The sequence below is a fragment of the Trachurus japonicus genome, chromosome 3 (assembly GCF_045865225.1).
Source record: "Trachurus japonicus isolate A0001 chromosome 3, Traja_1.0".
Taxonomy (NCBI): domain Eukaryota; kingdom Metazoa; phylum Chordata; class Actinopteri; order Carangiformes; family Carangidae; genus Trachurus; species Trachurus japonicus.
In genome coordinates, this window is record NC_140909.1 from 7500875 (window position 1) to 7571811 (window position 70937).

General features: G+C 40.8%; 6 protein-coding genes across 7 annotated transcripts in view; 3 read left to right on the forward strand and 3 right to left on the reverse strand.

Moving 5' to 3' along the window:
* Positions 1 to 2240: 2240 nt before the first annotated feature.
* nsun3 (NOP2/Sun RNA methyltransferase 3) lies at positions 2241 to 7936 on the reverse strand. The gene is made up of 6 exons (XM_085806140.1): positions 7640 to 7936; positions 5523 to 5626; positions 4916 to 5436; positions 4417 to 4571; positions 3646 to 3767; positions 2241 to 3393 (listed from the first exon to the last, which is right to left on the reverse strand). The coding sequence occupies exons 1-6, from the start codon at positions 7805 to 7807 to the stop codon at positions 3057 to 3059; spliced, it is 1407 nt and encodes a 468-aa protein (XP_085662266.1). The 5' UTR covers positions 7808 to 7936; the 3' UTR covers positions 2241 to 3056.
* A 1602-nt stretch (positions 7937 to 9538) lies between these two features.
* LOC146989502 (ATP synthase F(0) complex subunit C3, mitochondrial-like) lies at positions 9539 to 12400 on the reverse strand. Its single transcript, XM_085806144.1, has 4 exons — positions 12300 to 12400; positions 11630 to 11701; positions 10193 to 10392; positions 9539 to 9921 (listed from the first exon to the last, which is right to left on the reverse strand). Exons 1-4 carry the CDS (start codon positions 12336 to 12338, stop codon positions 9807 to 9809), a joined length of 426 nt encoding a protein of 141 aa, XP_085662270.1. The 5' UTR covers positions 12339 to 12400; the 3' UTR covers positions 9539 to 9806.
* Positions 12401 to 15184: 2784 nt separating this feature from the next.
* rrad (Ras-related associated with diabetes) lies at positions 15185 to 18434 on the forward strand. 2 transcript variants are annotated; one of them, XM_085806143.1, is made up of 5 exons: positions 15185 to 15275; positions 15498 to 15896; positions 16631 to 16704; positions 16816 to 17020; positions 17429 to 18434. In XM_085806143.1, exons 2-5 carry the CDS (start codon positions 15524 to 15526, stop codon positions 17704 to 17706), a joined length of 930 nt encoding a protein of 309 aa, XP_085662269.1. In that variant the 5' UTR covers positions 15185 to 15275; positions 15498 to 15523; the 3' UTR covers positions 17707 to 18434. The 2 variants fall into 2 exon arrangements, with proteins under 2 accessions (XP_085662269.1, XP_085662267.1); XM_085806141.1 differs by having other exon boundaries at positions 15185 to 15896.
* A 181-nt stretch (positions 18435 to 18615) lies between these two features.
* On the forward strand, positions 18616 to 47399 carry cdh16 (cadherin 16, KSP-cadherin). Its single transcript, XM_085806145.1, has 18 exons — positions 18616 to 18706; positions 19188 to 19238; positions 19340 to 19438; positions 21110 to 21244; positions 21513 to 21642; positions 22082 to 22240; positions 23736 to 23932; positions 29155 to 29280; positions 30723 to 30873; positions 32506 to 32718; positions 33924 to 34000; positions 37194 to 37385; positions 42133 to 42374; positions 42452 to 42582; positions 43302 to 43541; positions 45772 to 45888; positions 46478 to 46594; positions 46830 to 47399. Exons 2-18 carry the CDS (start codon positions 19194 to 19196, stop codon positions 46928 to 46930), a joined length of 2472 nt encoding a protein of 823 aa, XP_085662271.1. The 5' UTR covers positions 18616 to 18706; positions 19188 to 19193; the 3' UTR covers positions 46931 to 47399.
* Positions 47400 to 62576: 15177 nt separating this feature from the next.
* ca7 (carbonic anhydrase VII) lies at positions 62577 to 69692 on the reverse strand. The gene is made up of 7 exons (XM_085806146.1): positions 69494 to 69692; positions 68123 to 68320; positions 66341 to 66459; positions 66023 to 66118; positions 65761 to 65823; positions 65504 to 65659; positions 62577 to 62988 (listed from the first exon to the last, which is right to left on the reverse strand). Exons 1-7 carry the CDS (start codon positions 69528 to 69530, stop codon positions 62869 to 62871), a joined length of 789 nt encoding a protein of 262 aa, XP_085662272.1. The 5' UTR covers positions 69531 to 69692; the 3' UTR covers positions 62577 to 62868.
* An 807-nt stretch (positions 69693 to 70499) lies between these two features.
* Positions 70500 to 70937, forward strand: part of nae1 (nedd8 activating enzyme E1 subunit 1) — a 5894-nt gene continuing 5456 nt past the window's right edge. Inside the window, exon 1 of the mRNA XM_085806400.1 lies at positions 70500 to 70585. Coding sequence (XP_085662526.1) covers positions 70536 to 70585 — 50 coding nt within the window. The 5' untranslated portion in view covers positions 70500 to 70535. The remainder of the gene's footprint in view (positions 70586 to 70937) is intronic.

Genomic DNA, 70937 nt, shown 5'->3' on the forward strand with positions numbered 1-70937 from the left:
CTGAAACAGTTACAGGAAGTGTTGACTTTCTGTTAACTAATTAACTAAAGTTGTGTGTTTTTCTTGTTGCATGTGGGCAGCGTGACTTGTCCTCACTTCTCCAGACTTTTTTCCCCCCCCCTTAGAGATTAGTGGTGTAACAATCAATCAAGAGCAGCAATCCTGAGTCTCTCACTTCCACTGATGGAATATTGACAAATGATGACATCTGAAATGAATGATGGATACCCCAAAAGGCACTAAATCTATAGACCCACTTGTTAACTGTCCAGCACAGTCAGTGTCAAACGCTTCAAGTCAAACATTTTTCAGAAATGGCAAAATATCAGACTGACACGACGGTGATTGGAATCTGATTGGATGTTGTAGCAGCGCAAATGCTTTTGGAAGTCAGCGGTGTTCTGCACAGTGTCCTATATATGAAGATATAATCATGCATCTAAAATCGGACCAAATCATTAACCCGCAAACATTAAGTTTTCTTCACTGTGGGTTTCAGAGCTTGTTTTTCTGACACTGCTTCCTGCTGCTGGAAAGAAGGTTAATGAGAGACTGAACCAAACAGTACGTTTATGTGCTGTGAGTGGGGCTTTAAAGCCCACACATACTGCTTAATGGCTCTCAGCCTGACTGATATATATGGCTGCCTAAATAACCTTGATCCTTTAAATTTCAGATCCTTTCATAATGTGTTTTTATCACTTTGTTCACTACTAAAATAGTAAAGCACGTGTAAAGGGGGTAAAAGGAATAGGATTAACATCACGCCAACATGTTCACACATAACTGGCTGGAAAAAATGGACACTCTCAACTGCGGCTTAGCTGTAGTGTCCTCTGGCATTTAAGGACCATCCCATTCTCCATATCTCTTTCTCATTCTATCCACTGTTCTGACAATTCCTCCTCTAATTTCCCTTTCTCCTCTGCCCTTATTGTCAATGACTGGGGTTTTAATGATTACATCTGGCGGTGCCACAAATTAATTCCTGCCTCTCTGGCAAAAAGCTGTTCCCCACCTGATTATGCAAAGCAGGCCTACATTCTCTCCCTTTGAAGTGGTGGAAAAGCTGCTTAGAGATTCTCCCCTTGAGGAAACTCTGCAATAGGAGGAACATCAACAAACCCAGAGTTCACGCAAAGGTCAGGAACATGGTTAACCCCGATGAAGCCTCACTTCATCTCCACATCTCGCCACTTCTAAAGTTGTGTTGATGTTGTGGTGTTGTAACGATGCTCCCCTTATCAGACAACTGGAGATCCACACGGAAGAGACATACAGAAGTGGAGAAAAAGTAGGACAGCCAATAAAAATAGCTCTCTAAATGCACCCAATAATGCTCGTGTCTATGGCCGTGCAGAGTAGTTGGATGTACCCGGCACACGGCTCTTATCATCATATCCCTGACAGTCTGTCGTAGGCTCACTCTGAATCACCGGCCTGATATACTTGGGAAGGAGAAATAATGGTTTATACACATAACTGCCTCTGCAACAGCATACCTTGTCGGTCTGTTATGATCCAAAATCTAAAAATATATGAATTACTGCTTGTTATGGTCTATAGTTACCTTTCAGAACACATTCAGCTTCTGGTCCACGCAATCACAGCCTGATGAAAAGCCACAACGCTGCGATGAAACAAGGCTACTCGTCACTCAAGCATGACTCAAGATCCACCCAGGTAATGAGACACTGTAAAGATATGATACTGCCTTCTCAATCACACTGAAGGGAGGTATGATGACAGATGTAAGATTGCTTCTAGTGAGGCTTAAAGCTCTGTGTTAATGCAATGGGGGGAACAGCAGGAATGAAGAGAGACACAGCTCCTGGAGACAGAAACTGTGTGTTAATTATATCATTACTGCTCTCACATTTCATGGTTATTAAACTAATCTCTCAGACAGGAAACCTTCAGTCTCCTGTTGAGTACGTCGAGTCTGAAAGCATTTGTTAACAGCGTTATGGCACTTAGACTTTGAAACACAAACATAGGCCAGTAAAAATAGCAGTCGTAAGGGTCTCAGACAAAAACTTCAAATATTCAGTGATGACTTAAGTCAAGAGCTAATCCAGACTTAATGAATACCACCTAATTTACTGACTCAAAGCATGCTAGGTGGATTCTGAATGTGCGCTTCAGTGGTGTTCCCTCTTATAATCTCATATCTCATTCTTTTCCTGCCCTGAAGAGAATTTATAAACGCACACAAACTGAAAGAGAGCACTCGCTCCTAATAGAATAAACTGTGAATACATTTTTAATAATACAATCTAACACCGTAGAATATTGCAATCTTATCGTACCAAATTTATTATACACTGTGGACACAGTGTGCATGTGAAGCACTTGAGAATCCGTTAATTGCTTTCACCTAATTGTACAGCTAATTTAATGAATATTAAATAATAAATAAAAAGCACACACAGGGAATTATAATGAGGTGAGATGCAGAGGCCAATAGATCTTTTTTTATCCACTCGGTTTCAAAAGAAAAAAGATGTTTATACATTAAAATTATGTCAACTTTTAAGTCTGTATAGCAAATTTGTAAGTAAACAGTTATTTTTACACAGCCTGCAGGTCCAAAGCATCGTTATCATTCATTTGGAGTCCTGTTTCCGACCACCTGACGAACACAAGTCCAGTATTCAGCCTCTTTTCACTCTGTTTTTGGACTCTGCCAGCTCGTGAGGGGAAACATGTCCGGTAAGCTGCTAAATGTTCCACTTAGAGCTTTTTTCACTGTCACAGTTGCTGGCTGTGGCTGAAAGCGACGGGTAAACAATGAGCTGTAAAGCTCTGTAAAGCTGAGAGGAGCTGCAGATTTGGATAAATCTCTGTAATGTAATCACTACGACCAACTCCATTCACATTGTCAGATGCCTAAAATAAACACATGCTCTCTAATGTCCATCTTTAACACAGATCACAGGAGGTCAGTATGAATAATGTGAACGCACATATTCATGTTGATATCTGCATATCTGAACTTTCTTTCTCCATAAATGGCACAGGTTAAACGTGTTTAAATACTGTGCGCTGGATACCCACTATTTCCTTCTTCTAATCCGAGACAAAAACATGGGTCCCCAGGTCTTTCCAGGCTGAGGAACCACTAAAATGCCAAGTCTGCGGTGATAAGAGGACACGGCTCCATTCTGTGGCTGCAGGGAGGGCTCGACAGATGTCTGTCCGTGACCAGGGCGAGCAGAGGTAAATGCAAAGTATTTGGACAGAGGAACAGCAATCTCCTCCCACAGGTCCTCGGGTTCAGCCTCGGGACAGTTATTCAGCACTGTCTCAACCACAGCATAGTTCTCAGAGCTGGACAGCGTGCAGGTCGAGTAGACCACACGGCCCCCTGGACGCACAGCTGACAAGGCAGACCTGGAAAGAGGAGACAAATATTACATTTGTGCGTCTTTACTGTTTAATGTTTACATTATTCTGTGTACAACAGTATAGGGGAATGTTTTATAATTTCTCATCTGAACCATCATTTGTGTGCGTTTTATTTTTTTTACCACTTACAGACATTAATGACTTCATCATATATGAAGAGTGATAGCATGGAGGAATATAGGAGAATACTACAGGGGTCACATATGAGATATTGTTTATACTGGGAACTGGCCTTACTGAAGCAGCTGAGCCTGGAGAGCTGGCAGCCTGGCTCTTTCCTTCAGCCTCTGTTCCCCCTGCTGGCTGCTGCAGGAATACAACCAGCTCCTGTCGTTAGAACACGGAGCATCGACCAAAACCTGCAACGTTCAGAGAGACACAAAAATGTGAATAGTTCAGACTAGTCAGAGAGTTCAAGAGTGCAATGGCTGTGAGATACAGAAATGGCAACAAAAGGGGGAAAAAATGAAAGTGAAAGAAAAAAGAAAATTGAAAATAGATAATAAAGTTAAAAGCAGATGAAAAAGACAAATGCTTGCAGGTCTGGAAAATAATCCACATTCATATGTTGCCCACAGCACCTGAATCATCAAGGGATGAAGATTGTGCTCAGTCAAAGTGAAAAAACTCCATCAAATTGCATCTGTCTTGTTACCCAGGGTAGAAAATTGAAACTGCCTCTGAATCTTTACACCTCAGTTAAGAATCTTCCCACAAATCTGTCCTGTGCTAATTGTACACAATCATATCATTTACACAATACACTTTGAATCTGAACACTTGCTTTGCACGATTCGATTGCCTCTGGGCTTTGTTTACTCTGGTTCTTACTATCAAACTTTTCATTTGGTGCTCGCCTTTTTTCAATATTTTCTTCCATTATCTGTCTCCATGAATCCTCTGATTCCTTCCAGCCTTTCTTCTGTTTCTCATTACTGTTTTCATCTACACTGGATATCTGCTTTCTGCAGCATCCTGCCATAAACATGATAAGAGCTCTCTGCCCACCTTGTCATATGTCCCTGCTTCACTCCGCCTAAAACATCTTCCATCCTGTGCAGACACAATCACGCTGCTGTTCAACGAAGGCGGCAGAAAAGACTCCAGAGTTTTGGCCAGCCAGTCCCGTCTGTGCGGATCTGGTTCATTACAGCAGAGAAGTGCTGGAACATAACAGGGGGACATTTCTTTTAATCAAAGAGGCTATTTGCACCAGACAAAACTATTCCCTTAAATCAGCAGCAGCAGCAACTTATGTACAAAATACAGCTTTAATATTTAAAAACAAACCTCAGCACATTCAGACTAAATCGTTTTTAAGGAAAAACTTTTAATGGCCAAACACAAAGATAATGTGCTGTCAACATCCCTCTGCTTAGTGTTTGATTTAGGGTAATTTTTTGCCTAATTATGCAAAATGATGGTTACTTATTTAATATATGACTATGAAATCCCAATATATTATGTTTAATTATGTACATAAGTCCATTAATAGTAGTTGAGTTACCTGGGGTGGCACACTGCATTATGGCCAAGGCTTTGCCCCCTGGGGCAGAGCAAAGATCCAACACCTTCTCCCCATCTCTCACTTTCAAAGCCAACACTGGAAGCAGGGAGGCAGCATTAAGGAGGTAGTACTGCTTCAGCTGGCCAGGCCTGTGAGCCTGGGAGGGAATTCTCAGTGGATACGGGTGGATGTAACACTGTAGTGAAGGACGGGGCAAACCCAGTAACGGCTCTGATTGAAGGTCCCGACTGAGCAAATGAGAGGTGCTGTCAGGTTGGGGACGGGCGTCACAGGGAGGGCACTCGGAGAGGCAGCGAGGTGACAACACAGAGGCTTCTCCTGTCTGCTGTTTTGAACTGGATGCTGGTGAGGGAGCGTCGCAGAGCAGCGCGGAGACATCTGTCGGTGGCAGCAACCTGGAAAAGCCCTGGGAGTGGAGGATCTGCGTGACGTCCGTCACAGCTGCGAAGCGGTTAAGCATGACCCCATACTGCCAGGAGGGGGGATCCAGGAGCACCGATCTGCAGGAGACAAGTAATCCCAATGAAAGAAGAGTACAGACACTGACTGTGTGGAATCTGCAATGAGTCTTTCAGACACAATTTACCTGGCAGACGTCCACAGCTGTCCAAGTTCCCCACTGTACTGCTGGTCAAAAAGGTCCAACACGGGTCCACATGAAGATCTTTGTTTTTTAAGCTTCTTGGTTACCTGTTACAAACAGGTTGTAGGGAAGATGCTCTAAAAAGTACTGTAAGTGCTAAAATGGCACACAATTATTACAGCACACCTGACATTATATGAGTTGTAAAGCTTACATGCATTATTTATAAATATAAATGATTTCTCTTAGTATTCAGAGGAGTTTATAAGACAGAAAAAAATCCCTCCGGGGACAAATAAAGTAATTCTGAATCTGAATCTGAATGTAGATGCACATATTTATGTGGATGCATTCATGTACTTTTTTATTGACCAATAAACACTGCTGTTTCTAATGTCTATTGCACTTAAGGTGGATTTGCAAGATATTGAAACTCTGCTGTCTTGTTCTAGCTGTGAATTGGCACTTCTGTTTGTCCTGTGAGGAACGACAGCAGAGCGTTTAGTTTTAAGGCCAAAAAGCTGATGAAAAAAATGTGTAGCTTGCTGTACTGTATATTGGAGCTCCATAAATTATACAAGAGACTACCAAGATAATGTATAGCCAGGGGGGCAACAGAGAGGCAGCTGGATATAATTTTCATATAATATAGTATCCCTGAGCTTTGTGAGCTACACACAGCGCAGGGATAGCTCGTTGGTGGGAACTAATAATCAGCCAATCATGTGGCTGCAGGTCAATGTCTACAATCATAAAGATATGGATCAGGAATCCAAGTTATTGTTTATCACATCTAAGTAGCAGGATAGTTGGTACCAGATTGCCGGAATTTTAACACACAACAATATTTCAAGTTTTACTGAGAATAGTGCAAAACACAATCTAGCACACAGGATTTCTGTGGATAGAAAGATCTTGTTGATGAAAGAGGTCTGAGGAGAAAAGTCAGACAGGTTCGGAGCTGGGAGAAAGGCTACAGTAACTCAGACAACCGCTCTGTAACTGATGAGCAGAGGAGCTTCTCGGTATGCACAACACGCCGCATCCTGAGTCGGTTGAGCTACAACAACAGAAGACAACGTTGGGTTTCAGTCCTGTCAGCAAAGAATGGAAATCTCAGGTTGAAGACTGGAAAAACATGTTCTGGTCTGATGATTCAGGATTTGTGCTGAGGCAACAGATGCTGCTGGGATCAGAATTTGGCCTTAAAACAGTGCAGATCCACAGATACAACCTGCCTTGTGTCAGAAGCCCAGGATGGTACTGGTCATTTTATGGTGTGAGAAATTATTATTTAATCCCTTAATGCCAATCAAATGATTTTTTCCTTTTAATGACAATACCTGGCTGTCAGAGTGCTGTTACTGACATTGAGTTTGCTTTTATTACCACAATTTATCCATGGTATAATGGTATCCATGCCTCCAGCAAATGTGACATTATTACCATGTCATACTTTTTTTTTTTAAATGGCTCAAACTAGTTTCAGGTTTCAGGTTTGATGGACTCCCCAGCCACCAGATCTAAACCCACTACAACACCTTTGTAGTATGTCAGGATGGGCAGGATAAAAGTGGTGCAGAAATTATGTTATGCAACCATGTCAGACAGGACCAGAAACTCAGGGGCATGTTTCCACCATCATGTTCAATCCATACCATAAAAAATGTATCTATTTTTAAGGGCAAATGGAGGCTCAGCACAGTAATCATATGATGTATACAGTCTATGAGTGTATATTATCAAAACTATCCTTTCTGTGCAGTAAATAGCCTACACAAGTCTGTACAGGACGCTGTCCTCTTCATCACATTTAGGGTACTGCACCATCTAGTGGGTAAATAGGAAAGCTGCATGGCTTTACAGTAACTGATCAGGTTTGATTTAACTATATAAAGTGAATGCCACACTTAATATTTCACTTCTGCTCAGAGAAATAATAAGCTAACGTTACTGAACATGTGATGATTTATAAACTAGACATACAAGAGGCTACAGCAGAAGTTGGCTAACAATATCACCAACCTACTGCAAAAGTCTTACATTTAATATACCTTTAATATAGGAATACAATGCTGTGGACAAAAACAACCCCCTCCTTTTTATTTTATTTTATTTACCTGGTTATTCCGGGCTCCTTTTTGCCGGTTCGGTCCTGAAACAACGCCGGGACCCGAGTGACGGTGACACGGCCTCAACCTCCACACAGGTGTCGGTGTCGGTGTCAGCTTCTCACGTTGAAAGCGAATTATCCTCCACGAACCGTGAAACCGAGCTACCGTAAACATTTGTTTACTACTGCATAATTTACAAGTGCGAATATACTGCCATTATTATTATTAAATAAGTTTCTTAAAGACGTACAAATGCTAGCGGTAAATGTTTGTATGTCCGTCCCTCAAATCTGTCCCCCTGCTCCTCGAGCTGATCTTTAGTTCCACCGACATCAGTTGTGGAAAGGTCAGCGTTGGGTTAACAGCGTTTTGACGGTATTAAACGATTTTTAATATGGTTTTAAATTACAAAAAGCAGAAGAATAGATACATATAACATAGTAGCAGTCGATACTTGAATATGGACAGTCGTCATCGTCAGAAAAAGCGACAAGGTAGAGCAGAAAGGGAGAGGATAAAAAAGGAGGGAAGCCACAATCACAGACTTTAGCTAAAAGCTGCAAAATCAACCAGGTAAGTCAATAAACACACTTTGAAATGTGCTTGAATATGATGACAATGATTTTTATCACAAGATTATTCACAATTATTTTTAAATGTAGGGCAGGCTAATTGTTGTGTGTGTCTTTGGACATTTGCATGGGCTAATGTCCCAAGATGTTTTTAAAGGGGTAACTCATTGGTAAGTTAACTAGCTAGGCCTATATGGGGAAAAGAGTAAGGGCCTGGTTCCTAAACTTTGTTAAATGCTGTAAAATAGGCACAGAGACATAGAAGATCGTGTAAACTTGAACAAATAAACAAAAACATGTTGTAAGAGTATTTTACTGCTGCATCAAGTGATAACAGGTAGGCTAAACCAGAGATCAAAACTTAGGCTACAGCCTGAATAATAGTTGCACTCCACCACAGCTAGTTTTCTTCATGTCCACTGCTAACCAGAAACTACTTTCTACAGAATTCTGTTTCATAATCAGTTTGAAATTGTTTTAAATCTTTAGCAAATGTTCATATCTTCCAGTTTTCAATGATTGTAAACTTTGGAAATATGTTCACTTGATTAAAAACACATCCTTCTCACTAACAAGCTCAATGTAAACTGAGACAATCCAGGTCTGGGTCTTGACACAGAGGCCACCAGATGAAGGACTTATGATTAAATTATGTAGGAGGATGTCTTGTTTGTTTTTCTTGACGTTGCAAATTGCATCACTAGTATTTGAAAAGGATTTGAGTGTTTTGTTCCATTTCTTTCTGGCGATTAAGGCTATTATAGATACTAGCAGTGGTATTAGTTGGAGCAGCTTAGTCATTTGTACACCTATCATAAAACATGGAGCCACTTGGCAGTTGCCCATTTTACCCAGCTTTCTTTATTCAGCAACTTCAATTTGTCAACACCGTGCCCAGAATGCTAAAAATGTTTGGGTAAAAATAAAATAAACCTAAAGTCAGTGTATTTTCTCTTGTATAACTGTGTTGCTCTTCTTTTTCCCAGGATGTTGTGTACATTTTGGGGTTAACCAGTGGTTTTGCCTGAGGCAAATAAACAATATTTCACTCAGGGCATGTTGTGAAAAACTGTGGGAATCACAAAAATACAAACATATGATATGAGCTGCTGCTCACTAACAGTAAAAGTAATGTTTGTATTTTTTTTGTGTAACCCAGAGAGAGCCGAGGTCATTAAAGGGCTGACAGAAAACTAAATCTGTCACAGGTGAATTTTTAAACTTGATGAATTTATCTGAGCTGTTACCTTTGCCAGAAGAAGTTTAAGGTTTCTCCATTTGTTCCTGTTTGAATCTACATTAACATGCACAAAATACTACACTGCACACACAATTGAGGAATAGATGTTTTATTTCTGTTCTTGGTTGCATGTTTGTTAACAAAAACATTTGATTAAATATACAATATAATGACAAAGCCATCATTTAAAATGACTTGGGTTTGCCAGAATTTCATACATCGAGTGTGTTCACTGATGCACAATAATAACCAACACGACAGACTGGTGAGACTTTTGTACCATTTAAGGACATCTCAAAACTACTTAATTCTCATTGACGGTGTGATGTGTGTCCCTTTTTACAGTGAGTGCCAAACTGGTTTACATGGCGAACAGAATGAGGAACGCAACCATCAGACAGAACAGACCCATAGCTTCAGACAGAGCGAAGCCCAAGATGGCGTAGGAGAAGAGCTGCTGCTTCAGCGAGGGGTTCCTGTTGGGAAGGAGAGAGGAGGCTGAGATCAGGTGGAGGTACAAAGTGTTATGTCTAGTTGTGATGTAACTTTTTTGTGAACGGGTAATACCAGTAGGTTTGCCCACAAAAGACTTGCACCATGTGACTATCATGGATCATTATCATGAATCCACTGAATGAGAACTTAGCCAGTATACATGACTGAGGTCACTTCTTTAGCCAGTATACATGACTGAGAACGCTTCTTAGTGGAGATTTCAAAGTCTCATACAGTGAATTTTTTATTTACCTGGCATATCCGATGATAAGGCTACCGAACACGGTTCCGATTCCGGCTCCAGATCCAGCCACACCCACGGTGGCGGCTCCTGCTCCGATGAACTTGGCAGCAGTGTCGATGTCCCGGCTCACGGCGCTGGTCTGGAAGCTCCGCAGCGCCAGCTGCTGCTGGGGGGCCGCAATGGTCTGTGGGGCCAGGAGCGAAGCAGTCTGCAATACAGAAATGAGATGAGGTCAGTAAAAAAGAAAAGCAGTGCAGGGTAGTTCATGTTCTTATGCTACGTCAACAGAGAGTTTAACCATAATCAGCTTTGCTTTTGCTGTGTCCACACTATATTAATAGTCTTTTATTATAGTCCACATTACTCTGGTGTCGGGCACTGAAAATGGAGCGTTTTATAAATACTGCTGACCCCTTTTTCATTTGAAAACTCCACGTGTGTTTAAGTCTGGATGGGTGAAAACAGACATTTGGAAACATGACGTTATTTCAGCACTGCAACCATCTTTGCTGTCCCTTGCCAGGTGGTATTTTTTGTAACTAATGGTCTGCAGGCTAGACAATCTGGTTGCACCAGCTTGTGCATGCAGTATACTTGATTGCTAAGTATGTATTATAAGTAAGGACACAGATTGTTTCTGATATGGAGCTAAAACTCTTGTCTGGACACAGATCTCTTTTATTTTAAATGCTGTTAAAATGAAAATGTAGTGAGGATTAACCTTGGATTGATTAATTGTATTGTAATGACATAAAAACATCCCAACATGTATGGATCTGGGACACAATGGTCTCTTGCAATAGTTCAGGCTAGTAGAAGTGATTATATTTACCATATTTAAAATATATTTACTAGCAGCTGAGGTATGACTTATTTGCCTTTGCCTGGAATAATTTTAAAAAGTACCTTTGAGGGTTATGCTACAGCCAAACTGTGGTCAAAGTCTGTCTCCACATAGCCTTCTTGATTAAGGTTCTCTAATACTTAAAATTAACATCAGTGCAACTTTACAAAGGTGAAGTATACAATGATGCAGAAATTGCTTTGTATTTGTTAGAACAGAGCAGCCACATCAAGCTCAAGATAACAGTGGATGTGATTTTCTAATGTCATGTCATGTGACCTCACCAGTCTGTGAGACTTTCATGCAGCCTTTGCTTGTGCTTGTTGTGTGCTGTACTTAGCTCCAGGCAAGATAAAAATTAAATCGTAATTTTAAAAACTGTACTTCATATACATTTACATTTCATTAATCCTGATTATAATGTTATCAAACTACCTTGGATTAACATCCACTGGGACTTTTACTTGTCGTCTCACTCTTTTTTAAGAGTGAACAGGGCAGAAGGAAGAGCAAAGCAGATTAAATGATGGTTTCAGACTGCCCCGCCTCCAAACACTCGGCTTCAATTAATCAGGTGTAATTCCTGCAGACGGCGGCTCACCTCTGCTTTCCTGGCATCTGACACTACTGCTGCTGAGAGTGGTCTGTACAGAGCCCGAGATCCAGCACGGACCTGTAGGACAAAACAAACAAAAAACACACATTTAGGTGAAGGCAGTTGTGCTCCGACAAGGTGATTTACTGTCATGTGACACAAGACACCCACTGTCTGTGCTGCTTTAAAATGAATGACAGCTCTTCTGTCAAAAACACTAAAGGTCTAAGTCTCAGCTTATTGAATGTGTTGATTTACCTCTACAGTTGCATTTCATCTTTATAAATTAGACTAAATTAACAAAGTGAATCTCACTTTGGGGCTCTGTGTGATAATGTGATTGTGACAGGCATTTCCCACCTTCAAAAATCAAAATCAGCCAATTGATGAATTAAGGAAATAATCAGCACAATGGATTCTTTCAAACTGTCTGATATAAAGTCTTATTAGTATCCAATCGTGGGTGTAGTGGGTTTGCCCTGATAAAGTTCACCACCATAGGACGTCCTTGCAGGTGGGAACACCAGCTGACTTTGGCAGAGGGTCAAATAGGCTACACACACACAGCTTAGGCCAGTGTTAGCAGGCTGCATTACAATCGTGTATTTTCTACTCACTGTCGTGGCGCGATTAAATAGACCTATGTGATAACGTCCATTCATTCATGTAAACCCACCAGAGAGGGCGTGGAGACGAATTTAGCACAGGCATACATCACGACAGGACGACTTGGTCAGGTCAACCGCAGGAGCCGGGCGATGAATCAGCGGTGTGCTGTCTGCAGAGAGAAAATACATGCACCATATTAATGACAAGGCGATCGAACCTGCGACTAGTTTGTTGAATGACTTGAGTGCAAAGTTAAGTGGACACGCACTGATATAATAAGGTCAACTTTAGCTGCAACCCGAGCAATGACGGTAAAAACTACCAAGGAGACAAACCAGAGGAGTGAGAGTGGAGCTGTGGTCGATACTTCACCCACTAAGACACCGAGTCATACACAGCTACACTGTTAAAAACGCCGTTTATTCCACATAGACACAGTTTGAGACAGGAGAGATATGCTCTTACCGTGTAGCTGTAGAGGTCGAAGACGTGAGAGGGCTGCGCATGCGCAATGACACCTTTAAAGGGTTGATTTCCGGTTTCCTGGAGCTGGAGCTTGGATGTAATAGGCTACTTCAGAAACCAAGATGGGAAAGTACATAGTGTCTTTGAACGTGCCCGTGAGTGTGTGTTTCTACAGATCAAGTCAGAACAACATGTCTAAAACCTCTGAAGTCCACAGAGCATTAAATAAATTACACTAACTTTGACTCAAGTCCTACTCTGGTCCTGCAAGTCTACAGGGGAATATATTTCCCCCCTCCAGATTAAAAGATATTTGCTAATCAATGCCCCCTAGTGGTAGTATGAACAACTGGATGTATAATGCACAGCTGTATGCTACAATTCAGATTTACATATTTCTACAGCTCCTGCTGCAATTTTTTTTTTATTCGAAACTTTGTTTCACATTATAAAACAATCTTCCATAACAGTATGCATTATACATGAATCTTCTATAATATACACCAGGGGGAATTATCAGAGTTTACAAAAAAATGTTTAAGTCTTCACAGATATTGACAATCTTAATCACTTTCTGGTTGTTTGAACGTTTGATGGAGGCTATGAATTGTCTGAGCTCACCGCTAAGAGCAATACTTTCATGAATTTTTAATGAATTTGCATTTATGAATATGAAATTTTGTCATTAAAATAATAAGATTGATAATTAAAGTTATGTTAGCTTTTTCCTTGTTTTTCTTTAGGTCAGGGAGTCCAAACAGTAGAACAAAATAAAATCACCATCAACACTTATAGCAACAAAATTACATATATCACTCCACAGTTTTTGCACAATAGGGCAGAGCCAAAACAAATGGGTCACAGTTTCAACATGTTCGGAGCAGAAAGTACATTTCACGTCAATGTCAGCTCCTGCTGCAAATAGCCACTACAGTACGTCTTCTTCAAATATTTATGCACTTAAAGACTAGAGAGAAATGTACTGGTAATTGTTGCATGTTCAAATGTTAGTATGTAGTAGCCCCCCTATGACAGACATTACAGCCTTAATGTTGCCACCTAAAACCACACCTCTGACTTGAAACCCACTCTTCCTGCAGATCACTTCAACTTCTCATCATATTTGTTTGTTTTTTTCTCTTCAGCACATACAGTTAATTTGAGATCAAATCTGGATTATTTAATGAGTATAAACTTCTTATACAGTGTTTAATTAGCCCACTGTTTGGTGTCAAGTGATGTTTTCACAATTCTAATATACCATGTATGTACAATATGTCTACATAATTATGCAAGCCCAAATATTGTCCATACAATCCTTAACAGGAGGACAGAGGAGGTGTAGAAAATACACTGTAATATGTTGAACTTGACTTGCATGCACCCAGTGAGTTGGAAAAAAAAAAAAATCAAGTTTGTTGTAACATGTTAAGCCACGAGGGGGCAGCAACACACCATGTGCAGTCAGATATACACTGGTAAGGTGGATTTCAGCCTCTGGAGCACATCCTATGGTTGTTGCTGACCACACTGTGTTCTAGAAAATATAAGTGAAATATGCCACATTCAGGATTACCCTAAAAAGAGACAAAAAATGACTTGAAGCCATGAGCTCTATATGAGATCAGTAGATATCTGTCTGTGTAGTGTGCACAGAGCATCTTTGCATTATTTAGCTAAAGCTTGGATCAGTAAAACCACACATTAAGGTTTAAATTAGGCCTTCAGCTGAGAAGGATTACATCTGCAAATGCAAGGAATTAGGCCTCTGGTTTTATAGCTTCAGCTCTGCCTTCATTTTTCAGACAGCAAGGTGGTGGGTGGAAATATAGGGCTGAATAATAAATGAATGTCACCATGTGGAGAATTTTTATGTGTTTGTAACATTTACACATAGTCAAATCTGAATACAATCGTTTGCATATCAGCATCAGTAATACCCTACAGGCTTATATTTCTGTGACTGTGCATTTAAAATGTGAACACATCCCTCACATTAAAAATGAAATCCCCATGATATCATGTATCAAGTTTTGCAGTGAGCTCATCCTGTCAATGACCATGAAGCTCAAAACTGCTCATCAATATAAGAGGAAGCATCATATTTCCATAAAAGCATCCACCTGCTCTACTGTACCCTCTGCATTGCGCCTCAACATGCAATCCCATAACATCTTACATCAGAAGCGTATCCCCGCACCCTCTCTCTAAATTTACCTCCTAAATTGATATTAAATATTTATCACTCTGGCTTTAAGTGGGCTTCCCCTCTTCAAGGATTCATCCCTGTCCGCCCCCTCAGAAGTAAGCTCCATTTGGCGATGCGGAAGGGAGATTCCTCTGCTCTTCCAGTCATACACCCCGCCTCCCCTGTATGATGTTACCGTTACGCACCACTATAATAAGCGGAGACGTGACTCTCTGGGGCGAATCCCTGCCGACGTCACTCCCGGTTCTGTATAAATAGGTTGAAGCGCGACTCTGGTCAGACTCAAGCAAAAAAGCTATTTCGGCTACAGCGACTCTTCAAACCAAGGATTATTGGATTGCCTTCGTTGGATTTAATTGCCAGCACCGGGTGAGTGTCTTTATTAATACCCATGTGGCATCTGAAGCTTTATTCGTTTTAATTTAGGTCAGTAGAGTTGAGTAAACATGTGGTCAGCTTTGATGTGATGTGAGATTAAATGTAGGCTACTATGGCTTGTACCTGCTCTGACACTTTTTTACTTTATTGTCATTTGAATGCGATCAAACTATGTGAAATCTCATATTTACGCACGGCACACCTTCTCCACAGATCCTCGATCGGTATATAAAAGCACAATGACTTTGAACAAGGGTGACAAATTGCGGAACATGGAGAAGAGGAGAGGCAGCATGCCGTTCCCCATGAATCTCCCCAACCTGCACCGGAGAAGCATGCCCGTGGACGACCGGGACCTGCGCGCCACGATGCCACAGACCGGACAGACCGACGAGCTGTCCGACCTCCTGCGCTACACGTCCTACTCCCCCAGCGAGGAGCACCGCGGCAGCTACGCCTCGGACTCCTCCGACTCCGTCATCTCCACCAGCAGCGAGGCGGAATCCCAGGTGTACAAGGTGGTTCTCCTCGGGGAGCACGGCGTCGGCAAGTCCAGCCTGGCGCGCGTCTTTGGCGGAGTTGAGGATGCCGGTCACGACTGCGATGAAGCAGGTAAATGTTGATGTTGAGGATGAGTCATCCAGCCTTGCAACCCACATCCACACACACGCACTTACTGTATAGACAGATGCGCTCAAGATGTCCATTGTCTCTGAAGACATGTGTGATAAATAGGTCTGGTCAAGGTCAATTCTGTTTTACATAATACTGAGCAATAGGTAGATGGTTTCATCAATGCAGATCTGAGATATTAAGCCTCACAACTTTGGCAGACACTTTTAAAATAATCAAACCCTTGATCTTTAAAATGAAAAGAATCACTCAGACATAAAAACACATTTTTGAAAAAGATGTGATTTTTGTAAATTACATAAAAGTCACAAATTCGATCATTCAGAATTATCTGTTTCTGTAAAGATGGTGATAAAGTTTAAATGATGGCTCTGATGAAAAAAGAAAAACAGGGTTCTTATTTTTGCACGCAAGAGTGTACATGCATTGATTATTGCTATTTCCATCTACAGCGAGGCACCAGTTCTGCCCTCAGTGCTACAGCTGTCAGAAACACATCCAATAGCATAATGTGAAGGGGAAATATAAAAGGCCAGCGATGGCTTGATCACAGGCTCTCATCAGTGTGTAGACTACAAAGGAGAAAAAAAAGTGCTAAGATCAGTGTGAAGAAAAGCAACAACACACGCTGCCAACACACACGACTGTTCAGAAAAGATGCTTCTCTCCTCTGCATCAGTGTGTAACATGATATTCTTTTTTTTCTCCCTCAGGAAACACTTATGACAGATCCATCGTGGTGGATGAAGAGGAGGCGTCTATTGTGCTGTATGACATCTGGGAACAGGTGAGTTATTTCTCAATCATGTGACGTTTGTCACATTTTCATCGATTTCATGGATATTTGATCAGTAAAAGATGAGATCAGCTTGACTGACTGTCTGTTTCTCTCCTGCAGGATAACAGCCAGTGGCTGAAGGAACAGTGCATGAGGATGGGAGATGCCTACATCATTGTGTATTCAGTGACGGACAAATCGAGCTTCGAGAAGGCGTCAGAGCTTCGTATCCAGCTGCGCCGGGCCAGGCAGTCAGAGAACATACCCATAATCCTTGTGGGCAACAAGAGCGACCTGGTGCGGTCCAGAGAGGTGTCCGTAGATGGTAAGTCAGTGTGACTAACTTCTTATTCAGCCTGAAATGTGCAACACAAGATGAGGGAGGTTAGGGGAGGTGGATTTTTAGTTACTTTGAAGCTTAGAAGCAAATCTTGAGGCGGTTCATGATCAAATTTGACAGAGCTGGTTCGGCTTGACCGGCTTTGCTCGGGTCAGGCCACATTTCTCACTTGACTGCTCAGGTGCAGCTCATGCCCACGCACAAGTACCCCCTCAAGCTAAGGCTATCTGCTAAAGCTTTAACTTAGTTTTCTCTTAGGGCAAATATATCCCCTCTAGCAGCCTTACTCAGAGCATACATCCTCAGTTTGCAACCCCAAAACTATTTGAGCTTCTTAAACTCACACCTCCTCAGAGCTCTAATTCTCCTCTTTCCATATTTTCTCTCTCGCAGAAGGAAGTGCCTGTGCAGTGGTGTTCGATTGCAAATTCATCGAGACGTCGGCATCCCTTCACCACAACGTGCAGGACCTGTTCGAGGGAATCGTCAGACAGATCCGCTTGAGGAAAGACAGCAAGGAGGAGAACGCGCGACGCATGGCCAACTGCAGGCGCAGAGAGAGCATAGGCAAGAAGGCCAAGCGGTTCCTGGGCCGCATGGTCGCACGCAAGAACAAGAAGATGGCCTTCAGGCAGAAGTCAAAGTCCTGCCACGACCTCACGGTTCTCTGAGGAACAGAGGAGACAGATGGACATTCTTTTCTTTGGCCTCTGAAGACCAGACGCTGTGTGTGTTTTAACACTAACCCTAAAGGACTAATAGAGCTGTATAGATATATATTTTTATTTTTTAGACAACAACCGAAAGCAAAGAGTGGACTTAATTAATATAAACCATGACTGACATCATTCAAGTCATATCATGATAACGGTGATAACCTGCATGAAGCTTTGCAAACATTGATTTTGTTTCATTCTATTTTATTTTTGCCTTAAACATATTGCTGTCATAATATGATCAGTATGTATGAAAACTCCACAAAGGCTTGTTATTTATACAGAGTTGCAGAGATTGCCTTGTTGTTGGGTTACAATGTTGTGCTCCTTTATTGGAAGGGATTGGTGTATATACGTATGTGAATGACGCTGAATGCAACATACATCTCATTATCCTAAAGACACGGTAAAGGATTTCAATACTAGGTCACCTGGAGTCATATTTACTTGAAACGTGGTACGCAGGTTCGTGCCACGGCCAAGTTACTGAAGACGAGTCAAAGATAGAAAAAAAAAAGAAAAACTCTGTTATTCTGTGTTGTTGCATAACATTGAATTCAGGTTGTGAATGTATGAGTAAAGCAATAAGTTATATTGGTATTGTGAACCTTGACATTATTTGGAAATTCTTTGTTTACGTTGATGCCCTTTTTACAATAAAATATGAAAATCAAATCAAAAAATTTCTTCCGTGTGTTGTTCCTCAACTAACATATTCAGCAGAATAACGAAGTGGCGTTTTTTTAACGTCCTCATGAATATTCATCTGATCTTATCACTGGAATGGAACCTCACTGGCCATTGGTTTTACAGGAAGGAAACAAGGTAGTTAAGCCTTTGTATCTGAAGGTGTTAACCATTAAGCCGTAGAGGGAGTACAAGTACGCAATTTTTCCATCCAATTTTAAACTCCCCTCACATCTCTCAGAGCAAGCACACACAACATTCACAGGAGGTAAGACATACAAGTTTTCTTCTTTTTTTTGGAAATTGGAAAAGAAGTATAGTGGAGGTTCCCAACTTGAGCTAGTGGACATGTTAAGTTTGCTGTTATAGTTCAGAGGTTTTGAAATTGGAATAAGTGAAGTATTTAGTGTGTTGCTGTAGCTTGTGCACTGCACCGTTGCCTGTGATTTGGTGTTACTGAAACAACAGCTGTGATATTAAAGCCCAATGAAACAACAGAAACCAAGTTTTACTTCCAAATCAAAGTGTCTTTAATGATCTGTGCTGAAGTGACTGTAGTTTTGTTGTTTCAAATGGCTTCGTCGGTGGTTATGCATTCAAATCGGACTGTTGTGCATGTAAAATTGTGACATCTTTGTGTATGAAAGAATTCCACGGTGGTGAATCAGTAACAAGACAGAAATTGTGTTGATTGTGTGGCTGAGGCCATGTGGTTGGTTTGAAACACTGTGAATATACCACATTTACAGGGACTAATGGCTGAGAGAGGAGCTGCACCACTGCTGATCATAGCTCTCATAGTAAGATGTTAAATACTCTTCAACGGTAGTACTTTTATTTACAACAGCAAATTACTGCATTGACAACCTCATCAATACACACTTAATATCTTTTCCCACAGGTGGTGATACTTTTCACATTTACACCATGCTCTGCGACAAATTTTAAAATCGGTGTCCCAGAAAACTACAATGGCATTTTCCCATGGTATCTAGCCAAGGTAAGGCATTTCAGTGTATTTGACTTTATCAAAACAGTTGTAGAGATTAAATGTGTTTTATAAGTTTGTCCAAGTTTTATAATCTAAAGTTTTTGTTTTTTCAAATACACTGTTGCCAATAAAGTTGGAATATTATTGTTTTCAGATACATTCCTCCTTTTATTCCTATTATAAAGGTTAATTGTGGTTTAATTTATGTGATATGTTTGGAAGAGATTGATCAACAAAGTTTTGAGAAGGTATGCACTTTATCTATCAATAATAAATCACATTGTCACAATTATTTCATGAGAAGTGGTAAAAAAATATTTTATTCCAACTTCATGGGCAGCAGTTACTGTAATGGGCAAGAGCACATACGTCTAAGCGGAAAAAAAACAAACATTTAAAGCACATACATGAGATTTTATTCTCATATGCCACATCCATAAATGTTGAGATGCAAGTTGACAGTAACTGGTAAACAGGTGTCAAAAACCGATGGAAGGGTTTAATGCATAGTTCGCTGAGGACACTTAATCACTAAAATGTTCTTAATATAAAACCACATCAATGAATAGATCTTTTGTCAGCCCTCTGGGCCTCTATAAAAAAAACACCCAAATAATGAGGCATGTGGTGTTAAGACTGTCAAGGTGAATGGGGATCCAGAATTGCATCAGTCCAATTTTTCTCTCTACCTTCTGCCCTCAAGGTTGAAGATGTATGAACATGCTGGCGTCATCACTAGACTATAATTGGAGTGTTCACAATGCTTTTCAGGCGTCAGACCCTGCCTCTGCAATCAGTCCAGCTGGGTGGCAGGCGGGGTGTTTTATTCATACGTGTCACTCAGGCAGCCTCTGGATTGCGTAGCGGCATGAAAATCTGGCACTTTGATTGGTTTTATTGTGACGTTATCGCGTCTTGCATGAAACGCAGTCGTATTTTCAGTCCTTGCGTCTCACTGAGTGTCATTAACACCCTGTAAATAGCATGGTAATGGCCAGAATGGAGGAGTTGAATAATAACCGCACTTTATATTATAAATGGAAAGGACGTAATAATTTGTACAGGGTAAAAAGCTCTTCATGATGGTCTGTTCACCAGAGAGCACCACACTTCTTCTATTTTAACTTTTTCAAGGATCAATGTTTTGCAGCTATCAAGAGCATAAAGCCACTGCAAGAGGCTTTATAATCATCTTGTAGACTTCTGTGAATGACTAAGCCTAACACATCACTAGCTATAAAAGTAGACACCTTTTTAGAGGATCTTTATGTAGGGAATTCAGAACATCTAAACTTTAAGCTGAGGTGATGAAATTGAATTGTTTCGGCCTTTTCACAGACTGTAAGAAATACACAAAATGCCATGCTTTACATTTAAGACTATCAAGATCAGCTGCAGGTCATATGAGTGCTACATTTTTGTTTTTCTTAACATACCACAAAAAGGTACAATGGGATATAGTTTTTACTTGTATTTGTACTCAATTTGAGTCTTATCAGTTCAGTCCAATAAGTTTGTAATTAATGTGGCTTCCTGTTTAAGTCAATCTGCTGGTGGCTTCAGTAACTAACTACCCAGATTTTCCTCTATCCAGGCCTCCTACACCTTTTAACTCTTTACATGCTTTTTAAAAAAGGAACACAACCTGATCTCTTGTGAATTTTCCTCTTTTCTGCACAGCTCCAAGATCTGCCCGGTAATTACAGTGACCTGGTGTTAACAGGAGATGATGAGGGGATATTTGGAGTGGATGCTCAGTTCCTGTATGCTCTCCAACCACTGGACAGAGAGAAACAGCCATCTTACTCTCTGCAGGTATTCTGCCATATTATATCGCAGTAGTAGGAGCACACTTCCGTACATGTCTAAGTTGATGAACAGTTGTCACAAAAATTATTCATTCAAGAGGCATCAAATTCACATCACATGAGGTTTATGACCCAATTTTCAACCGTCAACTGCTCTTTCGGTTGTCATTTGTTTCCCATGGGGAGGCTGCATGCTGGTTCCAGAGGGTGTTCTTCAGAGATGCTGTGATTGTGGTGTGGTTGTGTGTGTGTGTTCGCACGTGTGTGTACCGCAGGTGTCCTTCAGAGCATCGGGGCACCGTCAGAGCTTCACTGTCGAAGTGTGTGTCATCGACAAGAATGACAATGTGCCCACTTTCATAGAAGAGAGCATGAGAGGCAGCGTGCAGCTCGGGCTTCTCAAAGGTACAAGAACCTTCAGCTCTTACGTCACCGTCTTGCACAACCCGATTCACTCAGAGCCGCACTTGTCAGCCCTGAAATACAAAAGACATGAATTATAAATACGTATTCAGTATTTGGATAAACGCATGTAAAAACGTGGCTAATGCATCTCCGGAAGCTTCAATTAACCTTTATCTTCGGTGTTAACAGAACCAATGACGTGGCAGCTTGGCACAGGTCCATTTTGTTTACGCTAAAAATGCTTTTCTGCAAACTGTCACCAGGCTTAGCAATCAGGTTAGATACAAATGTACAAAATGTATTTTTTTTAAGCAGCGTTCATTATTCTCAGAGGAGATGGAGTGTACCCATTAGCAGTGAAATATGAAAACATGGACTAGAGAATCTGTGTAATAGATGGTACCATATCTGATAATTGCTCCATCCCTGTGTCTACCAGCGATTCCATTCATGCAGGTGGAGGCGCTGGATCGCGATGACCGCAACACTGTCCACGCTGACCTGAGGTTCAGTCTCATGGAGCAGACGCCCAGGATTCCCTCCAGTCAAATGTTCTTCATCGACTCCATCACCGGAGAGGTTTCCCTCACTGAGGATGGTCAGTCCCAACTAGTAACTAGAGGGAAGTTTGACTTTGTTTGTCCCCAGAGACAAATTTTGGTTTGCATTTGTGTTTTTAGTGGAGGGACGGGGCATAGGCCAGGGAGGAACCCATTACACTTTTAAAATCTGTATTCTTATGTATGTTTTTTGACACTAGATTTACTGTTCAGTCTCTATTCTTTTTTTCTGAGAGTCTGTTTCTGGAACAGCAACACAGACAAATCCGAGACTTAACCCTCTGCAACTTTGGACACCTGTTGTTTTTATACATTTTATTTTTTTCAACGATATAAGTGTTTGAACAAACTACTTAGTTACAGAACCAAGGGTTTGGTTTCATATTCATAGGTTTTCACCAATATTGCCTAAAAGACAAAACAGTCAATTAGCACCTTGCATATATCAGCAAAAAAAACAACAACATATAGTACTTGTTTTGTTTATATACGTATATATATTTTAATTTAAGGCATTCATATAAAAATCATTGGATATCTTAAAACATGAAAATATCATAATCGTTATCTGCCACTAAACTCCAGTATTTGCCAGCCTCTGACAATTAATTCAGTGCTGATTTGGAAACAAGTTCTGAAATAAGGTTTTTATTGGGTGCCAAGAGTTCCTATTAGTAGTCCATAAGCCACACAGAATGACGTGAACCCTCTTCTTGTACTTGTCCATTATAACCACTAGTTTTTATGTAGAAATTAGGCGGAAAAAATCATGAAAATGATAAATAGGTTCACATGTATGTGCTTATTTCATTAGATATGAATCATAACAACCAAACCAACCAGCCAGCATTCATGTCGTCAGGCTTTTATTTGACACAGTCTCACTGCTTGTTTCCTCATCTAGTCAAGACAAATAATTTTAAAAAAAGTCATTTTGGCTATTAATTATTCTTACTCAAACAAACATGCACTTACATACACATACACATACACATGCACATGTACACTTGCCCTAGATGCAGTAAAGTCCTGTGTGCTGGTGCTATTTCTGTAGCTCTTGTATTGCCCTTTATTAGTTTGGCAGAGGCTGGAAGACTTGCCGACACTTTGCCAATTACTTCCATTCCACTTCATAGCAACAGTGAAAATCAAAAATTGCCTCTTTGATTTTCTTCTTTGTATCCTCAGGCCAGCGCTCTAACTAATAGTTATGATTGTCATTATAGTGGATGATTATGTTATTTCTTTTCCATTTGAGCAGGAAATTGAAAATGAACTCGTGAGAACAACAGTTGGAAAAGATTGGACATGTTAAATTTAGCATGTGATGTGTGTAATGGGGTTTCCATAAGTATTCACATAATTATACTGTGAAGGTTTCTGTTCTCCTTCTACTTTTGGGTTTCTCTACATTTTTATGTACTTGGGACACTGCACACACACTACACTATACAATATATAGTCTAGAGGTTCATTCTGAAATGAACTTAAAGGAAGCTGATTCTGTGTCATGTGTCCCACTGTGGCCACCAGGAGCATCGACTCTGGACCCAGAGATGTGCGGCCGTTATAAGCTCTCGGTGATGGTGAAGGACATGGCCGGGAAGGCCAACGCTTTCTTCTCCACTGGCATTGTCACTGTTGAGGTGACAGGAAACACCTGGGCGTCGCCCGACCCCGTACGACTTCAGGAGAACCTCCCAGGCCCCTACCCAATCCCCATCTCACAGGTGAGGCGGCAAAACCCTGAGCGGCATTTATTTGAAACACTAAAACATAAATCCACCACTTTAGCAAAGTGTGAGGTGTTTTTACCCATCTGCATTAAAAGCACTTTTACTTACTTGATTTTCTACCATAAATCAAATAAACAACTTGGTGTAAGTGCTGACTCCATTATAAATGCAGCACCAACTGTTATATCATATTACAATAAACCAAACTCTGTCAATAGCCTGGACTCAGTAAAGTGGCATCACATTGCCAGTAGCTGTTTTTAGTGCCTCTTGGGTTCTCCTAAGTGACCAAATACTGAATTATTGATGCTGTTCAAATGCCATGGATCCTTTCAGGCTACCTCCTGACTGAGTCACTTTAACTCCCATGATCACTCACTATCCCACCCACCCACCCACCATCCACCGTTCGGAGGGGTATTATACAAAACTAACAGCTTAAGGGCAACATCCACCCTAAAATACGCTCGACATATGGCCTGTTATTTTAATATTTTGATATTTCACTTTATCCAGACACCAACGCAGTAGACACTCATTCTTACTCATTCTTATTTATTTATTTGTGGTGTTTGTATCCACTTATTGTCTCAGCTGTTAAATGATCTTAAACCCATAAATTCAAATTCATGAATAAAAACATGAACATGAATTTAATCAGCATTAATTTTGGTGATCAATCAAATTCACGTTTTGATACAAGCATGCTCCAGCTCCACATTTTCTCCTGTGAGAATTTGCTAGCTATATCTTTGTTTTCTGACAGAACAAGTTGTTTTTCTATTTTCTGGACCATTGATGGACTAAATGAGTACAAATTGACAAAATAATTTGGCGGAGCAATTCGTAATTAAAAAGTTTCCACACATTCCTAGTCAGTAAAGTTTGGTGAAATTAAAAAAGTGGACAAGGAAACTGCAGCAGTAGGTTTCATGAGGATATGGACTGATTTTCAGATCATATTTCAACAAGGACCAACTCTGAAAAGTGTCACCTGATGATATCTGATAGTCAATCAATCAATGCTCAAATGTGTGGTAAAGAGAGTTTACACTTCTCGCTGAACCGTAGTGTAAATTCTTTTAAAGGTTTCTCTCAGGGCTCTGTGCCTGTCCTTGGTCTTGTCTAACCTTTTGGTTGTCATAATATTAGCCATATCAGCTACATGTCTATAAATAACTCAAAAGCCCTCAGAGGTTTTGTAACAGATGCAAAAAAAAAAAAGCTAGAAGTGGCAGTTATCATTTTAGAGGACATTTTTATAAAGTACGTCTGCATGGCAAAAAATAAACTCTATCCATTCACTACCGAGAATTGTGGAAACAAAGAGGCTTGTGGAGCCGCTGCTGCAGCTGAATCAAAACGCATTGTGCAGGTTGTGAGAGCTGCCGTGTCCAGATCATACCTCACAATACCTCCCCCTCCTCCTGTTTTCTCCCACCTCCCCCACACTCGCCCTCAGCCTCTCATCTCTCCTGTTCCAACAGCCCCTTCCACCCACTGAAAACGTGTGGATTCACAAGTGTAGGCACATTTGATTTTTTTTTTTTTTTTTTTTTCATATTTCACAATTTTCAAAGGCCAGTTCAAATGTACAATAGAATATTTCCCTTTCTCTTATAGGTTTATCACCTGATAACCACTTATAACCACAGTTTGGTGACTTTTAAAATAAATAATTTTGATATCAACCAAAAGCATTTTTCTCCATATCTGTGCATCACTTCTAATCTTAAATATGTTAGAAAATAAGAAACCTCAGCTGGTTCCATCACTGAACCGTATATATGAAAACCATTTAGTTACGGTGGCCCGTTCGGCCTCATCCAGAATCTAAATCACACAGAAGTGGATTAGGTGAGCTTGGATGTTTACTTGGGGGAAGCCTCATTTCGCCTACGCTGAGTGATTGTAGCGCTGTGCACAGTGGGTGGTGGGACTAACCGCTGTTATGACACATACAGAAATAGTCATGTTCAAAGACCCACTCTATGGATCTCTGCCTCCCCACTGTCTCAGATAAATGGAGCAGTCATGTCCACATCCACTTGTCTGTAACTAACGTTGCCGCTGACATTGTCTGTGGTGTGATGACATTTTGGCAGATGCTGCTTCAGTGATCGTTTTCACTCTTTTTTTTTCCAATCAAATGCAAGCTCTCGCTGTATTTTTTTTCAAAATCAGTGTGCAGGTTATTCTTATTTTCATCCAGGCTTTTGTTATAAGCACTTTTGCATCATTCACAGTCACAGAGGTTAATTTCAGTCCCTTATCTTTTGTATGTTTTTGATTGTCTGCCTAAAACTTTGATTATTCAATGCAATCAGTAGAACTACTTGAACTCAGTAATGCAATCTATTGAGACTTTGGAGTGGAGGGGAGGCAGCAGAGCTCGTGAATGAATGAGTCAAGGCTCTTCACCGCAGTGTGTTTTTCACAGACAAATGAAATCTGATTGTTTGCTGCAGAAACGCTTCGATCCCATTCAGACCTTCGTCACGGCCCCGAAAACAGCGTTCAGTGTCACAAATGACACTCGGCATCAACGCGGCGCTTCAGCTAAACATTAGTCATCAGAGGTGGGAGCGACAGCAACACTAAGGCAGCCATAATCAATATTTCCACGTCAGCAATTGATCAGATGATTATGTGCGATGTGAAAGGCGTCATGCATTGTGAGAAATCCACAGTTTTCCTCAGCCTCTTAGTTTCTCTCTCTGTTTGATAGATGAGCAGAGTTTGTTCTCACTGCTATTATCAGCAAAAAGATGTGAAAACACACGACTACCTGGCAAACAACAAAGAACAAACAAACACCAGACAAAGTTAATGACAAGCAGGTGAAGAAAGTGAAGCATTCAGCAGCTAAAGGGGATAGATAGAAGATGTGCTGCGTTCGTTTGCACAAGATCCGGGTCGGAAATTCCAACTTCTGAGGTAAATTCATTGCACAACCTCGGAAAACACGGCCAGCCACAGTAAGCTGATGTCTTTCAAGCATCAAAAAGTACTGCTGGGGAAGAACATTAGCTATGGGGGAATCCTGCATGCGTCATAGTGAGCCATGCAGATGTCAACTCTTGCTGCAGTACGCGTGGAACTAGGCTATTTCCTTTTCCATAACTTCTCCCTTGCTTAAATGTCTAGGTTGGAAAATAAATAGCCTAAATAAATAAATACCCCTCACGGTGTGCAACGCCATTTTGCTTTGATGTAATTCCGACCGACTCGGGCCGACCGACTCGACTTCAAGGGCCGTTCTATTGCATTTTTCCGATTCGGAGGTCGGATCTTTCCGAGTTCCGAGTACAATCGAATGCAGCAATATTTCCCCCAGGGGATGGTGGAGATCACATGGCGTTAGGGATGTCACGATTATGAATTTTCTTGGTACGATTATTGTCAGAGAAATAATCACGGTGTTACAATTATCACGATTATTATGCATTAATTAATTTCACAACACAACACAATGAATGTGTAAAATCAAATATAGTCAAAATATAATTACATTACTTATTACAAACTGTCATCTATACCAAATATTTACTGTATGTTTATCTTAATCGTTTTTTGTTTTGTTATGTTTGTTTGTTTAAATACAAATGACACGCTAACATTTAAATTCCTACCAATTTAATGTTACGTAAATGGACCAGTATCTGAGCATTTACCTTTATTTTGGAGCGATATGGTTCCGACATAATCTTTTTTGGGAAGTTACGGTATTTAGGAATTGTTACGATTAATTAATTGTGGCGTTTAATACCACGATTAATTGTGAAAACAAGTAATCGTGACATCCCTACATGGCGCCTAAAGGGTCAGTCAGTAAAGTGACTCCTAATAAATGCTAACGTTGTTCTGTATCTGCAGGATACAGTGTGTTCAGTGATTTGTTTACCTTCTCAACTTTAGTCTATAGTCTATTCAGGTGATAATAAGTGTTTCGTTTACAGCTGGTTCATATTTTCCCCTAGAAACTCCAACAAACATCTTTCTGTTCTCCCTTACATCAAAAATATGGGCTGTTATTTTATGTGTTACCTGCCTAAGTCACCATCAGCTGTTATTTTGAGAGCAAGCAATATGAACGCTTCTGCTCGCTCTTAGAAATCCAGTATATGACTTCAACTATGATGATCATTTTCATTATTAAGTCATCTGCAGATAATTTCTATAATCTGTAAATTATGTTAAATGTCATTTGTTCTATGTATTTTCCATTCACAACACTCACAAACCAATACATATTTAGTTGACTATTGTTACTGATGGAGAAAAGCAGGAAATCCTCATATTTCAGAGGCTGTAGCCAACAAATAATAGAGGCAATTAATTATTTGTCAAAATACTTGTAGTTTAATTTTCTATTCTATTTAAGATTGTTTCAGCTGTAAATATTTGAGTATTTCCTGGTACCTTTTGTGTGTATCACAGTGTCGTGCTCTTTTTCTGTAATTCAATGTCTTGGTTTCCTCAGTGCCTCGAGGAGAAGCACACGCGGACAGAAGGCGCTCTCGATGCAGCTCACACAGACAGAACGTGCTCTGCAAACTCAAACACTGACGGAGGCAAAACAGATGACTTCATAGATGTTTTGTATAGAACTTTATATAGAACAGTCGGTGATCATCAATCAGGCCTTTAAACATTTTTCTTTTAAGTTCTGAGGTCCAGAAAGGCAGCATAACACTCCAGAGGCAGCCAGCTGTGTGAAGTGGCTTCGTGTATACAAAAGCATAGCGTCTGGGCAGCCATCTCCAAAACAAGGGAGGAGTGTGTGACAGTGAGTTGAAGAGATACACATGCCCTGGGTGTGCATCAGCTGTGCTGTGACTGGGCTCCTCTCCTTGTTGGGTGCTGTTTGATAGCTACTAGGGCGCTTTCAGCTCCACTGCACAGCCCTCTGTCAAGGGCTGTAAAGCACAGTGGAAAATCCCCTTCAGCCTGCATAGTTAGTTTTGGCTGTGCTCTCTGTTCCACATCATTGTCAGTGCATTTGGATGGCTCCTTATCATGTAAACAAATGGTAGCTTAGCTTTGCGCTTACACATCATGCAACGCAGGCCCCCGCTGCAAAGCTTTCTGGGTTTACAGTACAGGTCTACCGAGTCTCAGCGTTTCATGTTGCTCCGCTTTGATGATGATGTTTACTAAACTTAGATACTGATATTTTTTTGGTTGTTTGTCTCTGTGTGTGTGTGTTTATGTAGGTCAAATGGAGTGGAAGTCATGCAGAGTACAGTCTGGAGGGGGAGTTTCCAGAGATGCTCTTCACCATCAGCAGAGAAGGAGTCATTTATCTCAACGCCCCTCTGGACAGAGAGACACAGGACCAGGTCTGTACAAATGCAAGCTAAACATCTGCAGCACCTGGTAATGGATGTCAGTTTATGACTGCTGTTTAAAATGTCTAAACATAAGAGCTGTAGGGGCCACGAAGATCCTCCATGAAAGACAGAGGTCTTTATTTCTTGTTTGAGTTATAGCTGTGTGCATGTCATACAATTATCTCTGTATACAGTTTGCTCTGATTTAAAAGCCAAATATTTTCTGGCTCTTAAAGATCAAAGAGAATATTGTGTAATATGTTGAGGGTTTTATTTACTTTGATTATTTGTTGGAACAAAATAGTGAATTCAAAATGCAGAAGACAAACGTCACCAAGTGTCACACTGAATGACACTAAACAGTTCATGAAAAGAAACCTTGCACTTCAATTATCTTTCCTAATTTTACTTACAGCTTAATGATCCTAATGATTTAATTAAAGGGACACATTATTGCAGGAGCACTGAGCACAGTCTATTTTTAAACAGAGGTCATTGAGAAGACGACCCGAAACCTGAAAAGCGGAGTTGCTGCTTCTTGAACGTACCCTGTCTGTCTGTTTTATGAGAAGGATTATAAAGATAGAGGCTCCATTACACATCTTGCTCGCTTTAGACTAAGAGAAGAGATGTTATTTGGGGTAAAATTACAAATGGAAGTCCATTTGTTTGCATTTCACTCTTGAGTTTTGCACAGAACTTAAGCTCCCCAGAGATTTGAATGGCTCAGTGAACAGTACATTCTGGCACAAATGCTCAAGTGGCCAAAGAACAACAGAGAAAGACTGCGTCACATCAGTGGATGTGATAAGTCTTCAATAACACAAGCTTCTAGCATATTGTCCACTGCAGTGATGATCATGTAATGGAAAGTTGAAAGTGCTCCATCAGCCTGATGCATTGTTATGTAATGTTAGTGTACACAGTCTCTGGCAGGAAGAAGAGGAGGATAACTTTTAATTCAGGCTACAAACACAACACGTCTCAGGTCATTGAAGCAGATTAGCAGTTTGCACGTTCATTGAAATGTGCTCACATGAAAAAAAAAAAGAGGAAAAAGATGAAGCAGACATAAGTTTTTAGCTATTTTTCCACACCCGGTGATTGAAAGGTCATGGATGCATAACTCCAGAAATGACAGATGATCCGTGGATGTGCTAACAAGGCTGAAAACGCCACATATGTCTTGTCTGAGCTCCATCAGTCAATCTGTGCTCAGGCAGCCTTCTCACAGGAGGACAAACTGATGGATGTAGATATGCATCCATCCATCCATCCGTTTCCTTTAAAAGCTCACCCTATCCCATCATGTACCAGGCATGGGAGCACCCTGAAGTCACAATGTCAATGTGTGCGCCACATTTGTCATAAACCAGCTGACCAGATATTTTCAACTTCTCTGTTTCTGGAACAAACAAACGTCATGTTTGGCTTTTTTTTTGTCTCGTCAGTTCCAGATCAGCATTGTGGTGGAGCGTCCAGATGGCAGAGAGATTGCCAAGCCTGTGGAGCTGAGGGTGATGGTGGGCGACGCCAACGACAACAGACCCACCTTTCCACAAGCACAGTATCACACCGTGGTCAAGGAGCTGGCTGCTCGTGGTAACTGACAGCTTTTTATCTATATTTATCAGTCTGTGAAAATGCAATGATGTGAGTTTTTATAACATCGGCTGGAAAACAGTCGGGCTGCAATGATGATTATATATTATCAGTCGAGGAAAATACTGCTGTCTTTTATGTTTCTTATAGATTTAGATAATTATGATATTATCTTAATATCTTCAGGGTTTGTACTGTTGATGGGATGAAACAACATTTTAAAGAAGCAACATTTCACTGGATATTTTTCCTCTGACAATATTTAGACTCATAATTATTAAAGGAGAATACCGGCCATTTTTGACCCCTAAATCGTTGTCCTGATGGTCACCCAGTGTTGGGGGGAGCAAAAAACGATGCAGGCAAACCGGAGTTACACCATGGCTAGATGACGCTAGCGCTAGCGACAACGCTAAAGTATGGGGGCAATTTTTTCAACCACAACAAAAAACGATCAAATATCTATGGTACATGACTTGAATCCGATCGCAGAGCGCCTGCTCTCCCCGCCACAGAAACAAACACTTTTTCCTTGTTGTGATGATTTCTTTACAAAAATAAACAGTCAGAGATATTTTGGACATTACCACTGCACTGCTCCACCGTTTATTTTTGTAAAGAAATCATCACAACAACAAAAAAGTGTTTGTTTCTGTGGCGGGGAGAGCAGGCGCTCTGCGATCGGATAGTAATGTCTTTCCAGGATGTTTCAGAGTTCGGCTATCTGAGGTGAGTGACTACAGTACATGCAAAAACACAAAGTTTATACTGTTTATACTGTACACTATATGAGTTCAGTGGTGTGTAATAGGGATTCGAGTCATGTACCATAGATACATGTATTTGATTGTTTTTTGTGTTTGAAAAGAATTGCCCCCATGGGTTAGCGTTGTCGCTATCCCGAGCGCTGAGTCGCGTTTTTTGCTCCCCCCAACACTGGGTGACCATCAGGACAACGATTTAGGGGTCAAAAATGGCTGGAATTCTCCTTTAATGAAGATAATCATTAGTTTCATTCATGGAAAATACTCTCCAAAACCTCCCTGATCAGCCTTCAGCGGGCCAATATATTTTCCCAAAGATAGTGGAACCTTTCTGTTGAAATTTTTAATTACCTGTGAAGCAAAACAACAAAACAAAAACAACAAAATGAGGCCTCTGTGTGATGTGAACAGTCGCATTTACTCCGTGGGAAAATGGGAATATTGTTTCACAACACAGCAGAGAAACGCTGTCTGGAAGCGGCGTTGCAGCGATGAAAGGGCTGAGAGTGCCAGATACCTTTTCTGAAAGCAGATTGGGATTTTTGCCAGGACACGGGGGGGAAAGCACCCTCACTCCTACCCATGCTCATAAAAAGCACATGGTGCGTTGTGACATATCAGGTCCCGTCCTCATAAAAGCTTTTTTGTTGATGCTTTAAAATGGTTGATTCTGGGAAATGAATTAGAAGGGACAATCTGTTAATCTTAATGGAATCACTGAGTGAGGATTAAATGAGAAAGCTATTGTCATGTCCTTCCACCCACTGATTCCCGTTCAGCATGACATGTCGCTATTTCTTATTGCAGCGAGAAGACTGTTTTATACGATGTGAGTAAAACCTGTGAGTCTCTCTCTCTCTCCCCCCAGGGACAGAGATCCTGACCGTGCAGGCGGCCGACAACGACGACCCCAAGACAGACAACGTGCGGATCTTCTACCGTTTGGTGGGACAAATCCCCGAGAGCCCTCGTGCCCTCTTCAGAGTGGACCGAGACTCAGGGGTCATCTCCGTCCAAGCAGACAGCATGGAGGGCACAGCGCCACAGTACACGCTCACAATCACTGCTGAGGATGCCAAAGGTGATGCACAAACACAACCAGCCTCACAATGTGATTGTTCCTTTCACAACATTATGAAATCTCTCCAACACTTTTAAAATGTGACTTTGCATCTTAATATTTATGTATCTGTATTTCCTGCTCCTGAAGTAGAGCCTCATGTTGGTGGAATCACAACATTAGAGATAAACAGGGGACTATTTTCTCTGCTCATCACTTTATAATAAGTGCACACTATTCTTAAGCATTAGTTATGCATTAATAAATATTGAATTCTTCATTTATAATGCATGAATACTCATTAGTACAGTATGTAGTTTATAAATACAGTTAGTTAGTGCTTATCAATGATGAGTAAAACATTTTTAACTGTGTTTATAAACTACATACTAATGAGTGTTCATGTGTTATCAATGATGAATTCAGTATTTAATGCTTAACTAATGCTTAATAGTGTGCACTTATTATAAAGTGCTACCAAGGCTTTGGACTCTTTAAGTCAAAATCCAAATATTTAGAAATATACAACTATTAATAAAGATATAAAAAGATACATTACATTTCAGATCATATTTTATTGATAAAATTCCACAAGAAATAGATGATGAACATATTTCCACCCTCTTATAATTGCTGTTTTCTTCGACCCTACAGTACTTACAATATATTATGTTAGATGAATATAAAACCCATTCTGCAGACAGGTGTTCACCTGGCGCTACAACAGATAAGACAAATTAAATGTGCAACAGAAAGCTACATGATGTATTCCAGTGTGAACGTGCCTGTTATTTAATTGATCACCACATGGCCGGTCACAGGGCCTGTTACTTATCAGTCGTCATGAAGAAGTAGCTTGAAGTGAAGCTGTTAGTTACCGTAAGGATATGATGGAGACGAGGAAGGAGAAAAATGATGAACAATGATTGTGGCAGTTACGGTGCCAGGCAGTAATATAATATGCGTATGTAAATCAGCTTTCGTAATAGCAGTCACAAACAAGCGTTTATTAGCTTTGCGTCACTGGCCTCATTGACTCCCCAACATCCGAGGGATGTATGCATGCACACTAGCCTCTGGAGTGACAGATGATGTGGTCTGCATGACTCATCAATCAGGGTGTGATGAAGGCAAGATGAGGTTCTTCCTGTTCCATCAGCGGACTTTATTTGTGTGATGGTCTGACCCTGAGTCACTGACAGAAGCTGTGATGATGTCCCTGGCAGGTCTGAACAGTTCCTGCACTGTGGTGGTGACGGTGCAGGATGAGAACAACAACCCCCCGGTCTTCTCTCAACATGAGGTACCAGAACACATGTTCAAACACACACACACACACACACACACACACATACATACACATACACATACACGTCCTGTTCGATAAACAGTAACTTTGGAAATAAAGGCAGGCCAAACATCACAGGCCATAATAAGTGGCTATTGGACTGCAGACTGTGAATCCGCTCTGCAGGTTGCTGATCTAATTTTCCTGGCGGGGAACTAGATACACCCTCTAATCTCAGGCTTATAGCGACGGCACCATGTTATTGGAGGAGTTTTATTCACTTCTTTGTTCTCTAAGTGGACAGTGTTTTGAGAGTTTAATCTGATATGGTTTTCTTTGGAGGCAAGTTTCCACTCATTTATTTATTTTACATCATGACCCAACACAACGACACCCAGGGCAACTAACACGTCAGACATGATGTAAGAACCACTATTACGGTCTCACAGATATGTCTGTAATGAATGACGTACAGTACAATGCTGACAGAAAAAGAAAAAACGGGACCTGATGCATCTGGTCAATGTGACATCTCATAAAATGGCCCCATTTTATTATTTACTTATCCATGTATTCATTTGTTTGTTCGTTTTTTTCTCCTTTCCTTCTTTCTCTCCTTATTTTTTTTTTTATTTTAATTTTTTCTCCCATTCGCACAGCTTCATTCACTCATTTTATTTATTTATTTAACTATTCTTATTTATTTATTTACTTTTTTTTTCTCTCTCTTCAAAATTCCATTTAAGCATCCATCCTCCGCTCCCTCTTCCTTCTTTCTTTCTTCTTTCATCCTTTGATCCTATTGTTCCTGTTTTTCCTTCTTACTTTCAGGATTATTACTCATTATTCATTAGTCATTAGCGCTATTATGAGTCATGTTATGTTTGCTGTCTAGCTGATGCTATCACAACTGTTATTCTTAATACCCTTTATACTGTTACTATTATTATGACCAACATATATAATCTACTAAATCTATATAAAATATAAAATCCACAGAAGTTCCTACCACTCATAGCTGAAGATAAACTTCTACCTCTTTGCTTTGAAGCTCACCTGAGTGCAGTCGATGCCTCATAATAATGACTCTGGCTGTTTGGGTGTCAATTTAACATTGACAATTGCTCCCTTGGCAGCCATGACGAGCAGCTTCACTTCTGTTCAGGCATCTGCGCGTCGTGTCGCTCCCCATCGATCTCTCCCCCTCATTTCCTGTCTCCTCTCTAGTTTCACCTGGCTCATAAAAGCACAAATTGCAGCGAAATGTGATTAAAAAGATATAAGCAAACTGTGCAAATCCAACAATCACTCACTTTCATGTTTTTTATTTCATCCTTATTTACTTTTTTGCGATGCAGCTTGTGTGATCCAGCTGGGCGAGGCGTCATTAACGCAGCAGTCGCAGGGGCCCGGTGTGAAATGTGAAAGTGGTTTCCCCTCGTTTTTTTCGATGAAGCTGCTGGTATGAAAGAAAAGAAAAAAAATAGAGTGAAGATAGGCAGTTACAGAAAATCCCCTCACTCCCACCCACATGTGCCACATAATAGAAGAGAGCAAAGTCACGAGGGTTGGGAGTTACGTGGGAGAGCCATCGTGCTGTGATGATGGGGAACCGGTCTCTGGCTGTTCTTTCTGTCAGACCATAGTGACACGGTGTGAGTGCACGGACGTTACGAGCTGTGAAGGAACGTTTTATTTTGAGCCAAGAGAGCAGGGAGAAGCTGCTGCCTTTAATTTGAACAGTGGAAATTGGCTGCTGAAGCTTGGCATGAATGTCCAGACCAATAACAGGAAACACTGTTGTTGAATAAAGGCTGGAAGAAAAAAAAAGAGTGTGCTGTATATTTTCCTTGATAAAACAGCTTTATGTCTTCGCTCCATCAAGCTGACAATTTAGGATTTCTGTGGCACTTTCTGAGCGCTCATTTTCAAACAAATGTGCACACTCGCTCCAGTAATCACCCCTCACACTCTCTCTCACACACACACACACGGACAAGCCACAAACACAGAGGTGGAAAATGCTCTTGAGCAGGTCACGCCTGAGTAGTGCAGCTTTTTCCATGCCGATTCTGAAGGCAGCGCTATAGGGAGTGATGTGGGAGGTGAGTGGTGACAGGGCGAGGGGTTCAGGGACCCTGTGGATGGGGCAGCCAGATCAGAGGCATGGCTGCTTCACAAGAGGACATCTGTGAGTGGCAGATTAAACGGCTGTCCAAACACACAGAGGTGTGTGAATAAAGGTCAGCCGACACCGGGAGGGCAAGAGGGGCCAAACATATACTCACACAGAAAACTGGGCCGCTGGTCATCTGTGACTTTCAATTACAGGTCAAAAATTCCATGTTATTATTTAACATCTAATGCAGCTGTTAATGCAAAGATTAACACGTTTATTCTTTGGCTAAATTACTGCACCTCCAGAACAAAATACCTTTATACAGGTAATTTAATATGATTTAATATGTGAATATATATTTTTCATTATATATAACAACTTGCAACTGCCTAATGACACCCAACCTGTGTATAACCCAGAGAAAGACAGCACTTCATCAGCACACACATACACGCATCGGGTATATACATGTATATGTACTTTTTATTTTATTTTATTTGTGTATTTTTGATTCTGTTAGTTGTATTTGTTACGTTTCATTGATTCTTGATGCTTTGGCAACATAGTTCTCAACATTCATGCAAATAAAGCAAATTTGAATTTGAATTGATCTGTTGATGAGAGCTGACTCGTTGTAAAAAAAAATATAATATTTTAGTTAGTTTGGTTTAATTTATTAATTTGATCAATTAAAAAAATAAGAGACTGACACAATGCATAGACTGGTCAGTAATACATGCAACCAAAAGGTGTAGGCTGAAGCAATAGCTTATTATGCCTACCCTTTGTACATAAGATTTCCATTTACAAAGGACAAGCAAACAACTAACAACAGAACATAATGAGAATAAAGAGGTTTGAAATAAAAACAAACAAACAAACAATAGATAATAAAAGACAGGCAATCAACTAAGAACAAAACATAGTGGAAATGAAGAGCATTAAAATAAAAACAAACAAGCACACAAAAGGCTAACAACTAACAACAAAATATAATATAATATATATTTTATATTTTCCTATACATAAGCCTGCTTAAATGCGTTTTATACAGGAGTGATCGTATGTTTTCTGTCTCTGCTCCGACAGTACGGCCCCTTCCACATCCCAGAGGACGCTGCAGTGAGCACCACGGTGACAGCTGTGCTGGCAGGGGATGCAGATGTTCGAGGAGGAGACAGCTGGCAGGTGGACTACCGTTTGGAGTCCGGAAACGAGGAGGAGGTCTTCGCGCTAGTGACCGACAAGCAGACCAATGAGGTCTCGCTTGTGCTTTCGAAGGTGAACAACACATTACACACACACTTTCAGCCCCTATACAAACACATTTTGTGGCCTTGCTGGTCCCCTCCCACACAAAAACGCTGATAAAACTGATTTAGACCGGGAAAGTCCTGCCGGGTCCAGAGTGTGATGTTGTGCTATTTTGGTTGTTTTTCACTATCCTGTTTGTGGTGTGAAAGACCACCGACACATTTCTCCTCTCAGGGGCGATGTCAAGGACAGTTTTTTGGCACGATGGCTTGTGTCTGTCCTTGTGTCTGTGCAGAGATCATTCAGTAGCTGGCTCTGTGAGGAAACCAGTCCCATTTAACTTAGGTCAGTATTTTAGTGTGTACATTTAAAAAAGGTTGAAAAAGAAAATTGATATATGTCCAAAAAAAAAAAGAGTCCACATGTCAATGGAATGTTTTTGCCTAATAATCTCTCCTGTCCCCGGGGCACATCACCCTTCGCCTGCCTCCTATAATCCAGCATGGTGTTTTAGGGATGTGTTGGGGAATGAGTGTGTGTGGCTGTCCATGTATGTGGGTGTGCACTGTAATGGTCTGGTCTGTATGAGAGAGCCAGGCAGGAGACAGTTTATTATTTTCCACCTCTCTGTGGGAGCTGACAAATGTGATTGAGCTGTGAGTTGCACCCGTTCCTCTGAGATAAAGCAGGAGACGTTTAAAAGCTAAAAATGGACGTTGCATGAATTTGGTTTAAAGGGATAGTTCAACATTTTGGCAAATTGGCCCATTGCCATAATCCCTATAGTTTTAGGAGTAGGTTAGTTACTTTTATTTGTTGGTGCAAGCTATTTTGGTGCAAGCTGCGAGCTGCTCAGAGCTACGCTACGGAGGCTCATGGGATTTCTTGGTTTCCCTCATCAAAATCATCAAATCAACAATTCCAAAACGCTCTGGTGGACAAGTTGTGACCTGCACATTCATAACATTCATAACATTACGAGTTGTAATTAGAGGTTAATTAGTTGTTTTAGAGGCAAATGCAGAGACTGCTTGCCGAAAAACTGCCCCCGACAGGAACGCACATCGGCTGTTTTGCATGAATTTACCTTTAAAACAACTCTGTCTGGTAACGTTCTGTTATTATCTCATAGCATGGTGAATGTGCAGGTCACAACTTGTCCACCAGAGCGTTGTGGAGTTGTTGGATTGTGTATTTGATGAGTTTGATGAGGGAAACCAAGAAATCCCAGTAGCTCTGAGCAGTTCGCAGCTCGGCTCGGCCGCTCTAACAATAGCTTGCACCGACAATTAAAGGTAACAAACATACTGCTATGACTATAGCGATTATGGCAATGCGCCAATTTACAGTACAGTACAGTACAGTATATATTAGATCATTTTCTCTGTGAGCAGCTGTGTTTATAGCTCGTGTATTGACCTTGTTAGAAATTACTGTAACTAATAGTAGAAGGGAAACTGTTGTTTATGTAGTTTACTTCAGCAAAAAAAATAATTAAATCCTTCACAAGTAAAGCCCCAGTGGATTAAAATGCACTTGAGCAAATCCTTTAATTCATCATGTTACAATGTGAGGTCAGAGCCACAAGGCAGACACATTTCATTATTAGAAATTACACACTGCTCACGGCCCGAAGTGAATAATTAGATTGTGTGAACACTAATGGCAGTTTACCACACAGGCTGCAGATGGAGGTAAATGTATAATGAACCAGGGTGAGTGAGGGGAATCTAATCAGGATGGAGGAGCGGTAAACATTGGACATCGTTTCTAAAAAAATCTAATGAAACTTTATTTGAAGTTTAAATGAAACAAGACTTCCAAGTTCAATTAGTCATTTAATATCAGTGAATGAATAGATGAAACAGACAGATTTGTCCGTAACTAAGAAAATGTAAGAATAATCTGTTTAAAATGTACCCTAAATGAATAAAAACAGTCATATGATGTTAGAAGGAAGAATGATAAACACTAACAAGAAGATTTGTCTGATGAGCCAACAGCACAGGACTAGTTTTCTTTAAAAAGCAGGTTTGTTATGATTAGTTGTGATGTGGAAAATACAAAAAACTTCATGGGCTTGTGAATTTACCCAGAACTTGATTTGAGCGATTTGATTTTAGAGATTTAAATTTCTGGACCTAAGGAAAATTCAACAAAATGCAGCTAAAGTCTTTGAAATGAAGGTAAAATGTAGAATATGTGAATTGTTAGTATCTCATGTAAATTTAGTACAGTTATTTAGAGCTCAATATTGCATTGAGTATGAGTAATAACTATTTTAAAAGTTAACGCTGGGTCACCAGAAGTAGTAAAGCCACAGAGAATTGTCATGTGGCTTCATGGCCCCGCCGACCGTGCTCCTTGGAGATTTCTAGCATCTTCCAGCTCGTTGTTGTTTTTGGGTTTCTGGCCAACAAATCTACTGTCGTGTTTCACTCTCACGATGGTTTTTGAGCGGTTAGACAGCTGCAGATGGCTGTTCTCAGTAGATAACAGCTAATGACTGTTAGCAGCTAGCTGGTGAGTATTGTTGAGCATTTAGCAGCTAAAGAATTAGTTATTTTTTGCAGACGGATAAAATAGAGCTAAAATGGGAGTCAATATGTAAATAGGCAATTGTATGCTAACAATTCTGCTACATCAACTATCAATAAAGGGAGATAATATGTAGCAATTTGTTTCCACTGCTGTCTATTGGCCAGAAAATAAATTTTATACAGTCCAAAATGATATATTTAATGTGATCTCCTGAATTATCAACAACAATCAGACATTTTTTTGATATCTTGGGCCAGATTATAAAACAATATGATCGCCATGTGACGACTTTGAGTAATACAGAGGTTGAGATGACTAACGACCACCTCCAGAGTCCGTGCACATGATGTGATGCGCTCACACACGCTGAGTAGTTTGATGCATCACTTCCAGTCAGCAGCAGCGCTCGTGCACCCTCCAAGGTCTGTTCCCTCTCCCTGGCAACAGAGACGCATGCTGTCAGGCAGCGCTGCTTTAATAACGTCTCACTGGCCAACAGAACACGTTTATGGTTAAAACCTGACAGCAACCATGAGCTTCCAGGCAGGACTGTAGAGATGATGTTAAAATAATCAAATACAGTAGAGATTAAGATCAAATATATGACTCTTGTCCTGCCTCTAAAATCTGTGAAATCTTCAAATGTCTGACAAGTATTCCTCTGCACTGTAAACACCATGATAAATGCAGCTAATCTATCCATACCCGCACTCTGAAACTACGTTTTTAATCCGTCAAACAAAGTCAACAGGTCACAGTTACTATTTTTAGTGTACAGATTATGATAATCCTATCACTTGAAATCTGCTTCTCCCAAATTTGCTCCAAATGTTTTGACTCAAATGTAGCACACACTGTACAGATGTTAAAAACGCGTTTCAGCATTTATGGACAGAGTTATCTGCTTATATACGTTTACGATCAAGTGTTTATACATTGAATACAACTTTTTCACCATATATGTTCTGTGCTCTTACAAATCTGCGTAACAACGTGACTGGTTTACTCGGATAATTATTCCACGGAGATACTCGGTGCATCATCATGGAAAATGTTTGACACATTTGTGAATCAGTTGGCTTCGTGCAGCAACACTGACACTCAAACCATTTTCCTTGGAAGTACAAAACAGGGACCGGACACACGGGACTGCACAGCGTCCCCTCATCCCCCCCACCACCCCTTCCTCCTCCTCCTCCTGCCTGCAATGGCAACATGCTGTGTTAATGTGTGGGTGTTTACCGACTGTCAGTGTCCTCATGAAATTACTCTGATTTCACAGAAATTGGAGTATTACCTTTAATTTGTCTCATTTGCTGTAGCTCTGGGAGGTTCAGCATTTTTAGATCTGGGTAAAACTTTGGTGGAGTGGTCAGTAATTGATCAATTTATTATAAGACTTGTTCTCCAATTTAAAAAAATAAAGAAAAACACTTTTCTTTTTGAAAACAATGTCTTGGTCCCTATTATTGTATTTATTTTAATGTTTATTTAACAGGGACGATACATACAACATTGCCACAAATGTCTCGCTTCAGCTAATTTGCAGTCTTTGTCCCTGGTCAGGCTTTAGAATAGGATAAAATATACTGAATACAATAACAATATACAAATACAGTGAATATGTACCATGTATAAATAAACACAGCTGCAAATTTCGGATTAAAACACAAGTTAAATTTAGCATTAAACATTAGTAAAGTGCTGTTTTGACAATGACTTGACAGAAGTTAATGTTCACAAGAGAAGTTAATGTTCACTCATTACTATTCATTACTATTATAATTTAGATAGATAGATAGATAGATAGATAGATAGATAGATAGATAGATAGATAGATAGATAGATAGATAGATAGATAGATAGATAGATAGATAGATAGATAGATAGATAGATAGATAGATAGATTTATTTGTCCTTTACAGGAAAATTGTTTTCACCATTCCATACATACGGCCTCGAGAAAGTGCGGACAGTCGGGAAAAAGGACCACAGGAGTGTGTCCTTGACCATATTACATACATTTACATACATTCCCACATTTCATACACCCACAAATACATAGAAACATAAAACATAAAACCCCACACCCTACCTAGTTTCCCACATTTACATATGCATTGTATATATAATTTGTCAAAACTGAAATAATGTCAGAGGAAATTCTTAAGAAAACTACATGTTCTGTCCCTTCATCCCTCTGTGGACGTATGTTTTTTTTTTTTTTACGCAGGTGTTGGACTTTGAGCGTGAGAGTGAATACATCCTGGTGCTCAGCGCTCAGAACCCAGTGGCTCTGGTCCGTGGCCGATACGGACCGGCATCAACAGCAACAGTTTCCATTTATGTCGACGATGTGAACGAGGGTCCGATCCTGTCTCAGAGCCACTACGAGGTGACGGTCAGAGAGGGCGAGGAGCCGGGACGGGTGATCGCCACCATCCGAGGTTATGACCCTGATTCTCATCCAATCAGGTAAAACCCTGGGCTTAATGAACACTGAGTGAATAATAATGTCTCGAAGTATCACAGCTCTTATTTCTTGTGTGCAGATATTCTCTTCAAGGCGACACCAAGAAATACTTTTCAATAGGGAAATACTCAGGAGAACTGAAGACGGTGCAGGCGCTGGACAGAGAGGAGAACAGCACATACACCATGGAGGTCATTGCAGTAGATGGACGTAAGATTGCTTTCATTATTATGAATACCATACATACTGTATTTGATATATGGGGCCTGTGTTAAAGCACGATCCATTCCTGTGCATTAGTCATTAACCTACATGTTGTTTAGGGTTTATAAATATTAATAATGTGATTTGATCCGTAGATATTTACATATTCTCTTAAATGTGACAAGTGGTTCAAATGTTTTTCTCTTTGCTTTGCCACTGAATAATCTTAAAGATCTCTTTTCACCTCCCTCGCGTACATGCAAAAGAACGTACATGCCCACACTCACTTACCACTTACCACATACTGTCAGTCTGTGCACTTTTTCTATATGCAGACAGTTTCTTGAGAGTACAGTTTTAGAAGAAGCTGCAGAAGAGTGAGATCAAGAGAAAGTCGAAAAGAACCAGGGAAGAAGGTGAGGCAAGGTGAAGAACACTGCTGCAATGTAGTGCAGATGTAAATATAATGTTCTGATCTCGGGGCGATGAAGCTGCAGCGTTTCTATCCCAGCTCATCCCACTTCACCTCCAGAGATGAGTTTAGTTTGACCAGGGTTTAGGATATAATGATGGTGAACTGTGGCTCAGGTGGTAGAGCAATTAGAAGGTTGGTGGTCAGATAAAGTGCATTATATAATATGCAAGCCCATTTATAATAACAGAGAGGAACTGTAGATGAGGAAATGTTACTTTTATCTTTTGCACATCTCTTCTTGTCCCCTAAGGAAACTCTTCCTTATCTGCATCCACCCTGGTCACTGTCCAAATCCTGGATGTGAATGACAACAGTCCAGTTCTGGTCGGAGACTATTCCTGGAAGTATCTGTGCACGCCTCGCTGGGAGGACCAAGCTCTGGTGCTGGCCTCGAGGGACAGCGACGGACCACAGCACGGAGGACGGCTCAACTTCTCCTTGCGCAGCGACGCCACAGTTCGCCGTAACTGGAAGTTGACACCAATTAATGGTGAGCAGAGGTGTTAGTTAGTGTTAGTGGATTCACAGCGAAAAGAGACGAGAGGCAAGGAAAGATAATGTCGTTAGGAGTGGCTGCTTTTCTACATTGATGTGGTTATACAAGCTGATGCTACATGCATTGTAGTGCTGCATTGTAAAGAGCCAAATCCAATTTGATGATTATCAGTCCGCTATTGAATAAAATAGAGAGTAAGGCAGCAATGCAACGTGATGTTATTTATAAATAGATTTTTAAATAGAGCCAGTGGATACAGAGTTTACCAGAGTATGCCCAATGTTTTCAGTTATTTGGATTTCTATAGAACGATATACGCCATCCATGAGTACAGAGACAGATGAGGCCCTGAACATGAGCAAATTGTCCTTTTTCTATTTATTCCCACATCGCTTCTTCACACCAATCTGGGATGGGAGGTGTAATGTAATTATGTCTTTTCTGCGCTTGTAAACTGTTAGCGTTGGGCTCATTTAATGCAAACTATGTACTGCTATGACGTCTGTCATTAAGTGATTCATCTCAGCCACTTCCCTCTCAGGGTTTTTTTTTAAATCTCCCTCTTTCAGTCACCCTGTTCCTGTTGGTATTGATTGAGCCCAGCTGTAATTATATCATCTGTGTAATTTCTTTGGCGTCACCACTGGGTTCCTGCCAGCTAATGGAGGCTAAAAGAGGAATCTCCCAGAGTGCTTTGCACCTGGTCGTAACCAATAATGGCTGTGGTAATAATGTGTACTTGTGCCAGTCTCAGAGTTGCCTGCGTGCGCGTGAGACTACCACAACCATTCATAAAAAAAAAAGTGTGCATGTGCCTGACTATTCATCTCCGGTCTTTCAGAGACTCTCAAATGCACCATGTTCAAATACTCACTATACAGTTCTTTTCATCTAATTAGAGAGTGTGCTCTTCTTCCACCAAGTCCACTCTTAATATCTGAGAGAAATAAGATGGATCCAGTCAGACTGGAACATCTTTAAACAGCACTGTCCTGGAAAAATGCTCTCACACTCACACTCTCTGCTCTCAGAGTTATCCACAGTGATTCTGTGTATCTCGCCGGTCACTGATCCACCCTGAGAAAATGTCACATCAGAGGCGAAACAGTGCAGAGAGGGGATAAATACATTAACAGCCTCTTCAGAAGTAGTGCACAGCTCATGCACAGCTCGTGCTGCCCCCCTCGCTGACAAATGGAACATGAAGGGGAAAGATGGGAGAGGTGCAAGCGTATATAGAGTTTAAGACCCCAGATAAGGGTTCAAACAGCTTGATAAAATGTTTCTCCTTCGCAGGACAGGGCTTTTACGTCACACGGCCAGGCGTGTGTTTTAGCCTGATTTACAGAGATAAGATAAAGACACACATACACACTCCAGACCACTCCATGCACAGCTGAGTCACTCCCTCACACTGTGTGGGTTGTGCACTTATGTAGTTGTACTGTATGTGTGATGACTTTTTCATAGTAAAATCTTGACACATGAGTCAGTGCATCAGACTCAATTGTTTTTTTAATCTGACATGCACAGGACAGGGCTGCAGTGGAAGTGATGCCTCTTGTCTGTATGTTTCCTGCTCTAATACAAGTATCAAACACATAGGAAACTGTTTTTTATTTTTTCTATTAAAGGGATAATTCACCCAAAATCGATAACTCACCGGTTTTCTACTCGCTGTCATGCCAAGAAAGGGTTTGGAGAACTTTCGAGTCATCAAAACGCTTTTGGAGTTCCAGGGGGGGTCCGACTGGCATAGAGTTGACTTTTGAATCGTCCAAAACACACACTATGAAACAACCAGATACCTCCATACTGCTCGTCTGTACTGACCCAAGTGTCCTGAAGCCGCCACATGGAAAAGTTGTTCAGAAAAAAATAATTTGATCTCTGTTTGTAGCCTTGTTGTAGTAGTAGCTCCCAGTGGCTCTGTTGATGTTTGTGCGCATGCACGAGATTTGCTGCGAGATTTCTTCCGTGTTTACATCAAACATCCAATGGTTTACAACGACGAACGAACATCTCGCAGCAAATCTCGTGCATTTTTGGTGAAGTATCCCTTTTAACATCAGAATGCAGTTTTGAAATTGGACCTCAGGGTACAGCTGTTCTGTCATATTGAGCTTTGGTTAGAAGGTGATTTAATCAAGACGTAATAATGGAAATAACAGTAAATGCTTTTGTGTCATTCTCTTAACCAACAATCAAGTGTTCTGTCCTTCAGATACACACACCAACCTGTCCTTAAACATCCCATACCTGGCCCCTGAGGTCTACACGGTGCCCTTCACTATCTCTGACAGCAGCTCGCCTCCCAGGAGCACCTTCATAAACTTGCCAGGTAATGCTGACACTCCTGCTGATGAGCTGAAGCGAGCACACGGGGGTTATGGGACGGGAGTGTAGGAACAATCGATAGAGATCAACCCCTGTGTGCCAGCTTGACCTAACTCTGTTCTTGTTTATTAATGATACTAATGATTTTTCCAGGCCTGTGATTACACAGCTCTCTTAAGACTGTGCTCTGCCCTGTGTAACCTTCTGACACCTTATATACATAAGAGAAAACAACACATACTGTAGCTTCTCTTACACATGCCAGGATAAACTGCTTTAGAGTTTTTAAAGAGAAGAAGCTGCTGCTAGATTGGAGTCATGTTTAAAAAATGACATCTTGTATTGCCCACTTCTATATAAAGTTCATTGTTTATGTCTGATATAACAAATGTAGTCATATATGTATGGGGTCAAACTGATTTATACTCCTCAAATGTATTATGTCATAAGCAGGGTAGTGTGTTTTTGTCTTGAGTAGGACTATTTTAAACAAAATCCAACCAGAACATACAGTACCAGTTTTTTTTTTTTTTTTTATCACTGGGTTCTTCCCCTGATCTGAGAGTTTTGTTTGTTGTTTCCTCTCCTGTTAGTCACAGTGTGTCCCTGCAACGTCAGAGGGAATTGCAAAATGGCTGCCAAGCAGTTGCAGGGCATGCCAACTATTCAGTCTGCAGTGGGCATCCTGCTTGGCACCTTTGCAGTCATAGGTAAGCAGAGAGGGTGATGAAAACAAGTTGAATCCCTCCATAAAACAAACATCTGTGCTATTCAGAATGCATTAGAGGCACCATTTATATTTATATTTATTCATAGTATGTGGGTGTCAAGACTGCATTGTCCATGGCTCCATGATATTGTGAAAATAGACAAATAAGCAATAACAGCAATATTTCTGAGTATCTTCATGTTTTATTTCATTCTTTTTTTTTTTGTACATTTCAGGAATCATCCTGGTTGTTGTATTTGTGAGACTGTCCTACCAGAACCCCAAAAGACCGAGCAAAACGAACCAGGAGAGAGTTCCCCTGAAGATTTCCATCTGAATTAAGGTGATTCTGTATAAATCTGTTCATCTGCTCACTGCCTCGGCCAACTGGACCAATATCATTGTGAATTCATTAAGTGACCATGAATGTCTAAAAGTGAATGTATATTTCAGTTATTGGATTAAAGTTTAGATGTACACATACCTGAAACGCAAAATCACAAAATATATAAGTCAGGATGTCTAATGCATGTTCAGTGCTGAGACATAACACATTTTTTATTGCTATATACTGTATAAACAACACAATACTCTTTCATAGTATGTACCTGTTATTTCTTTGTTGACACATCATTAGATCATTGAACTATAATGATATTTTATTGATTATTAATTCTTAATTTTGACAAATTTGCCACAAAAAGATTGTTGTAAAACCTTAAATTTAGAGGAAACATGCCTGTAAATGCTGAGATGCGATTTAATCTGATGTATAACTTCAACAGAATTAAAACATGTTCCCTGCAGCCACATTCATTTTACCTTCAATTCTTTAGGTCCCATTCATTCTAATATTAACTCCATTGTTTTAACATCTTACCTGTGCACCAATTTATCATTTACTGCACAAAATCCTCTCTGTCCACCTCTGTAGCTACGTGCAGTCTTCCACATTATAAACCATAACGCTTTTAATCTAATGAGACAGCCTGAAATTGTACTGTGTGTAACTGCATTAGCAGTGCCCTCCAGTCTCTGTGATTGAGGCTTTATTAACGCTGACCCAGACGACCTCACAGGCCAGCGACGCTATATTCAGACCTAAGTGTTGCTATGAATAGCTCAACAATTGAAGATCCACTGAATGACACTTACCCCACGGTGCCCGATGAACTAATCAGCCCCTCCACCCTCATCCACAAAAGACAATGCGTCACAAATTAAACAGATACTACATGCTCATCCATTAGCCTGTTCAGACAAAAGTTTCAGCGCTTTTGGATAATTGTTCATGCTTGACTGTGAGAAGAGAAAAAGGGGGTGGCAATGCAATGAAAATGAAGTTCCTTGAACACACCATATTAGAGACTAATGTGCGGGAGGTTAGAAGCTACCCATGAAATTCAAGGATAAAACTTATACTTCATTAAATGAGTATTATTCATGTAATATGTAGAACTGCATTGTCCCAGTCTGTGACAAACCCTCATCTGAGCTCATTAGTATCTCCTATAGCTCTTTCCTTTGCAGCAGTGCGCTGCTGTCATCAGCCCCATTGTGGCACCAGCGCTGGCACCTGTTTTAAGCCATCTCTAATAAAGCAACTGTATCCTATGCTACATTTACAGTATAAAAGGGCAAACAGATAAAGATGCTATCTAGTGAATCAAATCGTAAGTTTTTGTTTTTTTTTCCTCCCAGGAGGTTTGTAGAGTTAAAACTCACCAAAGCTAAAAGACAAGTTATCAGGGAAATTATTATAGATTATTATTTGCTAATACATTATCCAAAACTCAAGATTACCACATGATGAGACAAGTTTGTCAGTGTTTTGGCTCCTCTGTTTCATTGTCCCACAATATCAGGACAATACAATATGACACCATTTAGCCGAGCCCAATCCTCACTGACACAGTTTAAGTCCAAAATCCTTTTGACTTGTAACTAATTGAATTAATTTGTTCATTATTGATGGTTCTTTTCTATTCAAGTGCCCCAATAAGCCATGACAACCCGTGCAAACACTGGGCCCTGAAAAGTGAAGAAGCTAAATGGAATTCAGCCATCATTCATGTATTATTACAGTAACACATGTCCCTTGTGACAGCAAGCTAATAACTAAATAGTTAGAGATGGATATTTCAATATGACACTCACTATCACATGCAGTAGTAAAGCTTTTAGGTATTCGTGGAGCCTGAGTATCAGTGGCCTACTAGTAGTAGTATCAGTAACAAACAGGCAGATGTGTGGACACATTAACCTTATCCCTAAAAATAGAGTCACAGAGAATCACGGATTGGAAATGATGACGACATATACACTACAAATGGAGCAGGGCTAATCTGGGTGAGGGTTAGCAGCTTATTTTTATTTTATTTTGTCTCCCAGGTCAGAGTTACTGGACTGTTGTGGACTAAACTTTCAAACAAACCACATTCTCAGCTGCTCAGCATCTCTGCTGCTCCAGCGGGGCAGGAGGAAGAAACACTGTTAGAACGGAGCAAAGACTAGATGATATCAGAAAATAACCACATTTACATATTCACTATTACAAACATGTGTCTGTTGAGACTAGATGGTCCCTCGAATGGACATTTTTCAATGCGCCATGACTCACCCACTATACAGACAATGCTTCTGATAGTCCACACACACACCCACTGTCCATTTATGTTAGGTTATTTTTATCTGTGCTAAATGTTCCAATCAAAGCACAACATAGCTCCAAGTAAAAGAAAAATACACTGAAGAGAACCCTGAGGGAGATGGGAGAGCAGAGGGGAAGGGATTAGCTTGTGACACAGGGTCAAGCGTTACGTTAGGGAGGTAATGAGCCTCCAACTTTAGCCTGGATGCGCTCTAACAGACCCCTCGGAGGACAGAGATGGTTCAGATGGTCAACATGGGGAGCGGGGCCACAGAGATAGATAGGGGGGGGGTGAGATTTCCAATCACGCCAAAGTTTCTTGGGAAATGAAAGATAATTCACCACATATGGAAGGACACTCGGGAACAGGCACAGCGGAGCAGTGGCCGGTTTTTCCCCAAGTGGCCGGCTGGTTTTCCATTGCTCGATTACCGGCAGACACGAGTGTTTTTTTCCTAATCCCCCCTCCACCCCCCCTCTCCCTCTGTTTCTGACTTTCCCCACAGCTTTGGCTATTTTAAGCTTCCTTTAAGTTGCAGTAGTTTCACTTTGGCTCCCAACTTGACAGTTTCCCCATCTGTAGCCGCTAAAAGGTTGCTGTGTAGCAGTGCTGCTGCAAGTCATTTCTGATAAAGTGGTGCTGTTACGATTATGACACATCGCTCGTTCCTGGCCAAAACAGTCATTTTTCCACCTGAGTCTCCCTGAACTCTTGCTATCCTGCAGCTGTAATCCATATTTTATGTCGTTTTGTTCACACTGGTATTTATAATTAATAAATATCACCTCCCATTCTGAGCATCTTAGCATCTTTAAGCTCCTTGTTTTGATTTGGATTTCATTGTTTGGGTTCACTCTCACCACTCTCATCAGCATCATTGCAGGCTCCAGCTGGCAGCTGCTTACAATGAAAATCTCTACAGGCGTGTTTAATGGCTAAAAAGATGTCTAAAGATATCCTACAATATTTCCCCCAGGAGTCAGTGGAAAACCAAAGCTGTGACAATTAATCTTCTCTTGTTTTTCCAGGTTTCTTTTTTTTTTTCCAGTGATCAATGCACAGAGGTATTTGAAGTTTTTAACTGCCCTGATCAGATACGTAGTTAATCGTTTTTTAGCTCTGTGTGTCTGAGACGGTTTAGGCATGAAATCCAATTTGTATTTGTTGTGATACGGATCTACTCGGAGGCTGAGGAAGACGTATCCGTGAGTTGCATTTCATTGTTGATTTGAGTGATTTGCCACATCTCTGTACGTCACAGAGGTGTGGAGAGGAGGCACAGATTCATATATACAGCGCTCATTTGCATTTTGATTACAGTAAGTTTGATTACATTTCATCTGGAGGCAAACACCTTATTTTCATCCTTTTTAATACGGTTGATTGCATTCAGAGCACACACAGGCCTTCATTAGAAAATCTGCGGAGTGAAAGCTTGTGCCAGGAAAGGCCTTGTTCTAATGGAAACTTAAATTCTGTAAGGTTAAAACCATGAACGCTCTTCCTTTGAAATGACCTCAAGAGCTGTGGCATTAAGTGGCCCGTGGAGTGTGGGAATAAACTTGTCCTCGGCTGCTTCAGCATCCCCTGCTCTTTCACTAAATTATGTTTGACTAATATAAATTGTCTGTAATTACTGGCAGCTGAGAAAGGTCAGGGGCTATCGGGGTTTTCCATTTGCACGATAAATTGATTCCCTGACAGGAATGGTGCTGCACAGCAGTGACACAACGCACTGGTGCGTTATGTTGCATCATTGTGCCTGATGTGCTCCAGCTGTCCACTTTTGTAACCACACTCTGACAGTTGATCTGGCAGCGGCTCAGAGAGTCACTCTTGGTGTTTTAACAAACAGTGCTTGTCTTTGGAAGGGAAATCGAAGGGGGGGGAAACCCCGGAGGAATAAACTTATCTGTACGATCCATCTTTCTTTCAGCTTCAAAAAATTTGGATTGAGAGGAGTTGACCTGTGGCTGCGAGGCTGCTTGTTTCTCACATAGCACTGTCACCGGCAGCGTGAGAAGCTGTCAATCCTGTTGGCTACAGCTCTGGCACAGCGCAGCTGGAATATAAATACCACAATACCAAGTACAACTCAAGTACTGTACTTAAGCATTAATTATTAGAAGAGCACAGTCAGAGGGTGATGTTGTACTACTGCCATTCCACATGAGAGTTATATTTTAAAAGAAGTATCACAGCCTTATAAATAAACAGTAGAGTGTATACACAGTGCTGCAGGCTTATTTGATATGGTGGCTAATTGCTGTCCATGTATATACTGAAACCTCTCTAATTGTACCAGTAGCTTACACTGTAGAGCATTTTTTGGCTAAATTATTTCTGCTGTTTACTTCCATGAAACAGGAAACATGAGGAGACAAAGGTCACTGGCTGGGGTCAGACATTGTGGTGATGTGGTATGTGACTGAACTTTGGTATTTAGCTTTATCTCAAAATCGTCTCTAGTTGCAGCAGTGGCCACTGTTTTGGAAAAATGACTAAGTACAGTAACAATGATAACAAAAACTATAATGAACCCCAACATAATAATATGAACCCTTACAGACACTCATCGTTATTTATGTATTTTTTTACTCACTTATCTATACATGAAGTGCATTTGTCTGGAAAATACTTCTGTAGTTACATTTCACACTGCAGGACTTAAGTGGTTTATACTTTAGTATTGGATCTGAATCCATCCGTCACTGTGCTCCAGAAACAGAAGCAGATTTCACCCAAAAAAAATGTTTGCATGTTGCATAGAGATAACCAATAAAAAAGGATGAGGGTTTTTTTGTGTGCAGCAACATTGCTCATTTAGACATGTGAGAATTGAACTGTTTAGAGAAACAGCACACACACACACACACACACACACACAAAAGTAATGGTTCTGATTCTATTTTCGGTTATAATCCTTTTTTTTTCTCAATACAGTAATTTGATGTTCTGAACAGGAAAACAGTTTAAACTGCTTGTCACATGAAATGGACATTTGACAGAGTTTGTGCGTCACTGCTATTTATGGCATTTTGGAGACTGTAATCACTCTTATATTTCAGACTATCGAGACAGGAAGCTGGAAATCAACTATTTAATCCCGAACCAGAAACCAGGCTCCACTGTACTGCACTTTGAAGATGCCTTTGCCCTTTATATATGAAGGGTATTTAAGTGTTTGATTTTGTTCCAAGTCATTTCTACCAAAACTTATACCGTATCAATTTTATTTAATACGTTCAGTGAACAGTTCAGCCCCCTCTGGATGTTGATGGAATATACAACCACTATCTCCATGATGACCCATCATGGATCATCAGCATATTAATGAAAAACATTTATCCAAAATAATCCAAACGGCAACAATCATTTGACATCCTATAATACAGTGTATAGTCTTTTTTATTGTTCATAAATCCCATGAAAAGAACAGAACATGATGTTATTCCATCCCTCAGTACTTTCCCATGTTCCTTCAACATTATGGCCCCAAACCAGAATCACTATAGGCTACTGTTTATTTTAAAAAAGGCTCAGTAATTTCCTGGGAAATGTACTTTTTACTAATCACTATCCAAACAGGAGTTAAAAGTGCCCTTCCTGGAGACTATTCATAGTGTTGAGTCTTAACAGCAGCAGGATGCTGTATGTGGGATTGACCCAAAATAAGGTAGACTGCCTGTGTTGTGTTTTGTTTTAATGAAGAAAGATGTGATTCAATTCAGTTGTGCAGCTCAGTGATGTGAATTTGGGCGACAGAGGAGGCACAGAGAAATAAGCTGCATCAGGCGTGTGCTGTGGAGATAATACTAATGAGTAGAATCAATTCATTTGTGTGTGTTTTTTCTTCTCTTTTCATTAGATTTGTTGACAGTAAGAAAAATGAAAAGTATCACCAGGCTTATCTCAAATACAACACATTAGGCCTATATACGTATATGGTTCCCTGCTTTAATATATTCCACACAGCACTTGTGAAAAAAGCCACGTGAGAGTGAGATAGAGGCACTGAGCGAAGCGTGCTCTACAGCTGGAGAGGTCCATGAAAACATGGATCACAAAGGGGATCACATCATGAGATCAGGACAAAGGGTGCTGAATGATACAATATCCATGTGGCAATGAAAGTCTCATCAAACCTATTCTGTTACGTTAAGCGCACCAAGCGTGTTATTCTGGTCGCCTCCAGTCAGAGAAATCACAGCACATGTGGAGAGATCGAAACGAGCAATGAACATGAGAAAGAGAAAAACGTGGAACACAGAAAAACACTAAAATGACACTATATGAGCTTCTTACAGAAAACCTTTCACAGTTTGAGTTGTGCACTTTTTTATTCCACTACATTTATTTAACAACTAGTTGATTTTCATTGATTTTCCATAAAAACGTCTCTAAATTTGACATAAAAAATAACAAAATACATAAATATATTGATATGTTATAATTTTTTGACATGTTAAGTACTTGAAATGAACCTACAAGAGTTGCAGCTTACCAACTGATATATAAATTCTTATCATCCAGTAATATAATAACATACAGTGTCAGTCAGAGCAAGTTGCTTTTACTTAATTACGTCATTTTAACACTTCTTCCACCAATGCATGAGGAATTTTGCAAACCATTATAGCTGCTCTGGAAATTTCCATCACACTGTTTTGATCTTTTCTTGATAGAATCTTGTGTCGATTTGTTTCCATTTTCCAAGCGTTTTGACCTCAGGCGCTGAACGGTCAGCGCATACAAATAATTACAGCGAAAAACAATTACATGAAAATGTTCCAATTATTGGCTCCTCTCAGACTCACTCATCCCACACACACCGTCTACAGGCGCTGACACATCTCCATCTTGGCACAGACATTTGCATGATTACACTCCTCAGACTTAACACAGATCAATTCATGGTTCAATCAGGAGTTATAAATAGAAATGATGACCACCTTTCCACCGAGCGGTTAAAACAGTCATTTCAACGGAGACAGCAACAGGTGTGTGTACATTAAAACACAGCAGCCCACACATTTAGGAGATCCAAGGCCGTGGAGTAACAATGCTGCGGTCTTGAGAAGAGAGTAACAAGCCTACACACAGAGACACAGATGCAGACAAACGTACACACACAGTCCACCTACACTACATCTCTGTTCATCGTGAAATGCGGCCTCTGCCATCAGTCATGAACTGAAGCTTGAGTGGGATGAGACCTGAGTGTCCCTGTGTGGGCAAACTGACTCAGACATTTTCTTGATAGAAGCTTTCAAAGCAGAGAAGAAGGAGAAGAAGAGAGCAACAGGCTCTGAAGGACTCAGTTTTTCCACTGGATGTCACAAAGGCTTTGACCTTGTCCTCGGAGTTTCCTCAGGACGGACCAATCTGCATCTCCCAAAAGACTTTGGCTTTTTAAACCAGCCACTGCTCTTAACAATTGCACTCATTCACGTCTGTTTGCTTAGTGACTCAATGCTGCATGTCCATATTCCCTGGATGCTTCTTAATGACATGTTTGAGCACATCATATTCTGATTTTAAACCCTGATATCCATTTAATGACACACATTTACACGTTTAATGCATATTCCACTCATTTTCTCCTCAGCCAATATTCATCTGTAGTGTAGTTCATATTTGTCTGCATTGATCCTGCTCTCATCTATTACTCAGTGTGTGTCTGCTTCTGTAAGTTGACTGATAACGCTGTCTGCTTTATTTGAACTCCTGTGCATGAGACGTAGCAGTAAAAGGTTGACAGACTGAGGCTGTCGCTGGTATGAGCAACTTGCCATGAAAAAAATGAAAGAAAAGACAATGACCTACATTGAAATAAAGCCACAGTTATGAGTGAGTTATTTTCACAGCCTTAATATAACAATAGTTGTTGTCATGTGACAGTTGTAATAATGCCAATCATCATTTCACAATCGTGGTCATGCTTATCTGTCATCAGAGCAGAGCTCCATAAACACTAAGTGGATGGAAAGAATCTGAGGGCAAGAATCATCAAGCCGTTAACTCAGCAGCTGTTAGGCGCTTTGTTTCTCTATGGGATGTAGGCTGTCCAGCACTGTAGGCCCACTGATTACTGTTTTTACTTGACAGTGCTTTCCAGCATCGGGCCGAGGGCTCGGCACACATGTGACCTATTGAACAGTGACTGGAAAGCTTTGCAAGTGGTGCTGTCAACACCAGGACATAAATAAAGCTAAAGATAGGGTGATGTGGCTTCAGCCCAGGTTTCTGGTCAGCCAAAGGCTTTTTATAGAAACACTCTGATTTATAAAAGGCTAACGGCGACTATTTTTGACCCATTGGGCTTGGGGGATAGGGATCTTGGAAACTTGTGACGCTTCTGGGTGCATGACTGACCCCTCTGACTTGAATGTGTCGGCGGTGGTTGGTTGTGGGACTTGCAGCAGATAGCAGATGCGGCAGGGATCAAACTGGCCAAAGGCCTGTGATGTTTTTGGAGACAATCCAGAGAGACAGGCAGAGAGATGATCACATGGGTCTATCCCAGTCAGACCCATTAAGTTATCAGATCACTCTTTAATGGCTCTGTCTGGGTATGGAATTTAAATAAACCTTTGTTTCACTCTGCTTCACTTGCATTGAAGTTAAATGTTTGATTTGTTGTTAAAGTTCAAGGAACAAGCACTATATATATTGATAACTTTTATATTATATTACGCACACTGTACATTAACATACAACCTCATTTCAAATGGGCCATCCCCTCACTTAGCCAATCTGTTAATATCTAAGTCTTCTCAAATCCAAGTACTTATGGTGTTATACAAGTGTCTGTAGGGTCAAACCATCTATTCTCAGTCACCATAGTAGCTTCGTCCCATGAAACATCTCAAACTACTGGATTTCATAGACATCCATGCTCCACATGCATCTTGTTTTAGCACACTGTGACATATGTTGAGCCGAACGTCTTGATCATGTTATGACCAAAATGATACATTAAAGCAGAAGTAAGCGATCCGGTCGTTTTGGCTAACTTCTTGTCAGCCGATGGAGTTAGCAGTCCCCGCCCTCGTCCCTACGTCACCACATTCACGCGCATCCCTTGGCTGCACACACAGAGAGGACCGCCCCTTTATGCTGTTCTCTCTCCTCATTGGATAAAGGTTGTAGGATACAAGGAAAGTTTTCTCCTCGGCTTACAGCAGAGCAGAGTGACTGACAGACCCGTGTTTCAGACCAAACACTCTATGTAAGTGATTGCCATAGGAAGATATAACTATTTAACACAAACATTCCGCTTACTTCTGCTTTAACCTATCAAGATGACTTGTAATAAGTTAACTTTTGTAATCCACTCGCTTTCAAATCAGCACCGTCATCAGGTTAAAATTTCAGTTTGCCCAGTACTTTGTCCAATATGACCAGATTATACCTTCAAAACTAAAGGCATTCCCATCATCACTGCTAATTAGGTGCATGAAGTGCTAATGCTAATAGAATATCACTCACTCAGCTGAATTTTAGCCTTGTCGTGACCATGCTAACATGCTAATATCAGCATTCAGGCCAGTGCAACAACTGGGACCCAGGTCCAGCCACATGGCGCTGCCAGCAGGACTGTAAACTCGTTACTACTTAAAAAGTCAAGGAGCAGGTCACACTTATCAAAACATGATGTCTGATAAACAACAGTCATTCTGGTTAAAGCTCCAGTTGGTAAGTTGACGAAAGTGAAAGTAAACTCCGCGACTTGGTCGGAAATTTCAAGACAATACTCCGTCAGGTCCCTTTATGAATCTCTGCCAAGCGCCCCAGACACACACAAAGTAGCCATGAACGCACCCACAGAAAAAAAAAAAAAAAAAAAAGATGTACCGTATCCATAGCACGACGTGTAGGAGCGGCGATTGGCTGCTCCTCCTGCTCCCTCTACCTGACTGGTGGAGAATCGTCGGGCGCGGTGGATTTTGGCAAATACGATTACAGGCTGTAGGTGGAGCCAGAGGAGTTGGATTTTGTCCTAAATTACTCATTTAATGTCTGACCATCAGAATATAGTGACAATTCCAGCAAATATGACTGAATAATTGTTACCAACTGAAGCTTTAAATGACATGATTCTGCAACTCCTGATTAGGCATTAGGTAGGTCAGTGGTTCCCAACCTTTTTTGGCTCGTGACCCCATTTTGGCCTTACAAATTTCTGGCGAGCTGGCGATCATGTGCAGTCAAGTGATTGTGGCCGTCAATCAAGATACGCCAGCTCAGATATTTTTATATGCTGCAATTAATTTGACATTGATTTATATTTGAGAAAGTGAAAGTAAATATGAGTTGTTTAAGATTGTAATCATCATTTTAAAAAGAATAATAATTAGTTTAAACAAATATTTTTATGAATTTTTTTAATCTATTACTAGACATTTCAGGCGACCCCATTTGAATTCCAGGCAGCCAAATGTGGGGTCCCAACCCCAAGGTTGGAAAACACGGCATTAGGTCAGGATGAAATTTATAATGTCTTGCACCTTTAGAGGACACCCTAAAAAGTCTTCAAGGGCAGCAAAACAGAGGGAGTTTCCAAAATGAATCATGTCATCTCCAGTCAGTGCAACAGAATGTTATTAATTTGCACCAAGGAAATGGCACCAATAAAACAGAAACCTGTCTCACCAGTTTTCATAATGGGCTTCTGCAACCACTGGTTTCTATCACCTCTCCTCAACCTTGTGTGAAAAAGCTCTGAATGTAAATCTGTGATTCTTAGGTCTCCAGGAGTTGGTTTTGCAGATCTACCAGGCGAGCCAAACGCGTCTGACTGCTGATTTTAAACAGACGTGTATGAAATAAATAGGGATTGACCGAGCACTGATGCAGCGCTGACTGTGTGTGTTGCTATAGACACTGTGTGCAAACAGAGGATCTTGGCTTGACTCAGGGAGGGGAGGGGGGGGCTTGAAGGGTCACAGAGTAAAGTCAGCCGAGTTCCCAGAGGCACCGTGTAGGTGTCTGTTGCCCACTCACTCCATGGCTCAGTCCTGAGTAACCAGACTCAGATGTCAGGGTGTGACGGACGGTCATATCTCACAGTCTGAGTATCAGGATCTCAATCAACACTTCCTGAATATACTCAGTAACTAACCACAAGGCCAAATAACCAAGGCCAGAGGGGGACAACAAACATTTTCAAGAAAAACGGTCCATAGATCAAAGCTTTTATGGCGAACGAGCTGACGGCCAAGTATAGAATTACAGATCACGACCTCACTGCTGTGACGGCCAACCACTGTTTTCTTTAATTATCATAACAGACCACCAACAGTGTGCCCAAGGCCCGAGAGAGGGAACCTCATCCCTTCTTCTTCTGATGTGATTTATATCCACTCAGCAAGCCAAGGCCACAGCCTGACAACCTTAATATTATTTGGTGTATATACAAAACCCATAAAAGGTATATATTGTTTGGCAAGTTGTTATGGTTGTATCTTAAACCCGACCCTGAACCTGGGCGAAGGCCAAACATCAGCATCCACGGCTGACAGCTGGCGTGCGGTTCGGTTTGGATGGAATAAAGTCAGAGATCAGAGTCCAGGGTCCAACACAAGATAGATAACGCGTTGCTAAATAAAGCTCCTTAATACATTACAGAAACACACACGTGTCACCATCAGCTAGGGGGGAGAAAAGCGCCAGATATTTTTGTAGTATGGTTTTATTTCCTGACAAGGGTGATGGCGATGGATCACTGGCTCATAGACAAGTAGGGGCGATATGAGCTCGCCAACCCTTGTGTTTGGTTACATGTGCTGTTTGTATCCATGGCAACTGCACCATGGCCGTGTCCCCTGATTGCCAGATAGAGTCGCTGTCCTTGACAATATTGAGAAACTTAAAGTGATTTAGCGGGTTGAGTGTCCTGTTTTCGGCTTTACCGCTGAAAAGAAGAGACTCTGTGTGTGTGTGTGTGTGTGTGTGTGTGTGTGTGTGTGTGTGTGTGTGTGTGTGTGTGTGTGTGTGTGTGTGTGTGTGTGTGTGGACTGTAAGATGATGCGGACAGATACAGTAATCTGGTTTACTTTAAGAGGAAACTGCTGGTTTGAGCCTTTGCAACGTCATGACTGTCAAACTAAAACATTTATAGCTCATAAGAATAAAATCAGATTATTTAACTCTATTTTAAGACATTCAACTTTTTTTTTTTTTTACTTAATGTTATTTTATTTTTTTACCTCTATTATGACCAACGCTCCAAAAACACAGCACTTGACTCTTTCCATGATGCAAATTGATGACGTTTTAATATCAATCCATGTCTGTCTGGTAAACATCTACTAGTGACTAGGAAATATTACACCATTTTTTCCATTACATTCATTTAACATCTAAAGTTACATGTTATTTTGCAAATTTGGTTATTAAATACAAAAGCTGGGATGATCTTATAAAATGAATGGATTCCTCCAGGTTTATCTAAAATTAGCTCCTCCTGCTGTGAGCTGGGACATAAAATGCTGCATAGACATAAATGAATCTTTATTAATTCTCCAATTATATACAGATACCAGTACATTTAATTCACCAAATAACATTGTGAATGCAGGGTTTTCACATTTTTGTGCTGCATGGCAACTATAAACAAGTTTCTCCTCCTCAGCGCAGCTCCAATAAGACTCTTTTCAGCAGGGTGACACATCACTGCTCATCACAAGTAAATTATGCATATTTTAGGGATTGTATAACAGTTAGTTTAGGTCAACCAGAGAAAAGTAAAGGGCCCTGGGGGCTGCATGCATTTTTTTCACCAACAACTCTACATTCTCAAAAACATTTTTCTGCTGCTTGTTAGTCCTGCAGCTTTGTGTTTCGCAAGTTGCTCAGATGTTGCTGTGTCTGGGAAAAGTCACTACAACAAGCAAGTAGATATCCTGATGCTAAAAATACACGTGACTGACTCTATTTCTGAGGCCTGACTGTAATATCTTATTACATGGCACATTGATTGTGGCTGAGGATGATGTGCCTGGTCAGGTATTCTCAGTCTCAATAAAGCTGCCTGATGCTATTTTGGAAGGATTATTTGCTATGTGTTAGATATACTCCTCACACACACACACTTTCATTTTTTATTCATTAATCTGCAAATCAGAATTTTTTCCGTAACCATCAGAAGTTCGATGGGAATGACACCAGACGGGGTAATTCAACCTCTTGATACAAGCAACACTTACACAGTGGCGAGGAGCACAGACAAAGGCAAGGTCAAGTGTTACAAAGACAGAAGGATGTCAGCAGTGTTTTCTGCTGTAGTCAGCCATAATATATGAATTATAGAATTTAGATACTATAATAAGATATCCGCATCTATGCAGCACAGTTGACTCTGTGTGTTTGTTTTAAACTTTTTAAACCAAAATCTTTGTCTAATAGAAAATAAATCAGAATATCAGCGTTTACAGTTAATGGCAACGCTTGTACATGATACAAAAGAAAGTAGATGCTGCCACCTACTGGAGAAGCTGAATGATGACACAAAACAACTCTCTGAGAAAGAAAATATTATACTATAAAGAAAATACCATATCTCTCTGAATCTGAACACCTTATGACACCAATATAATCCTCATTTTGTAAAACTTCCCCTGTATATATTTAAGATAAGTGGGACAATCTAATCGTTAAATAATTTCAAATATATATTAAAAAAAAAAAATTCAAGATAATTGAAATGCAAATTAACCTCATAATGTCTCACATGTGTTTTGTTTACGAGACACTGGATGAAATCAATACACTGATAAGATACAGACACTGACTTTTATTTATTGATGAGAAAATTCTTCATCAGTCTTGGCCCATTCAGAAACACTTACAGTATAGGCCCGCCCTCCTCTGCATTAGCCTGTGTTTCAGACACACCCAGGGGCATTTGTTTTACTATTAATTTATTGGTACAACACTGAGTAAATAATTGACTCTTATCAGTCCGCTACATGTCCTGTACCTCCTCCTTCCAGGCTACAACCTGGCAACTAAACACGGGTCTGGTCGGTGAGAGTTTAAACATTTGCTTGAAAGACTCTGCCTCTAAAAACGTATCAGAGATAACAGGTACAAAGTCATGTCTTTGGTATGGAGATAAACTGCTGCCTGTATGATGAATGCATAGTGCCTGATCTTAAAACACACAAATAAAAGTGCTGTATCTGAAAGTATAAATAAAGGCAACAAACCCAAAGGATCAAGGACAAAATTATTTATTTCTGTATAAATGTTAATCTACAAATCTGATAGGACCACTTCAAAAGACTTTGAATGCATCACAATATTACATGTTTTAATGTCATGTCATTGATTCACATCCACAACATAAACAAATCACAACTGAGATGCCTTTATTCGTGTCTGTGTGTTTTATCCCTGCCATATATACCTGCATTAGTAAAAACCCAAGTCCATCTAAAGAAGGACCAGCATTGCACAAAGCTGCCATAACTCACCCGAGTGTGTCACCAGGGCCTCTGTCAGGTATTCACATAGTGGACTGTGCATAGATTTTCCTTACATGTGCAGCCTCAGAGGTGAGCCATTAATAACAATGTGCATTACCTCCTGTCTGTGGTGGAGACGCTGCACCAGGAAACATGAGACTTAAGATAGGACACATTTTACTCTCATAATGAAAATCTTAAAAACAAAAGATTCAGAGATTGTTTTCCCCCTCAATATATTAGTTGATTAGGATCTTGTTTGGACTGAAGTTTAATAAATCTCATGAGAAATTGCGAGGGCGGATTTTTATTAAATCTGGGGGGGAATGCTAAAAATAATAAATCAGCCTGCTGGGGGTGAAAATCTCAAGTCTCTTGAGCTCTACAGGATCCGAGACTTTCATGCCCTCCGCCAAGGCCAAACAGACCAGTTAAAGCAAATGCAGCCCTAATCCAATCCCACCTCCAGTTGGGATATCTGGACTGGGAGAGCTCTGTGGCCAGAGGGACTGGGAATCCACCAGCAACAGGCTGGATCTAAGAGGGATCAGTTGGGATCAGTGCAGAGGCCGAGGCTGTGGCTCTGCAGACAGCAGGGTTGGTGCGACACCGGTGCACACACAGCAACAGACTGGTTTACGGATTAATCAGTTACATACACACAATAGCACCTTGCAAGAGTTTGCTGCGAGTTGATGTAGCACCTCGTTGCCTCAGCAACAGTTGTCCTTAAAAAGCTTGTGACAGTACAGTATCAGTATCTCCAACCTTTGAATCTTCATGTATAGTTCATAATAAGATCATGTATCCATATAGCACATAGTCCAACAATAAACGTGCTGATGCTAATATTATTGCTTCATAACATCCATTTTATTTTTTCCCTAAAATCATTCAGAATCTGAGTCATCCCTCTGCCGGTGAAGCTTCTGACCAGCAGAGGGAAATGTGCATCTCAATGTGGCGGCAGTGATGAGTTTTTTTTTTTCCTTTTTTCCCTGAACTTTTTTCTCCCCCTCTTCTGTACAAAGTAAATCAAGAAATCCCTCCTCAGGATAAGCTACCATGAGGTAAACATTACACTCAGTTTAATGCATTCACTGTTGTCTAAAAGATCCTTTGTCATCTACGATTTCAGATCCCCTGAGGTCACGTTAATTGGAGGAGCGCACTTTCCTGCCTTTGAGAGGCTGAGGAGGCCTGAAGTTGTTTTCCATGCGTATCCTCTGATCCTCTTCCTCTCCATTGAACAGCAGCATCCTAAACTTGCCCAGCTGCACCGAGAGAGACAAAAAGACAGGACCTTGCTTTAATATTTTTGCACACAGTTAGATTTTTTGGGGGTTAAAAACAGGTATTGTGCACAACCCTGCTGAAATTATTGTCAACAAATCACATTACAAGATAAAAACTAACAAATGATTGCTCCATCTCTGCATAATTTCTGACTTCTTTCATCCCATTTGTTCCTACGTAAATAAAAAACAAAACAAAAAAAACACTACTGTGTTCTCTCAAGGAAATTTAAATCGAATGCAACTGGACTTGGTTATAACCATGACCTGGACAAATGAGAATATTCACAGGCCAACAACTGTGTTCTGATTTTCTGGCAGACAGTACAAATAGTGCATTTGTTGTGGGCCATTTCCAGCAGTAGTTTTGCTCTGATGAATATTTATACTAGCAGGATGCTGCACATAGGGTCGACTCAGTACAAACATCAATGCTAATTTTCTTTGCAGCCTAATGAAGAAACATGAAACATGTCATGTGCAGTGATGCAAATCATTGCTGTCTAAAACTATTAAAAAACACAACCATGGAGCTTTGGGGCATAGAGGAATAATATCAGGTTGGCTTTTCTTTTCTTTTCTTTTTTTTTATGTTCCTTTTATGTCACTTGAAAAACACTGAATATTGCGACTTAACTCGAACTACCCACACACTGCACTCCTCTCTGAACTTCCCTTTTAGCTTTTTTATTATATGGGGGTTATGAAAAACAAAATATCCCGTTACATAAGGGCTTTTCCCCGTTGGGTCTCCATGCAAGCATTTCTCAATTAAAGCCCTGTACCCATGCAGTCATCCATCCATCAGGATAATCAGCTGGAGGGGATCAAAGGCTTGAGGCCTTGAGTCACAGGCTGTGGAGCCAGTTGCCGAGCTTACACCTCAACCCCCCGCCCCCCAGCTAAGCTACAGACGGATCGCTCATGACTAGACCCAAGGTGCCACCGTCATTACAAGCCCTGGTTCCTCTTGTATAGTCCTGGAGTTAAATATGGAGAACTAGACTTGAAAAGATCAGAGTGAGAGAGCATAATCCAAAAGTCTGGCAGCAGTCGCCAGAGGGCTGGCGCGCAGGGAGACCTAGAAGGCATGTGCAGCACACGTCCAGTTAGTCAGCTTAACTTGTCAGCAAGACGGGGTTATCAGACCTAAACTTTCTGATTAAGTTCAGCGCTAAGAGGGGTGGATAAAAAAAAACAAGTCAACCCTAACAGGGCATCCCCCATGAATGATGTGCACCTCCTTGTTGTGGCATCTAAATATAGCACCAGACTTAAGCCAAACGGTCCTGGGAATGCGACAGCGCAGAGGTAAACCCCTCCGCCACGCACCGCCCTGTACGTCTGCTGAAATGTTGGCATACTGATCCAGTGATGCTGAACCGTGGTTTGACAACAAAAAAAAGAAGCCAGCGGCTCCCCGGAGCACAGCGGAGCACGGCCATCATTAACATCACACAGGCCAGGAAGCAGGGATTTCACAACTGACTGATCAAGTGCAGCATCAGTGCCTTAACCTCCACTCACAGATAAAACGTGACATTTCCGACTCCCGAGTGTAACTGGGTGCAACGGTGCCATTTGAGTCTCAGAGGTCATTTCAGAGAGCCTCTTTTTTTATACATTTGAAAACTGCAGCCTGAAAAAAATATGAGTGCACATCACTGGCCACAGTAAATGTGTGAAACTAATCAGCAGCACTCAGAGCCCAGCATGCATCATGCTTTCTTGATTGCTTGAGTTTGTCAAATCTCTGTTATTCTAGATAGCAATATCCATTTGACTCATGACCCCCCCCCTCTATTTTGTATTCATTATGAATGAGAGCTGTTTGATTTGTGCATGTGTGGTGCTGTAACCGTCTATTTTTAAACCCCGATGGTAGATCTAGTCTTAGTCGGGGCAAATATAGACCTTGTGCCCGAGAGGTTTCCTACTACTGGCCTGCAGCCAAGATAGCTAGATTGGGGTTAATGCCGTTTATGAATGGCTGTGCCGCACGATCTAAAAACAGTAAACTGCTACTACAGACATGAGTTTTATGTGCTGAGTGATGGAAGTAACCAGATCTTTTTCCTCGACTATGACATCATTATATTTCATGTTATTCTCTGTGTTGATGTGCTACGGTTTCCAAGAGAGAGATGCTCTGGAAATCTGACATGTGCTGTGGTTAAAGGGATAGTTCAGCATTTTGGGAAATTGGCCCATTGCCATAATCGCTATAGTCATAGCAGTAGGTTCGTTACCTTTATTTGTCGGTGCAAGCTGTTTCTTAGAACAGCCAAGCCGAGCGGCGAGCTTCTCAGAGCTACGCTACAGAGATAATGGGATTTCTTGGTTTCCCTCATCAAACTCATCACTGCCGTTCTAAAAATAGCTTGCACCGACAAATAAAAGGTAACGAACCTACTGCTATGACTATTATGGCAATGGGTCAATTTGCCAAAATGTTGAACTATCCCTTTAAGGGAACATTTTTTCCAACATGCACCTGCTTTTCAGACACGATGATTGGCTCCTTCAGGACAATCCAGGTGACGCTTTCATGTAGTGGGGGCGTGGTCAGAGAGCCCAGGTAGGTCCAGTAGTGGAGGCTGCTGGGTAGGAGGCACTTGGGGTTGAAACCTTTGAAATCTGTGCCGCTGCCCTGTAATGGAATATTTATATTACTCAGAGCAAGGTCATAAAAACCCACAGGAGAAAAAAAAATACATTTAATAATTTAATAAAAACAACGCTAGTACTGACCTTAAATTTCACCATGTACAGAGCATCTGTGATCATGTGGAGCCATCTGTGGTCGTCACCTGTCTTTCATAACAGACAGACTGTTTTTGAATGTGATCAGTGACTTTGAGGGAAAATCCACATATATACACTTGGTTTAATCTACAAAATATCAACACAGTTTCATCTTTGCTTCTGTTCCAAGTTGGCCTGACTTCATAACAACTGTTAAGGGGGTGCAAAGGGAAAGAAATCAGGGCAGCACTTAAGAGAGAAATCTTACATCTAAAAAGATGCCGAGGACAGCGAGGCCGTCGGGAGCTGATGCCGCCTCCCCAAACGTTTTGTACTTGACGGCGTTCCAGTGTACTAAGTGAAGCTACAGGGCAGAAACAGGAGGAGAGAGAGAGAGACAAACAGAAGAAAAACTGGTTTATCTGAAGTTATCGACAACCTGAAGTGGGTTTGAAGACAAAAGAAAACAAAAATCTGGAATTTTACTGAGATATTTGTCGCTGTCACATTTATTAAGTGTGTTAGTCTGTGTGTTTTTCTTTATGCGACAATCACAAACTTAAGTGTCAAACCCCACAACGCTCACCTCAGATGCGTAGCTAGTTCCTGCAACGGTGTGCTCAGAGCCATGGCAGCCCTTTCCGCCCCAGTGGAAGTGAAACTGTTTCAGTCTGTAGGGGTTGTCCAGAGGGCCTCCCTGGATCACTGAGGAGGATGAGCAGAGGCATCAAAAAAGAGAAGAATAAGGGTATTCACACACACCTACACCAGTACTCCTCTGTGGGGGTTGGGCAAACCGTGTTCCAGCATCATGTTTGTAGTCTTCAAACATTATTGTGTCACTGAACCACAAACACCACAAGATGAGTCAACCATCACATTTCTCACTCGAAACCGAGACATGAGCACAAGCACAGACTGCCTCACTAACAAATCTATCATTAGAGCCGAGTCTGAACAGGATGCAGTTAGTTCGAGATGCAAATAGCCAGTCCTCCTCCACCACACAGGACGATGCTAAAGCTACTTTAGGTTTTATTTAACTTTGTACTCAGGTCCATCAGCCATGGTGTATTAATAGAATCTTTAATTTATATCTTAAAATTAAAACAATCCATTATCAGGGCAGTGCAGACTGCTGCCTCATGCAGCCAGTGATCTTCACTGCTGGGCAAGGACTTCTTGGCTAATCTGATTGTTATTCATTGTGATGCCGCTGACATCTTTCTGACAAACAGGCCACACCAGTCCAGGTCAGATTAACGAGAGAGGAATGGCACAAAAAGCAAAGCGCTCAACTCCTTCTTCTTACAATACAAATGTAGGACAAGAACAAAAGGATCTTATGAAGGAAAATAAAGGGCTATATTTAGACATGATAGACTATTTACTGTCAATGAGGTGCAGATAGCCACTTATAAATAGCTGATGTGCTGAATCAGATAGTCAAAAGCAATAATAATAGTGTAAATCCCTGAATATTAATCAATGACTGCCTCAGGAAAGAAATACATTAATGACTTGACTGGCTGTTCTGGTCCTGTCATGTTTATTAGTCTAATATCAGAGGCAGATTGTTGCTATGACATCACCACATCTACACCGGCTGTAAAAGGAAAACGTATTTATTCTAACCCATCCTTGTTATTTTAGCAGTGACACTGTCATTTGAGAATATATGCCTGTGTGTATATGCAAAGACCCGGCCATAAGCCGCAAACTGACAACAGCAGGTTTAGAGGATTTGCGCGCCTCATTTGAACTCCGGGGAAAACAGTGAGGAAGAGCAGCAACAGTTTCCCTGCAGGTCTCCTCCGTCATTAATTATTTGCACTGATAGCTGCTCGCTCGCTTGCTCTGTGGAAACTGATCCAAACAAACCCAGATTTCTGAGCTTATCATTCATGGTAATGATGGGTGGTTACCATGGATCCACCCAGTGATAAAAGCAAATAAGGTCATAATAACCACTGAGAAAAGCTAAGGTTAGTCTATCTGTTGTCCGGTAGACAGATACTCATACACTTAACTGCTAGATGCACTTCCCTGCAGCATAATCAGAGGATTACTGTCAACCTTTGATTATGGGCGGTTATGCACATGGTTTGCACTTTTTGAAAATCAACGTAATCCCAACTTTCAAGTCTATGTTTGTTCAAGGTGAATTTTCAACACAGACTTCCACTGCATGTGGCTGACAACAGATATCAGAGCATCCCTAAACTCTACACCCCCATAATTACAAGAAAGACAGTATAGGTCATATCATAATCAATGCACAGAGTACCGGCCAAGACATTACTCACAGTGGTTAGTGTGTTTGTGTGCAGATGTGCTTGTAAAAAAAAAAAAGTCAAGATTTTCTTACCTGAACGGTCATCAGAGTCGTCAAACTCTACAACCATAGAGTGTCCGTTGTTGGAGATGTTGGTGGAGGTGCACTGATCGTAGTTCAGGACGATGGGACCCAGACTGGAGTCATGTGAAGCCTGAGTGGGTATGATGTCAATGGGAGACTGGCGGTCCCCCTCGGCAACGGGGTAGTTTTTGTGCCATACAGAAGGACCTTGACATATAAGATAGGAAACAAACAGAACTTTTTAAGACTTTAATACTGTATGCGTCCACCTCCAAAAATCTGGAACAAAATAAACAAAAGATTTAACTGTCACCTGGTAAGAAAAAAAAAAATCTTCCTTACGAATAATATTAGAATAATTTGTTTTAATGTAATGTTGCACATGTAATTTAGTTCTGTGAACCACACTGCAGGTTCCTCCTTAGATTTGTGCCTTGTCAAGTAAAATTAAACCAAGAATCAACAAGAAATTGCCATCCTGTTTAGTGATCAAAGTAAATGATGCTACTTATTAAACAGAGCAATTTAAAACATGTACTCAGTGAGCAAGCACTGTAGTAGCCTATACTGACACTAACACTGTGCAGAGCCACTCTTCCCTACCAAAGCAGCCTCAGGTCTTCATGCTATGGATTCCACATGATGTTAGAGACGTTACTTTGATAATCTGGTGCATGTGAGACTAGATATCACATGATGACACCATATAATTTGGAGGTGCACAGTCGAGAGTTCTTTGGCATTTGAAAACAAGAAAGTTTGGGTCCATGGTGATGGTTTCAGTCCAGATGAGCCTGGTCTGCAGTGGATCTACAACTCGTCAGGTTTCTGTTTTGGTTGAACCAGTCTGGTCACTCTCCTCTGACCTCTCTCATCAACATGGGTATCTTTTCTGCCACTGTAACTGCTGCGGTCACAATTACCAAGATCACATTCTCCCATATTCTGCTGTTTGATGTGAACATTAATCGCACTGCTATCACAAAATTGTCTGATGAGTCTATTTGCATGAATAACAAGGTGTACAGGTGTTCCCAATTAGGTGCTCACTGAGCATATACTTGGCCTTGGCCAGGAGTCAGTGCAGTGTTTTTCACCCAGGAGCTGCAGGGACAAATCTAGTGGAAAGTCAGGTTGAGGTTACAGCAGTCATCCCTTTAAGCACGGGACTAATCTCGCATTAAGAGCCATTTAAACAGCTAGTCCGTTCCTGCTCTGTATAAAACACGCAGTGGCTTCAGCAAAACGAAATAACAGCAAACATGTATTGTGCAGGCAGCAGGCAGCCTGCAGCGTGGATTGTCCCTCCACTAGACCTATAGATGCGACAGCAGCACAGACTCGTCCAGGAGCTGGGGATGCTGTAGACCAGGATCTTACCGTCCTCTTTTCCATATCCCCAGTGATTCCCTGTCATTGTCCCTGTTTGTGGATCCGAGTGTAACTGCGCGGTCGCTGTGTGACTCTTTCACCCCGGTACGCACGTGGAGGACGGACATCAGTGAATGCAGCTATTGATTACAATTGAGTTTATGTAGTGGCCAAAGGGGAAGGGCAATTATCCCTTTCGTGACACGCCTCTCCACGCCTACTCTCTCTCTCTCTCTCTCTCTCTCTCTCTCTCTCTCTCTCTCTCTCTCTCTCTCTCTCTCTCTCTCTCTCTCTCTCTCCACCTGTCGGGATTTTTTAAACTAATCTTGTTGTCTACTGTCATCGCATTAGGTTGGTCCTTTTCGGATCTATTGATTATAGGATTATAATAGGATTATAAAAATATGGCTGACGTGTTTTTACACTATAAATGATAATGAATGACTGCTCTATTCAGGCGAATCCACTGAAATAATAATAGCCTAACAATACATTTTATTTTTTTTTTAAATAGGCTATTGCCAAATGTTGTATTTTGTACTTGTACACAAATTAACTAGTTACTAACTAACTAAAATAGCCTAAATAAATAAAATAACAGACAAAGCCCTATCAAACAATTGCATCGTGTTGCATGGGGAGGTTTTTGTGTTTTTTTATTGCATGAGAACTTCAAAAAAGAAAAGAAAAAAGTATTAAAGTAATAAAAATAAAATGAAATAAAAAATAACACCAAAAACTGTTGAAAATACAAAAAACAATGTGGAATTGCCTATTTTGTTATTAATACACAATATTTGCAAAAATGAAGGTGTTTTTCGTCTAATGTTTGGTGAATTTTGATTTATATGTTTTATTTGAATATATTTTGATGTTTATTAGCTGCATATAGAGTGTGTGTTTTTACAATATATTTAAAATAAAATTATAAACGGCGAGAGGTCGTGTCGAAAGTGCGAGTCTGTATTTTCTGTGCCCTGGCGTGTTTGTGTCGAATCTGCTGTTGGCGGAGTTAAGATGCGCCTGTAACATTAGTTTTTGGACAGAGACCATGGCAGCCACCAAAGCCTCAAAGGAGCAGAAATACGACAGGCAGCTCAGGTGCGTTCAAACAACAGCACGGGCTCGTCAAACTGCTTTATTTCTCCTTTAGCTCAATGTTATGAGTATTTTATTTGAGCGGTCGCTGCACAAACAAATGACGAAGCATGAATGCTAACGTTAGCTGCCTAGCTTTAGCCGGGGCTCTGTGCGATGTAGGTACAGCAGCTAATGTTTACACTTTGCGGCAAACGGGCTGGTTAATGGATGCTCTGCTTCTCTGTTTCATGTTTCTTCACTGTCAACACTGCCATCTTGTCTAAAAAACATAATGTGATATACATTTAAATATACTGACTGGATTTGATGGTAGGCTAATCATGCCGATTGCTAAGTCAAGTGGCTCTCTGTG

Bases quoted from the DNA above. Each gene is read 5' to 3' on its own strand.
- rrad (XM_085806141.1), top strand. From the start codon at position 15,443: ATGCGATCAAACTATGTGAAATCTCATATTTACGCACGGCACACCTTC. The intron at 15,897-16,630 runs GTAAATGTTGAT...TTTCTCCCTCAG, and splicing joins TCACGACTGCGATGAAGCAG to GAAACACTTATGACAGATCC. The intron at 17,021-17,428 runs GTAAGTCAGTGT...TCTCTCTCGCAG, and splicing joins CAGAGAGGTGTCCGTAGATG to AAGGAAGTGCCTGTGCAGTG.
- LOC146989502 (XM_085806144.1), bottom strand. From the start codon at position 12,338: ATGTATGCCTGTGCTAAATTCGTCTCCACGCCCTCTCTG. The intron at 11,702-12,299 runs GTGGGTTTACAT...TTTGTCCTACAG, and splicing joins TCGTCTCCACGCCCTCTCTG to GTCCGTGCTGGATCTCGGGC. The intron at 9,922-10,192 runs GTAAATAAAAAA...CCTTCCCAACAG, and splicing joins CTTATCATCGGATATGCCAG to GAACCCCTCGCTGAAGCAGC.
- nsun3 (XM_085806140.1), bottom strand. From the start codon at position 7,807: ATGTTTACGGTAGCTCGGTTTCACGGTTCGTGGAGGATAATTCGCTTT. The intron at 5,627-7,639 runs GTAAATAAAATA...TGTTTGTAACAG, and splicing joins AAGGAGCCCGGAATAACCAG to GTAACCAAGAAGCTTAAAAA. The intron at 4,572-4,915 runs GTAACTCAACTA...GTTATGTTCCAG, and splicing joins AATGCAGTGTGCCACCCCAG to CACTTCTCTGCTGTAATGAA.
- cdh16 (XM_085806145.1), top strand. From the start codon at position 19,194: ATGGCTGAGAGAGGAGCTGCACCACTGCTGATCATAGCTCTCATA. The intron at 21,245-21,512 runs GTATTCTGCCAT...TGTGTACCGCAG, and splicing joins AGCCATCTTACTCTCTGCAG to GTGTCCTTCAGAGCATCGGG. The intron at 29,281-30,722 runs GTCTGTACAAAT...TTGTCTCGTCAG, and splicing joins ACAGAGAGACACAGGACCAG to TTCCAGATCAGCATTGTGGT.
- ca7 (XM_085806146.1), bottom strand. From the start codon at position 69,530: ATGACAGGGAATCACTGGGGATATGGAAAAGAGGACG. The intron at 66,460-68,122 runs GTAAGAAAATCT...CATCCTCCTCAG, and splicing joins CGACTCTGATGACCGTTCAG to TGATCCAGGGAGGCCCTCTG. The intron at 62,989-65,503 runs GTGCATGTTGGA...CTCTCGGTGCAG, and splicing joins TCATCGTGTCTGAAAAGCAG to CTGGGCAAGTTTAGGATGCT.